Raw genomic sequence first — 72,089 nt, forward strand, 5'->3', positions numbered from 1 at the left:
AATATAAACTCAGCACCTTAAGTTACAGTTACTTTCATTCTACTTTACTGCTGACTTATAATAATTATATTTGTTCACTTTTTTAATTTCACTTCACTTTTTTAATTTTTTAATTTAAAAATTTAACATTATTGACGAATAAAATGCAGAATAAATCGCTTTAATCTCGGACAATTTTTTTAATATGAATATATTTTTCTCATAATAAGAGGATAAAAAAAAACATTCATCATTGCATTTTATTTGTTAAAATGTTATATTGTTATTTTTTTAAGGGTAGATCGTTTAGCCAAGTTGGTTAGATTAGTTCAATTGTTTAGATTTATTTTACTAAGCGCTAAGTTCAATTTTGATTTTAACTTTTTTTTTTTTGACGTAGAATAATATTACATAAAGATAGAAAATTGTCAAGAAGTTGCACGATCATTTATATTCATGTAATTTCCCTTTAAATTTTTCATTCGTTTAAATATTTTATTCCTCAACGAGGAAATCACAGTCAGTTATATTACGACTGTGAGCTTCTGCTGGGTTCCCCAGCCATATTGGAATTTCAGGAAATGAGAGGGCTGATCGTGCGGCAAAAGAGGCTTGTTTACAACATCCTTTCACTAATCGTGTTGTTTCGAACGATCTTGTCTATTTTCTGAAGAGTGTGGTTCGTGATGAGTGGCAGAGTGAATAGAATAAATTTCGACTAGTTAAGAACACTGTTACCCTGAAGTTCTTCAGATAGGAATAACTGTCGTGCGGAGGTTATTATTTGCCGTATGCGAATAGGGCACACTCATGGATATCTGGTGACTCAGAATGATGTACCCGTTTGCGTACGCTGTGACTGCCAACGGACGGTACAACACACACATACTTGTGAACTGTGTCTGTTGTGTGGCATTGCGTCGGATGTTTAAGCTAGTTGCTAAATACATGAATTATCTTAGGAAATAATATGTCTATGTTTTTGCATGTCTTACGATTTCATTGGCCAGTGTATGTTAAATTTTTAATATTGTTTTTATTCTGGTTTTTTTTTGCACTAGGCATACTGCTTAGGCGTTTTACACGGTTTCAATTTCTAAGGTAAATTTTAACTATTAATTTTTAATCATTTACTTAGTAATTTTGTATCCGGGTGCTGATAACGACACATCGTTGTGCGCCCAGGAATAAATTTATCATTAAAATTTTTAATCTATGTAAAGATTTATAAGTTCAATAAGCCTCTTCCAAATATAATTTTTTTGTTCTTCAAAAAGCCGTAAACTTTTTCTCTCAAATCATCGTTTTTACTTTTAATGGAAAATCAACAAATCGGTAAATTAATTTATATTTTGTTCTGACCGGTACCAAAACGGTAATTCATAGATTGTGTTATAGGGGATACGTTTGTTACACAAGCCCTAGAAGGCTAGTTTTAAAACATGTTTGTAGCTGCCCCTGCGTCTTTCTATTTAGAATGAAACAGTAAAAAAAAAAAAAAAAAAAAAAAAAAAAAAAAAAAAACAGTAATGAAACTGTAAAAAAAAGTATTCAAAATGAAGCATAGTGCCAAATGTACAACTGGAAAATAAAATAATTTATTAAGTATGAATTAATGTGTTATAAACACATGAAATAGTAGTAAATTAAACGTATGAAAATAGAAAATAAATTATTTACATAATAGTTTTTACTTACAATTTTTAATAATATATTCGAGCGCTTTCGGATTAGTAATTCTATTTTACTTCACATATTATTTTAAATATTAATATTAAATTATAAAAAAAAAAAAAAACAATAATATAAAATAAAATATTAATTAATATTAAATTATAAAAACATTAATATTAAAATATAAAATATTTTACTTCACATATTATTAATTATACTAATTTGAATTTAAAAAGAAATTAAAAACTAAAATTATAAACAAAACAATTGATCGTCAAAAAAAAAATGTAAACGTTATCCATCACGTCAGTATGAAAGGCTCAGTTGTATAAATTAATTTAAATGATAACCGAAAAACTATGGCTCTGGAATTCTATAAATTAATTTTGTAAATAAATAACTATGAAATAAATAATACAGAAAACGTAATCGTTTATGTACGCGTCAAACAAATGTCTAAATTTTCAGTGATTTCTATTATTTAAAAACTCAATCTCAGAGTAATGTTGTTTCTTTAAAGAAATCGTTTAAGTTATTTAATATATTGACGTAAGATCTTTTAAACTGGTCGAATTTTTTAAACTTTACGTCAAGATGTAGCGAACGGTTTAAGTTATAAACTGAATGAATCATATGTCTTGTACGTCGTTTTAAACGTATATTTGTTCTCTAATTTTGTTTCAAGACTTCCTAGATTATTTATGTATCCAGAGTATCACAAAGTCTGTCTGTCAGGTATTGTTTTCACTGTTTGCCACTAACTAATTCCAAAGCCTCCTATAAAATAATAACGTTTACAAATAAACAAATAACAATCGTGGTTAATGTAGATAACAATATTACTGTTACCTTGAAGACAGTTTTTTTTTTTTTTAATTAGGTTTAAAAGCGGCTAGCTGGATATATATTGCGATTAAAGTTAAAGAAAGTAATTTTATATATGTTATATTAGGTAGTAATAGTTATTCAATCTTATCGGATAACTTGGATCTAACGTTACTCGTACAGTTACCTTTAGATTTGAAAGAAAACATTTATTTACTAAAAATGAAAGAGAATTAAAAATAAAAATTTACAAAAAAATTAGGTAATTTCTTTTGCATAAATTCATTATCTACCATCCTGGCATTGAATAAGATTATATTGTAACCCGAATACTGTTAAAGAAGAGATGAGAACAAACTCAGTGTGAATTATCAAAAAAATAATAAATAAAATAAGCAAATATCTAGCCGTTTGAAATTTTTTATAATAATTCAAATAAATTATTTGTTTTAAGAGAAACAAAATTTTTAATTTACGATACCGATTTAAGAGATAAAATTGATATTTAATAGTACAAAAAAAATCATAAATAGAAGAAAAAGTTAAACGAATATTTTAATTGTCATTTTTACCTTCATATGATTTTTTTGTGTCAATTAGAGCATAAATTTGTCAGAACTTGACCTAAATTAACGTCTAAATAAACCTAAACTGATATTGTATTTTAATTGATTTTCATAATTATTTTTTAATTCATTTAAGGTCCAGTTTAATTGATTATATTAACATTAATTGTAGAAACTAATTATTTAGGGAAAACTGTAACTGTAAATGTAAATGTAACTGTAACCAATTAAATTAGAATTAAAAGTGAGTTCGTCCATGATCTCAGTTTTTTTACAATTTTATTGTACCAAACAGAAAAAAAACAGTCCCATGAGCAAAGTTAATGTTCTGTGAAAATAGATAGAAAATCTATCGCTAAAATCAAACCAGCTGTTAATAATGTTTGCATTAATAAACCTTTCGTCAATTGTTTTATAATTAGTATTTCAACAAAGCTAAAATTTAAGTGTCAACAAACTCAAATAATTTACTATTTGAATCTAGACGCAACTGTAATTTTAAACTTAATATCTTTTATTCTATTTTGCATTTGGTGGCAATTAACATACGGTAATAAAGCAATATTGTACATGAATTTAATTTTAATTAATTTTTCTTTGACAATAATATTTAATTAAAATTAATTTTAATTGCCAAAATATTCGATTGGATTAATATTAAACATGTTTATGTGGAAATAATATAATTGCTTTGATTTCAAAAATAATTTTTATTTGTGTAAACGTACCAGTATTGTATTATTACGAGAGGTTATCTTTGAAGAAAAGACCGTTTCATTGTAAAAAAAAAATTGTTCTGAAAACTTTATAAATATTTTTATTTCTCTTAAACTACATACCTTATTTTACTTCTCTATATAATCGCCACATGAATTAAGACATTTATCTTAGCGATACACCAGCTTCAATATATCCTCGTCGTATTCTTCTGCCGCCAGTCCATTTACCCGCTGATTAACAGCATATTTAACTTATCGCCACCCGCGAATTACTTACCGCTCAAAATTTCTTTCAATTTCCCAAACTAATGGTAATCAGAAGGAGCTAAGTCTGAACTATATGGTGGGTGATCGTAAATTTCTCATCCAAATGTTCTCAGCAAATCACTTGTCATACCCACAACATGTGGACGTGCATTATCATGCAGCAGAACGACGCCGTCGGTCAGCCACCCATGTCACCAATTTTGAATGACGCGCCGTAGCTTACGTAGAGTTTCGCAGTAGGCTTGTGCATTTATAGTCGTTCCATGTGACATGAAATCAATCAGCAGTATGTCGAACCGATCCCAAAAGATTGTAGCCATCAGTTTGGGTCCAAATGCCTGTGGCTTGACCTTTGTCGGTCTGGTTTGTGATTGAGGAAGACGCCGTTCACTTGACTGTCGTTTTCTCTCTGGCGTGTAATACGAAATCCACGTTCATTGCCGGTAACAATTGAATTATGGAACTCATCACTTTTTCTGTGTAGTGCATCAAAAATTCCAAAGCAGATTCCATTCGGATTTTTTTGTGACGTTTTGTTAAGAAGTGCGGCACCCAAGGTGCACAAACCTTTCTGAAGCCTAAATGGTCATTAACAATGCGGCAAATAACAACTCTTGAAACATCAGGCAAAAGGTCAGGTGAAACATCAGAAGGGCCAGGTCAGAAATCCTTCAGCGACGATCTTTGCTGATTTCATCATCGACGCGTTTCAACAAGTCCTCGGTAATTATCGAGGGCCTACCTGAAAGTTCTTCATCATGCACATTAATTCTATTATTTCTAAACCTTTTACACCATTTTCGGACGTTTCTTTCATTCATTACATTATCGCCGTACACAGCGAGCAATTGCTTATGAATTTCAGCCGGCTTAACGTTTTGATGGTTTAAAAAACGTATGACTCCATGTATTTGACAGTCGGCGGCAACATCGATTTTCCTATTCATTTTATGACGTAATAACCCTTTCTTTCTTTTTCCTGTTTAGCCTCCGGTAACTACCGTTTAGATAATACTTCAGTGGATGAATGAGGATGATATGTATGAGTGTGAATGAAGTGTAGTCTTGTACATTCTCAGTTCGACCATACTTGAGATGTGTGGTTAATTGAAACACAACCACCAAAGAACACCGGTATCCACGATCTAGTATTCAAGACCATGTAAAAATAGCTGGTTTTACTAGGACTTGAACGCTGGAATTCTCGACTTCCAAATCAGCTGATTTGGGAAGACGCGTTCACCACTAGACCAACCCGGTGGGTTATGACGTAATAACCCACACGTAATCAAAGATACTACTACGCGACAACTTACCGACAGCAATGCTGTGTTTACAGCATGTTAAAGCGTGGCCATGAACGACACAGGTTCGCTAACGTTAAGGAGAGAAATTTCCTAACGGTCTTTACTTTACAGATATCCCTCGTATGTAAAACATACGGAGGCCTAAATTTTATAATATATCATATTGAAATATACGAACAACATTAATTTTGTGCGCATTTCTTCTTTCTTCTATTATCAAAATTTATTGTTGCAAAATGATTTATAAATAGTATTAGACCGTACAATTTTTTCCGCTATTTAAAATTTACAATTGGTTCCTATTTACCGGAATCAAGACTACAAAATAATGATATGCAGAGAAGGTTTACCGCTGAAATCCCTCAAAGAACTGTATAAAATATTTATACAATATACATAAATATGTAATAAATATTACTAAGTGTATACAAACATGAATCCAAGGCACATTGATAAAGTTCTGAACATAAAAAGGAAACAAAATATTAAGAAAATGAATAAAATAATCTTACTAATCACAAGTAAAATTAATAATAAAGCATGGAAACAATGAAATAGTAAAACAAATCACAGAAACAGCAAAAGTAAGTTTCGAAACGAAATTAATATTTTGACAGTGCATAAACCCTAGAATAGCTGGTTCACTTCAAATCTCGGAGAACTTACAGATAGATCTATTTATGTAGCCGTCGGTATAAAAAAATGATTTTTTTCAATTTTTAAAGCTGTTTTAAATTTGGAATAGAATGTCTTTCTTTCACTCTAGCCATTTTTTTAATGCTTTAAAAAAAATAACCCCAATTTCTTTTAAGATAAAAATACATTGACTATTCATTGTAATCGTAAACCATGATAGTATGGATCACAAAAAGAAGCCTTTATTTGAAAAATTAATCTCTTATAAAAAACTTCTTACCTGAAGTATGTATTTTACGAATCACTTGATAGAAAAAAAATTTTGTTAAAATTACCTAAAAAAAATTGCTTTTTCGTCACGGTAATACAAACATAACAAATTTGTTAATAGATATTTAAAAAAATGAATATTCAAGAACACCATAGTTTTTATTAGTAGTTTTTTTTCGATGATCGTGCAGTATGACAAGAATTTAAACGTCGAGTGGGAAAGTAATCGTTTCTACGTTACCGTTGTAGATGTGTTTAGAGATATGAAACTGAATTGAGTTGATAGTATTTTTGTTAGCAACACTTTTATGGCACGTACTATATACCTATCCAATTTTTTTTTTCATTAAAAAAATATTGGACAATGAATTTAATTTGCATATAATTTTTCTTAAAAAGACTATTACAGTGACTATAGCGTCCCACAACGAAACAGTTGTGCAAGCAAATATAGACTGGCTGCACTTGTTCCACGTGACTGGAATAAAATCTTATTTAATTGAAACATTTTCTTATTTTACCCTCCTCTTTTATATTCTGCTGTTAATTAGAATTATATTTGTACATGAATGACATTGTTAAAACAGATAGTTCGGGGTAAAATCATTGACTAAGAGCTGAAATAACATTTATTTTTGGGCACCAGTTAAAAATGATAAGAGTAAAATAAAAAAAAAATTTAAACCACAGAAAAAGAATTACCTCTTAAATATACTTGACACTTAACGTTGAAATTGGAAAAATTGAGAAGTTTTAGGTGTAATTTTCCATTATTCCTTAATGCTTTCCACAAATAAATTTAAGCTTAGAAAAAAAAATTAAGTGATATAAACCAAAATAATTTCTTTCAATCGATAACTCATAAAGTCAATTGATTTCCAAAATACTTTGCGAATAAATCGACAAATAGATTCATAGTAATTTACAGACAATTTTTTCCATTTAATCTTTCTTTTTTATTTGTGTTAAAATAGAGCTAAAAAAAATTCTTATTTCATAATTTTGATTTTCAACTTTAACGTGTTTCATAAAAAACTATAATTTTTAATGTCATATTAATTTTTTAATCCTTTATATTAAAACGGTTTTATTTTTGAATTTTGCATTATATTGGATGCAGGAAAAAATAGCTACAAAACATGTGCGTGTGTGTATCGAGCGTGTGCTTGCGCGTGCATGCATGGGTACGTGCGTGTGTGCGCGCAAGTTAAACGTCTAAAGTAAACAGTTCTATTTTTATGAAGTCTCCCGGAATGCTACAACTGCTATTTCTTGTAAATGATCCTCTCTAACACGTAAAAATAGCAATTTTTCTTAAATCTTTTGTCTGAATGTGACAGACAGTCTGCTATTTAACAGAATAGTTTCACATGCCGTAACTACAGAAAATATTTTCTCTTTTTTATTTTTGTTTTTAATATAAGTTAACTTAATTGAAAACTAATATTAAAATTTACCTTACACGTTAAATTAATTTTATAATAAAAAACAGTTTGTTACATTTTATTTTATCTTTAAAATCTTTTATTTTATAAAAAATTAATGACTTTCTTTTTTATTAATGTTTGGATAACAGATGACATACACTTTCGAAAAAATATGTAATGGAGCTCTCTCTTACAGAAAACACTCTCTTACAGACAAGGGAATTGCCAGACACCTTTTAACCCACTTATATTTTTAAATTAGATACAGTTTTAAGTATTTAAACAGTTTTGTACATAATGAGTTTAAGATATCTATTTCGTTACTTATTTCCTTGTAAAGGAATATTAATATTATTTTAAAGATTAAGTGAGAAGAAGTCAAACAAAATTATTTAAACTCGCCTCTTTTAATGCTTTTAACCATTTGAACTCTTTATCCGTATCTTTTCTTTTCTTGATACTTTTCATTCTCTTGTTTAGTTTCATTCCTACCTCTAAATGGTTCCATTTCTACATTAATCCACCTTCACAGGCTTTAATTAGTATATAGTATGAGTATAATTAAAGGATAACAACTGTAAATTAAATATATATAATATAAATAAAAAATTAATATATATATGTAGCAAACCATTAACGAGAAAAATATAATTTTGGTTTTAGATAACAAGATGATATAAGTTGTAATTTAAAACATTAAAAATCGATCCTCAAAAATAAAAGGAAAGACAAATTTAAAGAAAAACTAATTTATTTCTAATACAAAAAAAAAAGATTTTTTTTAATGGAGATATGCTGGAGTTACTATTACTGGAATTTACAGAAAAATTAGATTAAAATTAATTTCTAGCACTGTTGTTTGCAAAATGTACCATTATTTACTGATAAATTAGTATAATTCTATCTCGTATTCCAATTATAATTTTGCGGGTCCAGATCAACCAAAAAGGAATTACAATATACTCGTATGCATAAAGAGTATTAAGGGAATGAAATATTTTAAAAACTTATCAATCTTTTTTCAAATTAATTTTTCATAGATATTATTCAGAGATCAATTAGAATAATGTATGTCCAAATTGACACGTTAATAGTACATGCAGTAATCGATATTATAATTCAACATATTGAACATTCTCAAATTCTTCAAATCTTAACATTTTTTTAACGAATAATAATAAAATGTGAAGTATTTACGTCTAATATTATTTGTGATTAGTTGAGAGATCACAATGCGGAAACTACAAGAAGACTGATAAAACAACCTGAAGAGACTTTCAACTTTTCAGGCTATAATTAACCGACATTATGGTAAAAAAGATAAAATTATGCGAAGAAGTTGAGATTAATTGGAGATTATTATTCAAGCTGATATCTAAACAGCCTCTTTAGGTAATTTTATTCCTGTACTTTCTGTTTTGTGATCCATCAAGAAAATCTCTTTTATTTTTTTAAATTTATTTATAAACAAAACGAATATTTTTAATGTTTTACTAAATTTTAACTCTTTATTTTAAAACGGTATTATTTCGGAAATTTTTCATTCTATTGGATGTAGAAAAAAATAGCTGCAAGACGTGTGTATGCGTGTGGGTGTGTACGTCTACGCGAGTTAAATATCTAAAGTAAACAGTTCTTTTTTTATGAAATAAAGAGCCTGAGAAGCTACAAACCTCTTTAGGTAATTTTATTGATCTCCCGTATTTTCTATTGTGTGATTCATCAAGAAATAGCATCAGGTAAAAATACTTCCACCTTCAATATCATACATGAAAGATAATCTATTAGAACTCTAAATAAAAAATCACATTACAATCTGTTTAGGTTCAGATTTTTTTCCGTAAATTTATCGATTAATGAATTTTTTGAAAAATCGTCCTGTCTTATTTATTTTTTGAAATATTATTTTTTTTCCTTTTTATTTTTTGAATCTTTTTCGGTCTAACAAGATATTATCAAGATTAGTACTCCACATAAAATTGACTGTTATTCTTTTTCTAAGCTCAGGAAATTTCTCAGTGTTTTTTATATCATTAAATTTAAGAATTATATATATTTTATTTCGATCTTTAAATTGAAGTCGATAGAAGCGAAACATTTTTTCTACTAATTGATAGTCAAGCCTTCATATAACGGAGCTTTATTTTAAACTTAATCTGTAGATCTACTTTGTCTGTGAATGCAAGTATACTCTGAATCTGTTTACTTCATAAAAAATAATAGCTTGTTAATTATTGAAATAATAACAAAAATATTAACAGTTATATGGATTCTATATGAATATCATTTCATATTACTAAACTGAATAGTATTTTATTTTCTGCTGTTTCAATAAATAGATAAGAATCCTTAGTCCCAAATGAGAGAAATCTTTGTCCTTTTCTATATCTGTCGATGACGACGAATGCTATTAAAGTGTCTTTAGGCGTGATTTGTTTTATTTTATTTTTATTGTGGATCGTAACCTTTATCTTTTATAGTCGTATTTTACTTGTGCCAATTGACACGCGCACTTTTAAAGGTATTTCTTTCGCAATATTTAGGTCACGAGGAAATTTATGAGAGAACTGTGTATCATAGAATCCTTATCACATAATTAAATTTACACTCCAAGACTTTGTTGTGACAATCTATAGATTTCTTAATTTGTATGATTACTTTCTGCAAGTAAAAATGGAAATATTTACCTACTGATATTTCAATTTGTTGTTACGCGTAGGCATACTATTTTCAAAGCCTCTCTTGAAATTTATGAATATTTTCGTTAAACCAATATAAAAAAAAAATTGCACAGTTTTTCTCAAGAAGACCGAATTCGTTAATTTTACTTTGTGTAGTAATTTTTGTACAATTTTTTTTTTCACAAGAAATATATAAAACATAAATTAAATGAACCCCTAAAGGAGGTATAATTTTTTTTTTAATATTAAAATAAATTTTCTTATGAAAAAAATAAATTAAATTAACTGTAATGTGATGAAATAATTAAAAATAACGAGCAGTCCCTACACACAAGATAGTTTAAACTCGCTCACCATTGTGACTAACTGCAAAACCGCGTATGAAAATTACACCAATAAAAAGTAAATGTAACTTCAAATTGAGGTTATGTTTTCTGTTGTCCACATTAAATTGAGTGTAAATCAGGGAAAACTCAATCAATCTTCATAAAATTTTAAAATGTATACCTTTAGGTAAACTAATGCAGCATATCTAAATTTGAATAAAATTGATCAACTAGTTTTGGTGATTATCGAGTAAAGAATTTTATAGATAGGCCTCTATATATAAGAAAATTACAATTTAAGTGTATGGTATTTTGTTTGGTTTTGTGATTGGTACTCTTCGTATTTCAAAACTTAAAGAAAATTCAATTTCACTCCTCAATCCGATCTCGCGACTGAAAGTAATTCCGGACTTTTCTTCGAAAAGAAGGTAAAAATAGTATTTTATTTTGATACAACAAATTTTAAACGTTTATTTTTCCCACCCTTCGGAAAGGCACCTGTTAGACACCACTTCTCATCATTTAAGAAGTTTATTAACGTACTGCGAAACCTCCGTACTCGCGGTTCCTGTATTCGCGATTTCGTTATTCGCGGTGCAATATTTTGTGATATCATTTCTATATTCGCGGCTAAAATTTTTCGTATTCGCGTACATTAAAAATTATGTAGTGACATTAAAAAATAAAAATACTAAAATATTTAATGGTGCAAGTAGAGTACGAACGTGACAGGTAGAAGATACGATCTCTGGAAAACAGTTAAATGTCGAAACGTTTACCGAAGGCATTAGACTTGCCCATAATGTTATCCAGTCTTTTATAGAAGCTGATCCACATAGAGGATTTAAGAAGCTTAATCTTTAAGCGCAAATTGAAGATCCATTCAAGAATACACAGAACTTCACAAGAATTTAAAAACAAGAGCGAGCAATGGAAAAATTAAAAATCTTTGTAAATGCAATCCAAAATACTGTAGGTTAGTTTTGTAAATTTCCTGTACAGTAATTTTAGTTTTAGTATACGTAGTAATAGTGCTATTTTCTTGACTTTTTGCGATTATCGGAACGATTTTAATATGTAATACCGTTTTCTAATGCAGTACGTACTGTAGTCAGTCTTTAAATCAAACTGTTCGGTAAGTTCTTACGGGTAAATTAGGAGATATACTGTATTTTGTTAATTTTTTTTTTGTGGTGTACCTATGTACTGTACTAAATCAGTGCTTATAACTAATGCTGCCGTATTTCATCAATAAAATAGCCCTAAGTAAGTACGCAGGATTTTTTTTAAATTTTACATAGAACATAACCATTCTTCCTTAAATGAGATTAGTTCCGGTCTATATTCGCAGTTTTCTGTATTCGCGGCATTTTTACGGCCTCTAACCTCGCGCGAGTAACAAGCTGTTATGTATTGTATTTTATTTATTGTATTTATCATATTTGTTTAGCAAAAATTTCATCCGAATTGGGTACAGAAGTATAATTAGTTGACAAAAAGGAAAAGTATACTACTTCAAAACTTTTCACAATTTCTAATCTATCTAATCGTCTAATCTAATTATAGCTATCCAAAGAAACTTTTTCTAAGGTTTATTTTTCGTAACGAGAACATAAATTTTAAATTACAAACCAACAGGAAATCTGTATACAACAATACGTTTATTAGTATATATTACATTTATGTTAATTTTTATTTTCAGGTATAGAACTGAAAGTACGTCAAATAAACTGTATTCCACTCCGTATTTTACTTATTTACTTTAAAAGTCTGTAGATTCATGCAGTTTTTCCTTTTTACTAACCGAGAAATATGTTAATAAAAAGTACTGGTTTTAAAGGTAAATCTCGTAATGAAATAATTACTTTTCGTACCAACGTTATTAAATTTATTAATTTAATTTCAAAAATTTTTATTAGCTATAATTAAAATTTTATTTAAAGAAAAAAGAACTAATGACATTAATATTGCTTTTCATTAATACATAAAGGTGATTAAACAATTAGTATCTATTTAAACGTTTGAATAATAACTTTAAAAGAGTTGCCCGGAGCAATTGCAGTCCTAATCAGATCTCTTTTGTATTTCTGAATAAGTAGAAATATAAAACAATAGTAATATTTTCTCCAGTTACTAATTAAATGTAATTAAGTTACCCTTTTCTTCCAAGAACGATTAATATGCGAAATGGAGAGATGTAATTTAACTTTTATAATTTTCTAGACTTGTCACTAAAATACCAAACAATTTTCGACATCACAGTGTCTTAGAATGAAAAAATTTATTACAAAACAAACCTATTAAAGGAATTTCCTTAAAAGTTTTTGTCTGGGTTTTTTGATGTAGTTAGTTGCATTCTACTGTTTCAAAAGCGTAACCAATTCAAAAAAACACTTACACATCATCTTATCACTTAAACATTTATACACATAAAGGTTAATAAAGAATTTACTCAAAATATGGCTACTTGTATATTTAATTGTATCCGTCAATTAGTACTACGATGAAAAATAATGTAAAGAAATTCTGTTATGTGAATCTACAATACGGACACTGTGAATCGGGAATTTCACTTTTCAATAGTTTGGAATATTGGAAAGTAAAAACACGAGATTTATTAATTTATAGGAAATGTTTAATTTAACCATCTGTATAATTCCATTAAAATATTTTAACAACCTGCAAAAAATGACTTTTCGAAGTTTTAATGTGATTCTTTGTATGCGTAAAAAATTAAGTAGTCTATTTAAATTAAGTCTATTTAAATTTAAGTAAATAAAAATATATCGTTACAACGTAAAAAAGAAATGACACGAGGTTGTATTGGCATTATTCCTATTGAACCATAAAGGATTATTTCTGCATGCAAAGGTTGAAGTTCTACGAAAGACTTGTTTATCAATGAATGTTAAATTAGTTCTAGTACATGACCACAGAGCAAGTCTCTCTTTTAAATGGCAGTTATCCCCTAAATTAACAGTCAGTTTAAATGTCACTGCATACTTTATAAAAGACTTGTCTCGCTACACAGGAGTGGGCACGCAGAATAGCTTTGACTGAAAGTCGATTTCAGCTTCAATAGGAAAATTTTACAAAGAAACTTTTATATAACAAGTAACAGTTTAATACACATGAATTAAATGTAAAACTTCTCTTTCTCCTTTTTTTATTACCATAATATGTTTATCTCAAACATACATAAAAAAATCTACGATTTAATCGAAACCTCATAATGTTTTATACAAAAAACTATTTCATTGCTAAGATAAAACCTAAATTCGAACAAATTTAAATATATCAAAATGAAAATAATTACTAAAAAACATTTTATGCACTTGAAATCCATTACTAACAACGATCTAATGTTATCTTAAATAATATTTGTATTATGTTACTATAATAAAGTAAATTAAATACACTAATTTCAATTTTTATTAATATTATCATCTAATTTTTATTAATAAACTCATGTCAAATATTCTTTACTAATAATATCTGAAGAAAATATATTTTTCTCCAAAAGTTGCTTTAACAGTTTACCGACATAAAAATAGTATCGCTTAATTGAGGTCGTGTTAAAACATACTTATATGTATTAAATTAAAAAATCTGATAGGCGTATGTTACGCCAATTAAATTACATTTACACGTTTTTTTTAAAATTAAAGTACATAAACTTTAATTTCATTAAAAACCTTTGATAGTTAATTATTTTTATTTTATTATTTTTTTTATTGAATTATTATTAATCGTAATTTTTTTTTACAATGAGAGGTTAATAATTATTAATAAATCAATATATAAATTAAAAAGAAAAAAGTTAAAAAAAAAGGAGATGAAGTCTGATTCGAACCGATGTGCCTTTCCCTAAGTTCCAAATATTTCATTAATTAAAATTTTATTGGCTGTAATTCTGGAACCAAAGAAAATAAGTACCACTTTTGATATATCGCTGAAAAGCACTCAATGAGAGCTTATTACTGTAGTTAAAAAAACCCTTTTTTTTTCTTTTTATTGGACACTTTTGGTTGAATCGATTGCAATCAAAAACGGGGGTACACAACTAGATGTTACAACAATCCTAAATCCAAAATTTCAACATCCTACGGCAAATCGTTTTTGAGTTATGTGAGATACATAATTAAGTACAGACGTCACGCCGTAACTACTCAAAATGGATTCAGGGATGGTCAAAATGGATATTTCCGTTGAAATCTGGAAACCGACATTTTTCGCGATCACAATACTTCTTTTACTTCGTACAAGGTAGTAAAAATACAAATTGTAACGTTTAACAAAAATCTTTCACGATATCTCATTTTTCTTCAAAGCAGTCTTAAAATTGTTTTATGTGATTTTATAAAGCATTCATACAATATGTGAAGGTTAGTTGATAATAAAAATCAGTAATAACCCACTTAAAATTTCTAAAAATTGCATTTCATGATCAATCATCATATTTCTCTAGAATCAGAAGAATATAGCTTACACAACAAGTTTCTGAGGTATTATTCGTTTTACAAACTTTAATTTTCGCATCACCCATTCTGATAGAAAAAAGGTGTGTTGAATAAAATAAAAAAATTACTGTTTTAAGTTCAGATTTGATTCAAATCAATATTCATTGCTGATGAATAACAGGTATAAAATTTCCATATCACACAAACACAGTTATTTAGTTAAGATTGCGTGATCAAGAAGTAAATCGTATCAAAATCGATATTTTTAAGCTCCTTGTACTATATACCGTACATCGCTTTATATGATTTTTTGAATTTTTAATCTTAATCTTTATTCTCTAAAGGCGGCATATTATTTTTCATTTTGAAATCGGTATATTATTTTATTAATTTTCAAGTTAATGCTTTTTACTAGCTGCATTTGATTCTTTATGAAAATTAATTTCATACAATTTTCGTTTTTTCACGTTTTTCACGTTTGAATTTTCTTTACGTTTTGAGGTGTGAAGCTTACAAAAATACAATTCGCTTAAATTGAAGTTTTCTTAAAATGTAATTTCTTTATATATGTGTAATTTGTGGCTCAAAAATCTCCGAAATAATTGAAGCTAATTAAAATTTAGATGTGCTGTATTAATGTATCTGTAGTTGTGCATGTGAAAATTTAATGGAGTTTGGTTGAGTCGTTATTGTGTTACGTTCAATTTAACGTCGACAGCAGACAACATGACCTCAATTTGAGGTTGTCTTTGTCTGTTGTCTTTGTGCATTTTTCATAAGCGCTTATGCAATAAGCCACAACTGTGAGTAAATTGATAGTTTCTGCTTCTGCAGGGGACTACTAGTTAATTGAAGTTATGTAGTGCGTTCTACTCTGAAAATCAGTCCGTTCCTGACTGCCAAATAGTGAGGGTATCCGAAACAAAAAGATGGTCTTGTGCAAGACTGCACAAGAGTTTTATTTTAGTTAAAATTTGAGGTGCTTCATTCTGAAATAAAATTATATTTTAATACAAAACTGATGAAAAATCTGAATTATTTTTCAGCCATATTTTGGATAATCTGTTAATGTTTGTTTATTAATAAATGCAATAATGTTAACAGCTATTGCAGTTGTAAAAGTACATTTTTTTACTACAGGCCTTTTATATTCATATCAAATAAGTTTTTTTTATTGCTCATCTTGTATACAATTTTATTTGTTTGTAAGAAATTCTTCAAAACGATAGCATCTACATCAATGTACGGTTAGAAAGTCATGTTAAATATCTTAAATCTGTTTTCTTATAGCTACACATAATTTTTATTTCACCTATGTTTTATTCAATGACTTATTTCTACGTATGGGTTCATCGATCTTGAAGACGGATCCAAAAAATTAAAGAGTAAGTTGTAATAATTACGCTACAAAGTTCCATTTTCATAGGGAAAAATGACCAAAAAAAAATCTCTTCTCTTTTTTTTGTCTAAAATATTTTTAGACAATTCGTTATTTTTTTATATATATATATTTTTTGTTATAATTTTATATTGTTTTTTCTTTTCAATATTAGTATGTATTTTTATTTTTATTTTTTTTTATATCTAGTCATGCAACAAAAATTCATTATTATAAAATCACTAATTATTATTTATAAATAATAATATATTTTCTTTTACGTATTAGATAAAAAATTTCTGTCTTGAAATTTCGTATGGCTTTTTCCCAGTTTTTGAATTGGTGCGTCTACATGCTAAAACGATTTACATATTTTGGTTATTGGTAATTTTATTAGTGTATGTATAATTTTATAAGAGATGTAGATTTTAACAAAATATAAAAAAAGATTAACAACCCACATAAGAATAAAAAAATGAAATCATCAGTATTTCGGAATATATAAACTGTAAAAAAAAAATATTTCTTTTTTTTGAGAATTTTTGATTTAACATAATTTATGTATACATACTGAAGCGAAAAAAAACGATCTGTTCAAAAGTTCATGATTTTTTTATTTTAATTGTGGAAGATAGGCAACTAGTTATTTTTCTTATTTATTTATTTTTTATTTGAAACTGCATTTGAATAAGTAACGGCTAGATAGTTTTTTTTAGAATAAAGTAAAATACATTTTTATCTAACAAAATACCTCCTCTATGAATCATGAGACCTTGCCGTTGGTGAGGGGGCTTGAGTGCTCAGGGATACAGAGTAGCTGGACCGAAGGTGCAACCATATCGGAGAGGTATCTGTTTGAGAGCCAGACTAAGGAATGATTCCTGAAAGAGGGCAGCAGCTCTTTCAGTAGTTGTTAGGGGCGTGAGTCAGGATGACTTAAACGGCCGTATCAACATCACTCAGTCCTCTGAGTACTGCGCAGCTGAAAGCAATGGAAAACTACAGCTGCTTTTTTTTTTTCCAAGAAAATGTGGCTCTGCATTTTCACATAACAATAATGGAGGCGCCTTCCTTGGTAAAATATTCCGGAGGTAAAATAGTCCCCCGTTCGGATCTCCGGGTGGGGACTACTAAGGAAGGGGTCACCAGAAAATTAAAAAATAACATTCTACGAGTCGGAGCGTGGAATGTTAGAAGCTTAAAAAAGGTTGGTAGGCTAGAAAATTTAAAAAGGGAAATGGATAGGGTGAATGTGGATATAGTAGGAATTAGTGAGGTTCGGTGGGAAGAGGAAGGCGACTTTTGGTCAGGTGATTTTAGAGTAATTAACTCAGCGTCAAATAATGGGCAGGCAGGAGTAGGTTTCGTGATGAACAAGAAGATAGGGAGGAGAGTGGAGTATTTCAAAACGCATAGCGATAGAATCATTGTAATAAGGATAAAATCAAAACCTAAACCGACAACGATTGTTAACGTTTATATGCCTACAAGCGCCCATGATGATGATGAGGTAGAGTGTGTATACGAAGAGATTGATGAAGCAATTAAACACGTAAAAGGAGATGAAAATTTAATAATAGTTGGAGATTGGAATGCAAGCATTGGAAAAGGCAAGGAAGGAAATATAGTGGGTGAATACGGGCTGGGCAAAAGGAATGAAAGAGGGGACCGACTTATAGAGTTTTGCACGAAGTATAATTTAGTAATTGCCAACACCCAGTTTAAAAATCATAATAGAAGAATATACACTTGGAAAAAGCCAGGCGATACTGCAAGGTATCAGATAGATTATATCATGGTTAAGCAAAGATTTAGAAATCAACTCGTTGACTGCAAAACTTACCCTGGAGCAGACATTGATAGCGACCATAATTTGGTGATAATGAAATGTAGATTGGGGTTTAAAAACCTGAAGAAAAGGTGTCAGATGAATCGGTGGAATTTAGAGAAGCTTGAGGAAGAGGAGGTAAAGAAGATTTTTGAGGAGGACATCGCAAGAGGTCTGAGTAAAAAAGATAAGGTAGAAAATGTAGAAGAAGAATGGGAGAATGTTAAAAAGGAAATTCTTAAATCAGCAGAAGCAAACTTAGGCGGAATAAAGAGAACTGGTAGAAAACCTTGGGTTTCAGACGATATATTGCAGCTGATGGATGAACGTAGAAAATATAAGAATGCTAGTGATGAAGAAAGTAAAAGGAACTATCGGCAATTAAGAAATGCTATAAACAGGAAGTGCAAACTGGCGAAAGAAGAGTGGATTAAAGAAAAGTGTTCAGAAGTGGAAAGAGAAATGAACATTGGTAAAATAGACGGAGCATACAGGAAAGTTAAGGAAAATTTTGGGGTACATAAATTAAAATGTAATAATGTGTTAAACAAAGATGGTACACCAATATATAATACGAAAGGTAAAGTCGATAGATGGGTGGAATATATTGAAGAGTTATATGGAGGAAATGAATTAGAAAATGGTGTTATAGAGGAAGAAGAGGAAGTTGAGGAGGATGAAATGGGAGAAACAATACTGAGATCTGAATTTAAGAGAGCATTAAAAGATTTAAATGGCAGAAAGGCTCCTGGAATAGACGGAATACCTGTAGAATTACTGCGCAGTGCAGGTGAGGAAGCGATTGATAGATTATACAAACTGGTGTGTAATATTTATGAAAATGGGGAATTTCCATCAGACTTCAAAAAAAGTGTTATAGTTATGATACCAAAGAAAGCAGGGGCAGATAAATGTGAAGAATACAGAACAATTAGTTTAACTAGTCATGCATCAAAAATCTTAACTAGAATTTTATACAGAAGAATTGAGAGGAGAGTGGAAGAAGTGTTAGGAGAAGACCAATTTGGTTTCAGGAAAAGTATAGGGACAAGGGAAGCAATTTTAGGCCTCAGATTAATAGTAGAAGGAAGATTAAAGAAAAACAAACCAACATACTTGGCGTTTATAGACCTAGAAAAGGCATTCGATAACGTAGACTGGAATAAAATGTTCAGCATTTTAAAAAAATTAGGGTTCAAATACAGAGATAGAAGAACAATTGCTAACATGTACAGGAACCAAACAGCAACAGTAGCAATTGAAGAACATAAGAAAGAAGCCATAATAAGAAAGGGAGTCCGACAAGGATGTTCTCTATCTCCGTTACTTTTTAATCTTTACATGGAACTAGCAGTTAATGATGTTAAAGAACAATTTAGATTCGGAGTAACAGTACAAGGTGAAAAGATAAAGATGCTACGATTTGCTGATGATATAGTAATTCTAGCCGAGAATAAAAAGGATTTAGAAGAAACAATGAACGGCATAGATGAAGTCCTACGCAAGAACTATCGCATGAAAATAAACAAGAACAAAACAAAAGTAATGAAATGTAGTAGAAATAACAAAGATGGACCACTGAATGTGAAAATAGGAGGAGAAAAGATTATGGAGGTAGAAGAATTTTGTTATTTGGGAAGTAGAATTACTAAAGATGGACGAAGCAGGAGCGATATAAAATGCCGAATAGCACAAGCTAAACGAGCCTTCAGTAAGAAATATAAGTTGTTTACATCAAAAATTAATTTAAATGTCAGGAAAAGATTTTTGAAAGTGTATGTTTGGAGTGTCGCTTTATATGGAAGTGAAACTTGGACAATCGGAGTATCTGAGAAGAAAAGGTTAGAAGCTTTTGAAATGTGGTGCTATAGGAGAATGTTAAAAATCAGATGGGTGGATAAAGTGACAAATGAGGAGGTATTGCGGCAAATAGATGAAGAAAGAAGCATTTGGAAAAATATAGTTAAAAGAAGAGACAGACTTATAGGCCACATACTAAGGCATCCTGGAATAGTCGCTTTAATTTTGGAAGGACAGGTAGAAGGGAAAAATTGGGTAGGCAGGCCACGTTTGGAATATGTAAAACAAATTGTTAGGGATGTAGGATGTAGAGGGTATACTGAAATGAAACGACTAGCACTAGATAGGGAATCTTGGAGAGCTGCATCAAACCAGTCAAATAACTGAAGACAAAAAAAAAAACTAACAAAATACGGGATTTAAGATTACTGATGCAGTTTATGATTTACAAATTGATATTATCGACATTTTAGAATTTTTTTATTAAATTTAATTTTGTTGAAAATGTTTAATTAAACAGAAATATTTCATCACTTCTTAAGGTGTAATTCAATCAAAAAAAAAAAAAAATATTATTAGTTAATCATTTAACTATTACTTTAAAATGCTACCAATAAAATATTTGTAATTATTATTATTGTTAATATTTAATTTTATAAACTGTGCAAAATTGTATAAATTATTAATAACCTGTTTTATCAAAAGGTTCCCGTATTAACTAATTTGAATTCAAGTTTGTCACAAAGTACAAAAAAAAAAAAATGAAAAATAAACTTGTATCCTTAGATTTACTTCAAATGTTATTAAATAATTAAGATTAAGAGTCGCCAAAAAACAGAAAAAAGGAAAAAAATAATTAAAAAAATTACATAGATTTCATTAAGAATCTATGAATCATTAAGAAGAACCGCCACTCCACCGATCTCCGTGGCGGAGTGGTAGCGTCTCATCTTTTCATCTGGAGGTTCTGGGTTCGAATCCCAGTTAAACATGGTATTTCTATATGCTACAAAGTTCTATTTTCATAGGGCAAAATTACCAAATCAGTCGATGCCCGTCATCTCAAAAAAAAGAAAAAAAAAAGTTTTAAATCGGAATAAGTTTAAATAAAGTTAATTTTTCATAAAATCATACATCTAAATTTCCCTGTACTACTGATACAGATTACATTCTATAATTTAAAAAATACAAAAATAATTAATACATAAAATATAAAACATTTTATAATAATATAAAAAATAACGATTACAATATAAAAAATAAAAATAATAATTAATATATTTTACATCTGTCTATACCATAATTTTGTATAATACCTTTCTATACCATAATTCTGTTATGTATTGTGTATTATAATATACAAAATTTTATAATAATAAAATTTATTCAGACAAGCTCTAATTTTGCAACAGAGTTTTTGAAAGTGACATTAATTTCGTTGGTTACTATCTACTTAGTCCATTACAAGTGCGTGGCACATTATTAGTGATACTGAATTTGAAGGTGCAATTATATCGGCAAAAAATCAGATTTCTTATCACCAGTTATGGAATGTAAGAACATAGTTTTGTTCTCTTTTTATAACGAGTTGGTTACTGTGAGTATCATATTAAAAATTTCTTAAAATCAACCTGAAATAAATATTTTGCTACGTGTAGGTCTTTGTGTGCAACTAAAAGTAAAGCATCATCAGCAATACATAAAAGCTAAACTGCGGCATAGACAGTGTAAAATTTCGTTAACACAGATAAAATTGAAAATTGGGGCTAACTGACTTCCTTGTGGCATCCAAAAATTACATTTCAACGGATCGCTAAAGCTAGTACATATTTTAACAACAAATCAGTTAAATAAATTCGAGCCTAATGAAGGAGATGACCTGCAATTCCTTTTCTTCTATATTTCATTCATGATTGACCGAGTTGGTTGAATTTTATTTAAAAATCATTATCTAAACTTCTGAATTACGTTGATGCATGCTTGTAATTTTCCTGACTTTAATAAACCCAAAATATCGAAATAGATTAAATTATATACTAAACCAATAGAGCTTCTATGTACTCGAAATAACAGAAGATAAATTCATTCGATGTCAATACGCTATACTTGGATATATTCAAATAAATTATACTGTAAAAACAATTTATAATAAAAAAATAAAACCAAAACTATACAATAAAATAAAAGTAAATAGATTCAAAAAATGTTGATATTCTTTCAAATGAAAACAAGAAGGTGGTATTTGTTTGGATTTCCAAGTCACTTCGGAATTCAGGGAAATGAACAGGCTTATGAAGCGGCTATGAGAACCTCGTTAAATGTACTCCGAGTGGATTTCGTGGGTCAAAATGACTTCGTAAGGGAACTCGAAAAAAATCTAAATTCCAAGTGGAACAAATTTTGGTTGTAATGCTCACTCACGAGCCTACATAAATTTAGGAGAAATATTTTTGAAGAATCGTTCGACCCCTCGCAACAGATGAAACTATGTACACTAAATTAACGCGTTCCCATCTGCTTGGCTTTACTCAGTACAATTGTAGTTACGTAATGTACAATATACAATAAACGATCTCCTCCTAGACTACCCAAAATTCAATACGCTATATTTCGATATATTTTGACATTAACTTATAACCCTTATTGTTGATTTAGATACACTAATCGTTACAATATAAAAGATAGGATCGTTTATGTAAACAGTCACCAAAAATGTTTTATAATAATAAATTATACAGTTAATTTATTGACGGCTTAACATTGTTAACGCTAGACTACTCTGAACTATAATAATTTATTGCGAGACATAATATCTGTATAAATATAGGTCATTATTGGTTTGCATTTATTATTTTTCTTCTTTCTTATTATATACTTCAAAATAAATTTCTACTTTTGCGCTAATGTGTAGAATAGAAATCCTTGAAAGTATCGATCGATATTCTTTTACAAAAAGAAGGCCCAGCCTTCTGAGTTCTTCACATTTACAGTCTTTCTGAACTCATTATCACAGAACATTCAACCTATAATTTACAAATTTAAAACAAAAAAAAAGAAAAAAACATATTTTTATATAATTACTTATTTTTATTTCACATTTTCGTACTTTAAATAGCGTATTCCTGCGTTAGAAAATATTTTGTTTCATTATTGTGTATTCATCAAAAATTTAAATTTCAACTAAAGTTTCTCAATTTAATCAATAATTTTATTTTAAGTAATGCACTGATTTTGCCTGATATTTTCTAAATTTTAAAGTGAATTTTTTTTAAATTACGTTGAAACATAGGTAATTTAAAGATATTCCTTTACCATAATTACATACAGGATTATTATTACCAATTGATATCGTATTTAAAAATTAATCTAAAATTTGAGTAATATTTCCTTGATTCTTATTGTTAATTTTTTTCAATACGAAGATTTTTCGTATCATTTATTAGAAAATACTGTTTGCAGTTAAATATAAAAAAAAGATATTAAAAACATATTTTAAAAGACCTACAATAAATAATCTTTAAGCTGAATCAATTTAACCTTATTCTTTTAAAGTCATCTTCTTAAAATGAGCTCCATTAAAAGTTTAGTAAGTTGTAAGTAATCGTTTGACTTGTTTTGTGACAGTCGCCTATCTCAAAAATTGTAAGGACAGAATTCTTTGAAGTCTACTTATATATAATTTATTCTTTCTCCTTTTGTTTATTTTTGATTGAAAAAATAATTGGATGTTTTCTAATTCTACAAATATAGAAAAAAACAAAGAATATACTTTAAAATTACGTAAAATCTTGTAGATATCGAAATTGCTTTTCGTAATGTATCAAATTATTACATTACTGGAATATATATATATATATATATATATATATATATATATATATATATATATATATATATATATATATATTAAAGATCCATTAAAACTACATGTATACGTAACTAATTAAAATTAATTAAAAGTGTTGTCTTTGCCTAGGCTTATGTTTTACCACTCATCAGACAGTATCTTTGATTGAAAAGTTTCAGTAAGATGAAAATTTAAATAAGGTTTAAAGATTTAATTATTTTAATTTAATTTTAATAACATTACGACGCTCATAACTTCTGATTAAACACACATAATAGTGTTAAGAATAATCAGTTATAAGTGAGGTGATTACTACTATAGACTGCCTACTAGATCAGTTAGTACTGGGTTTGATTCTCGAAAGGGTCTAACATTTTTAATTTTATTTTACCTTTCTCATTAAGCATAGGATTAAAAGTAAATAAATAAAATTAATAATAAAAACCATGCGATGATTTCTTAAGCAGTTCGTAATAATTAGTTCATTAAACAAGTATACTAATATTAAAACGAAATCTACACAAATATTTTTTTTTTATTCACTTTTATTTTATTTTTTTTTATTCTCTTATTTTATCATTTCTTATTTCTCACATCAAAAATTTAAGCCATTAGTGACTTAGAGTAACGGAAAAGTATTTATTTAAGAGTTACAATACAACATACGTTTAACGTAAAACTAATAAATGAGCAATAGAACACTGTTTAAGCACTAGTTTACATTAAACGTTAGTCGTATTAAAATTTGTTAAATTATGTCCATCATCCTATTATATAAAAATGTAATAGTCTTGATATCACCCTGCATCTTCATATTTTGACTTAACTTCAGTTGTCGACGACTAGTTTCGAATTTTGGGTAATTTAGGAGGAGATGGTTTATTGTCTGTTGCACAGTACACATCTCACAGAAGTACTGAGAATAGCCAAGCTGGTGGGAATGCGTTAATTTAGCGTACTTAGTTTCGTTTGTTGCGGGGAACGAACGATTCTTCAAAGACATTTCTCCTAAATTCTTGCAGGCCCGTGAGTAAACTTAACAACCAAAATTTGTCCCACTGGGGGTATTTAGATTTTTTCCCTTACGAAGTCATTTTGACCCACCAAATCCATTATTAGTTTATTTACCGAGGCTCTCTTAGCCGCTTCATCAGTTGTTCATTTCTGAGAATACCAAATGACTTGGAATCCAAACAAATACCACCTTCTTTTTATATGAAAGAATGTCATTTTTATTTTATTGTACAGTTTTGGTTATATTTTTTATTATAAGATGTTTTTACAGTATACGTGTTTAAGGAAATGAATTAAACAACAGTTATTTGAAATTACGTAATCTTTTATTTACCTATTGAATAATTTCTTTTATAAGAAATTATTAACTAGATAAACATCATGTAAGAATTATTTGATCGATTTTATCTCTTTTTTGTGTAATTTGTAAACGTTTAATTACAAAAATGAAATAAAATATTTTGTGAAAATTTTTGTAATAAAAGGAGCCATTTATTTTTTAATTAAATATTGTATAACCTAGATTTATTATTTTTTTTTTTACTCGTTGTAACTGTAATGAAATAATAAAAAATTTAATCTTCATTAAATAAATAAGTAGTTTTATTTAATAATTTTTTTTTTTAATTTACTGAATTCATAATAAAAGGTAACCAACCGTACTAATATATAATCTTACGTAAAAAGTTAATTAAAATAATCAGTGTAAAACATATATGACGCAGATGTCAAGGATGTTTTTTCCATTTTATTTATTGTAAGAATTAACGTAAACTCGGTACTAGTTTTTTACATCGTTTAAATGATTTGATAAATTTTTTCAAATTGCATTTAAAATTTAATACAGGAAAGATGAATTTAATTATATTAAATAGAACTTTTTTATTATTATATTTTAATCTAATTATATTTAAAATACATTAAATTTATAGTAATCAAGTCTTAGTTAATATAAGAAGTATGTAGATGTGGCTGAGTAAAACATTTCTTGTTAGTGGTATGTGTTTTCAGATATTTCTTGTTAATAACAGAACCAAAAGAATATTTTTTTTTAGAATTATCGCTGCGTGTTCAATTTGTTTAAAGAAAATATAGCCACATTGATCGTATTTTCTAGACGAATATTATTTTTGCAGATTTTTAAAAATAACAACTTTTTTCTTAACTGGAACTATAGTTTATATTTTCCTCACAAAAAATTCATACTCTTTTCCTAAAACAATAATAATTTTTTTTACAATTTTAACATCCTTTCCTTAACATTTAATTGTAAACTCCTCTTTGGAAATTTTGTAGTAATATCTTTTTTCACAAAAGACTGAATTTTATTTTGCAAATATTGTAATAAGTATATATTAAAATATACGTATTATAACAAAAATCTTGAAAGCACCTTTGTGAATAATAAAATGTATGTTTTAAAAAATAAAATGTAAATAATTAGCATTTTATAGATGATGTGGTTTGCATTTAACTCCTGGTTTAGAAAAGTTAAGCACGTCTCTACTTTATTTTTTAACAATATTTAAATATTTATTGCTTTTTGCCGATCTCTGTGGCGGAGGGGTAGCGTCTCGGCCTATCATCCTGAGGTCTCGGGAGTGACGGTCAGGTTTGAAATTTTCATACGCTACAAAAATTACATTTCATATCCTAAATACAAGCGAGCTTATGTACTGAATAAATTCAATAAGCAAAAAAAAAAAATTAGTGATAATTATTATTAGTGGTTAGTTAAACTATTATTTATAAATAATAAATATTTATTATTATTTTATACTATTTATTATTTCTAAATTTAACTATAAATGATGTTATGAATATGTGACTGTGCCTATAAATGATTTTATGTAATTATTTACCTTAAAATTTTAAATCGTAATTTTTAATAATGAAGTACGCAAATAAAAATAAATTACTGTTAGGGAATGCTCTTCAGAAGACGTTGGTCGTGATTCATTTCAAAATTACAGTACAACGGCTTATCAATTCAAAATATTTAATAACGCTTCTGTTTTCAAGTAAATAAAGAAATTTTTTTTCTATATCCTTTTTTACTCACCTCGATTTTTTACTCCTTTTTTATTCTACTCACCACCTTTTTTACTCACTGTTTGAAAGATAGAGCCTGTGAACAAATTATATTTAAATAAATGTATAAACTGCCTAAAACCGATTCCTTTCAAAGTTTTCTTCTCAACCATGACGGTATATTATTAAATTTGCGGTGAAGTTTACCATTGTCAAAAATTAAAAAAAATCAGTAGTATTGAAGAGGAAATTTTAAAAGAAATCATTGTTAGAAAGTTTTTACCTAATAATTTTTGAGGCTTCAGTCGGACGTGTTTTCTCAAGCTCCCGGTTTCACAACCGTATTTGTATTTTTTTTTCGTTTGTGTTTTTAGTTCATTGTGTTTGTTGTAGTTCTTTTCGTTCGTTTTTCTTAGCTTTGGTAGTTTAGTTTTTTTTTTGTTTGTACAACTTTCGTTTAAATAGTTTACGTGTCCAGTTTTTCTGGTGGTGTGCACATTTTTCGTTTTTTATGAGTGTCTTTGTCCATTATACTTACGATTTGATTGTTTTTTGGCTGTTCGTTAGTGTTATAATTAATTTTTTTTTACAATTTTTGAACTTAGTTTAGAGTTTCTAGGGGTTTGTTTATACAGTTGTTAGCTTGTTGCATACTGGATTGGTAAAATGTTTTATATTTTTATAAAAAAAAAATTTTTTGTGAATTATCGGTCATGTCTGACGGCAGTGACGGTAAACATACACCCGGCAGTGGTATTTTACCTGCCGCGAGAGGAGGAGTCGCCGAAAGACAAAATCTCTGCTGGTACGGATGGTTTGCTTTGAAACTAGTGGGAGTAAGAGAACGGAAACTGAAGAACTCAGGCGTGTAGAGGTAGCAAGATTAACAACAAGACGAAGGGAGAAGGAATAGCGGTTCTGCGGCACCAGGTTTCTCTGCCGCTGACATTGAACATAGTGGGGAGTATGATAGGGACTTCCCACTTAATTCGATGAGGTCAGACGAGGAAATGGGCGATGAACAAGTGGTATCGAAACCCGCAGAGAAGTGGAGGCTATGGCTCTCCCACCCGGCTACAGAATAAACAAAGAAACAGAAAGCTGCTAGTAGGGACTATTTGTCCTCCAAGGAGGTGACCTCTGGCAAGGAGAGTTGCGGATCCTCGCAGATCATGTCCAAAATGGAAGAGGGGTAACTGGAAGGGGTGAAGAAGTTTGGCAATCAGGATCGAAGTGTTTGGCCTTCAACGAAAAGGTTCTCCTTAAATATGTCTAGGAGTTGAGTAAGCTTGTCCGCCAAAATCCAAACAAAAAGGTGGTAATTAAGGAGTGTTCGCAGAATTTGGACGAGTTGGGTAGGATAGTCGAGATGTTTAGAGATCCCCCGAACGAGATCGTTACGGAGTCTACGACTAAGTAGTTCACGAGGCCTGATAAAGTGGAAGAGGCTACACAGACACGTACGAGACCGGAGGGCGTAGCCGTTGGGAACCTCCAGAAAATAGTGAACCAGACCGCTGAGGGTAGTTTCGATCGTCCCGCGACTTGGTCGGGTACATACCTCAGTCGGGCTATTGAGGAGGGTGTAAGCGATAAAGACTTAGAGAATTTAATCAAGGGGGTGGCCAAAGGATATTTCAGTCTTCTGACAAGTAGAGGATATAACTGGTCTAGAGCAGACCACTTTGGTTTGAATGTTTGATCTGGCGGGCGGAGTTAACAACCCTCAACACACACGACTGATAGAGGGAGCGCCCTGGATTGGGCGGCTGGCTTGCATGGGAATTGCAGGCGGATCAGGTCCTTGTGTGAAATCTGGAGCTAGTAACCTGTCGGGGGATGGCATCACTGTTGTACGGAACGTCTTAATGGTTGACTTCACTACTGCTGATCACGGGATAGCTTCCGGCCCGTATAAGTCTGTTTGTAAGGTGGTGGAATCTGAGAGAGATGGGAAGATTTGTTTCTGCGGGCCACCTGGCAGAACTGGCCAAATTCTGTGGTGTCTGGTCTAGTCGAGTATACCGGTCAATGGAGAGGGGTGCGGTTCATGGTGCACTTTGTGTCTTCTGTGTTGAAGACTATGGGCGCGACTGTGAAACGGTCACGTAGTGCCACCCACGTTGGTCGGCAGTTTTTGATAATGCGTCGAGCAGGTTGAATGCCGACCTCCTTCGCAGAGTCAATGGGTTGGTCTCGCTGGACGAGGCAGGGGTCCTTTCTTTCTTTCTTTTCCGGTTTAGCCTCCGGTAATTACCTTTAAGATAATACTTCAAAGGATGAATGAGGATGATATGTATGAGTGTAATTGAAATGTATTCTTGTACAGTGTCAGTTCGGCCATTCGTGAGATGTGTGGTTATTTGAAACCCAACTACCAAAGAACACCGGTATCCACGATCTAGTATTCAGGGGTCTTTCTGCCCGAAAGGGTTCAGGGGAGGACCTCCACCTCCGGGTGCGGGCTGACGGAGTTGAAGCTGAGCATCTATGCAGAGAGATCTCCGCGGCTGTTCCAGGTGTCACCACAGAGATGGGGGGAAGGAGTAAAAAGAGGGTCCACATTTTGATTAAGGACGGGGATGCACTCACACCAATCAAGAAGACTTTATCATGGACCTTCGCAGGATCACGGCGGAGGAGGTGGCACTGGATCATGCGCCCGGTCTACAGAGAGACAGGTGGTCAAGGTAGCAGTGCCACCCATCCTTGCCAACACGTTGTAGGAATTCGGCCGACTTCGAATAGGATGGATGGTCTGCAGGGTGGTGAGGCGCACTGCTGAAAATCGTTGCTTTCACTGTTGGTGTCCGGGTCACAAGGTCAAGTCTTGTTTTGGTCCGGATCTCAGCGGTCTCTGTTTCAACAGTGGAGAGGCCGGCCACGTGCGAAAGGACTGTCCGCGGAAGGCTCGATGTTCTTCATTAAACATGCATGTGCACGCTCCCAGAGGGCGGAGCTGCAAAGTTTCTCCTTCACAGTGAAGGCGTGGTGCCCGCAAATGACAGCCCCGTCCGGGAGGGCTGCGGCGTCCAACCATCGATGAACGGCCGGGGACTACATTGCATTGAACTGGAGGTAATGTAGGACCCTAGTCCCAGTGAAGGATGCCTTCTGGGATTCCTCATTAGAGGCATGACAATCAAAGACCGGAGTCCCGGTGAGGGGGCTCATTTGAGAACCTTTCGCTAGAGGCATGCCCGGCTGCCTTGGTGGTGCCTTGGGAACGGCGTTAACCGGGTCCAGGGTAACGGCCGAGATAGTTTGAGGCAATGGCACCTCCCGGAGTTGTGTTAATGCTTAAATGCCGGTCCGAGTCCGGGGGGGCGGAGTGAATAAAGACGAAAAAAAAATGTTTGGAATTTGTTTAGTAACAATACCTTTCAGTGTAGCACTTTTACTCAAATGTGAAAGGTAGGGTTTGTAGAGCAGCAAAAATAGTTAAATAAAGATTTGTTTTTTATTTTCTTTTTTAGTCTCCTCAATGCGAATTACAATTTGTAACTTAAATAAATAGATTAAAAGAAACACGATTGAGAAATAAAATAAAGAATAAGACCATTCTCGATTCGGTTCGCCAACAATAAAAAAAATATTAACGAAAATGATTTCATACAGATACAAAACAAAAAATAATAACATCAGCAGACTGTTTTCCACACATAATTTAAACACCTACGTACATTTTTTGTGTAGCCATTTTTATATTTCACATTTAATTAAATATATTGTTTAAAATATAATTATTGATTTTAGTACCGAGTTTTAGAGTTCGATTGTTTTATAATACTTTCATGTAAATTAATTAAATTTACATAATACAATTATTCTATCTACTAAATTCTATATAATACATGCAACTAATGAATGTAATTAAAAACTGCATAAATTAAAAAATAAAATAATATTTATAAATATTAAAATTTTGAAATGTTTGTGAATAAGCGGTTATTTTAATATTTCAATTTTTATAATATTAAGCCAACTGGTTTTTAAATATTACTTTTTTAATTTTAAAATAAAAGTAAAACGGTTAAAGAAAGAAAATTATTATGAATAGTTCTTTCATAATAAGACATATGCTAAAAAAAAAAAAAACTTAATAAATTCAGGGGAATTAATTGAGATTTTCAGTTTAATTTTCGGAACAACTTTCGAACAGATAATATAGATATTTGAAAAAACTACAGTCTATATGTTATTTGCTATTGATATTAAATTGAAATCCTAATATGCTTTTAGACTTAGTATCAAATATCAGAATAATCAATAATGAACCTGTGACATTACAGAGAAATGCATAGGAATGATAAAACTTGAAATACCTGTTATTACATTGTTCACAATCATACTCTACCCTTGAAAGACAAACTGCGCAATACTAATCCTGGAAATCCTCATTTAACCAACTGGCGAAGAACTTGTTAAATGTTCTCGCTGTTGCCGATATGTTATAACATCCGTTTGTTAATAAAGATTGTAGAAGTACCGACGTATAACTAATTGGATTTGAATGCCTTATTACGAGCAAAATTTCCTTCCAGTATTAACTGTATATTTCAGTATTTTTTTCCTTCTTAAAACTGGGTAGGAGTATCTGAAATAGATGTTAATAAAGAAGTGCAGGTCGTCATCTACATTTAAATAATGTTAAATATATGTTCGCTAGACTAGTAAAATTAGAATAAGGAGAAAAAATAGGAAATCTTTAGTTTATTATTAACTTTTTTTTTTGAAGTATATTCTAAAAAATAAAAAAAAATAATTGACCAGTTCTGTAACTACCTAAAAAAAGATGCTTTACAATAGTCTTTAAATTTTTTGTTACTTTATAATTTTGATTAAAGATTGGTTGAAAGTAACAGAAATATAATTTCAAGTAATGATTAAAATTGAGAAAATATTTTACTGGCTAAGACAATATTGGAAAACAAGTTAACAATGCAAAAACATTATCTTTTATTTTTCATAAAATTTTTTTATTAATATAATTCTCGCATGAAATAAAACTAAATATACGTAGCTGTAGGGTAGGACTTAGTTTCTTATCAGAATTAATCTTTCCATTGTTACTGAAAACGAATTGGGAATAACAATTTTATAATTATATTCTTATTTGCAAAATTATGACTACAGTCTACTAAAAGCTCTCTTTTACCTACCTATTACTCTACCTTTTACTCATTTACACTACCCTTCAGACTAGCACCTTTACGCAAATGTAAAAGATAGGTATTTAGATAGGTAAAGTAGGGGTATGTTTGCATAGTTCTCTTATTATGCGAAAACAAAGAAAATTTTGATGGACGTCAACTTAACACGGGAGCTTATAATCAATCGTGATTTAAATAAATGTTATATTGATGCAATAAACATTACTTATATAAATATAAGTAATGAAATGAATCTCCTTTTTGCAGCAATGAGACATTTGTCGAAAGGCTAGAAATATTGTTATAATTATTAGGGTAATCTTGCCTAAACTATCCGTCGTATACGATACAATCAATTTTCTAGGTAGACCGTTTAACAATGATTTATTTATCGTTTATCATATGACCCGTCGTATAATAAGAAAACATTTATTTATTTAATGATCATTTATTTTTCATAAGCATAAAATAATGAATATTAATAATACAATGATTTTACTGTCCTGTAGATTTCAGAGTCGATCTTTGATATTTCATTAAAGCGATTGTAATTCGTATTAAAAAGAAGGTAAAATAATTTTTGAATAACAAATATAAAAATTAAAAAATCTGTCGGGAGAAGTAGAGGATTAGCGCATGTTTTTTCGAACGAAGATCGACAATTGAAGAACAAGCAGCTCAATACTCTGTTCAGACCAACACACTGTTTTTCGTCTTAATTTGAAAAATATCATTGTCAATGAATTCAGTAACAGACTACGTAATAATTTTTTTTTGTTATTTTTAATTATATCTATCCATTAATTGCTTATTTTTACTTTTCACAAAAATTGATATTATTACTACTTAATGCGTGGGTGGTTAAGTAAGAATTTATTACTATTTATTATTATTATTATTTTCTTCACTAATTACTAATAAAAATATTTAAATCCTTTACGAGAAAAATTATTTCCGAATTTAATCTGAAATTGTTCGTTTGTTTCGGTTATTAATTACTTCATAACAACATTACTTCATTTTGTTAATTTAATTTATTTCTGAAGTTTTATGAAGTAATAATAAGCTTATTGACCGTGAAAATATATTAAAAATAAAGCAGAGTATAAAGAAGATAAGTCACATACTGATCAAAAGATATCAATACCCTATTTTTAATGAATAATAAGTATCTGCTGTACCCCTATTTCATTGGTGGTTGAATTCAGGATGATATTCTCACGTAAATAAAATTGATTGCACTTGAATTAAGCTTTCTTTCATCATTTTTTTTTTTAAATTGATATGTCTCTTGTATAAAATCAATAACAACCAGAAAAATAATTTGTTTCAAGTTATACTTTTGTAATTCTTTGGTTTGTGTGTGATTTATTTTTAAATTGAATAGCATTTATTTATGGTTCCGGTAAATTGGAAACGAAGTAAATTAAACAGTGCAGAAAAAATAAAAAACTATATTATATGCGGTATTTATAACAGACAGTATACTATTACATCATAGGTATTACCATAAAAGATTATATTTCCTGTATCCGTGAACATGATTATCAGGAAGTTTGAATAACTTCCTAGCAAACTTTGAAGATCATATTTTATCCTCCTTTACATTATGATTTTAATTACGGATCCTTTATACTATATGATATCCTTTTTTCATACTATATGAGTATATTCACTTTTATGTATAAAATTCATTCATACAATTTTCATATTCGCTTAGTTGTAACTAAATGTTACAAAAATAACAGATAAATAAATAATTGTGTTGTAAAATTTATTGGAAATTATATTTATTTTGTAAATTTTGTGTTTTAAATAAATTTATATTTTAAAAAACTGTGCTACTTTTAAGAAGAATTAATAAATTAACCATCAACATCGTTGAAGGAGTTGAAAAATTAAAGCTGACTGTATTACTTTTTTTTCTACACAAACATTCGGCACTTTAGGCTTATGATTGAACACTGAATTTAAGGGTTTAATTTACTGTTTTAACAACTATTTTAACTTCTTTTCTCGTAAACTCTTCTGCGGTGACTGAAGATTTTTTTTGTTTCATGTTAGTTAAAATAAGCTTCCTTGTCTTTGCCCAATTTACATACTTTTCACTGAAAATTATAAACTAATTTTTCTAAATAGCCATTTATAAAAATGGGAATAGTACACACACACACACACACACACACACACACACACACACACACACACACACACACACACACACACACTCACACGCGCGCGCGCGCGCGCGCGTTAACAAAAAAAATAAAATCAACAAAGAGAAGAAAGTCAAGTTAATATACAAAAGAAGAAACTAAAAATAATTAGAAATAAGAGAGGGATATTTTAACTTTAAACAGAAGATTGATGCTTCATGGAACGCTTAGAAAAAAGTTATGAAAATGGTAAAAATTAATAGATTGTAACACTATAAAATAGAACTTTTTGGATAAAAATTATATATATATATATCCAATTTTATTCCGATGGCATCATTATTTCCTGTTTCACATCCCGACTTCTTAGAAAATTTTTACAATTAATTAATCTCAACTTTTTTTTTTTTTGCAATTGTACCAGGTTAAGACCGGACCCGCTTTTTAAGCTTAACTCAGTCCTCACCCTGCAAGAGAGGTCCTCACCCCACCTTTGCAGAAACGGCCACCCCGAATAATTTTCGGCCACACAGTTGCAAATAGTTGTTCAGTAAAATTTTCATGTACTGAGCAATGTTATCCTCCACACGTTTTTCCCTTAAGTTGGGTAACTACTTACCTTACTCCCAAAAGTAATTTCTTATATATAACGACCAGTAATATCCTTTTAGAGAATTGTACATAATAGTACTGAAAACCACTATGACATGCGCATAATATACAACAATAAAACAATAAAATTCACTACATAAGCCCCGATCCAATTACTCGCTTACATAATACATGAAGACATGATTAATAAAATACACAAAATACATACATAAATACCAACGTTGCAACATCACCTATATACATAAAAATCAATATACTTAATACATACAGAAACTTATCTCGCCCAACTACATGTATCTGCATATATACAATACAATGAATAAGAATGAAATACAAAATAATAAAACACAAGCCCCGACCGAAAAAGAGCACTTTATCAACTACGATCCGTGCGAGGTACTCCTACTCGCCGTCCTCTGCCTCTCTGCCATGCACAACAGCGTCAACCGTGGCAGTTATAACCCGCTACGCTGTTTCCGAAGTAAGCATCTTAGGGACTACATTCCCGACCCTTAACTCCCCAAACATATCCTCTACTGGGCGCCTTGTATCATGTCATCGCCCACACTATAGCACATGTTCGGGAGAGTCAACGACCCCACAATACTGGCATAGGGAAGAAGTCCTCTTCCCGGTCGTATGAAGATATGACTGGGATATGACCAAAGCAGCCATGGCCACTCTAAAACAGTGTCAGCTCATAAGACAGGTTTCCGAACTTTCTCCTTATCTAAACAATAATTTTTGGGATGTGGGATCTGGTCCATTCACCTTTCTTGACTCTCTTTATCTCTCCTGCCACTGGTCGATAAACCATGTACGCGTGTCACCCGCCACTATACCCCGCTGTCTCTTAGCCCGCTCCTACGCCATGAAACTCAAGGGTGGCATTCCGGTTATGACTAACCCCGCCTCATTGGATACAGCCCTCTACGCACAAGCAATCTGCGAGGCAAGCATTCTCTGCATCCACCCCTGGCCCACACAGTACTAAGGGCTCCTTAACAAACTGAAGTCCCGTACAAACAGACTGACCACGCCATAGAGGTAAGGAGTCGCCTCTTGCTGGCAGATGGTCTGAATTATTCTTACCTAAAACTAAAATAAATTACGTGAACAATTTGTATCATATTACATTTTTCGATTAGCAAAGAAAGATGAAATGCGAAGGTAGGAAGCAATGCCTTCAATATAATACTACATTCTTTTGAATAAACGTAGCAAAGACAATAATAATATTTTTAATAATACTTTCAGTTATTAAATCTTTTAAAATATTTGAAGGATTTTGTTATAAAATATATACATTCGTTAAACCATATGAAAAGTAATCAAAATTAACGCAATAATTAATTTATCATCTAAATCTCATTTTAAATATTAGAGTAATTTAGTTTTATTAGTGGTGAAATTTTTATATCCCTTTCAGATAATTCTCATCTTGTTTAATAATTCAATTTTTTTTCAGGATTACTTATTATCACATAAATCAGTTGGTAATTCACAAGCATTTAAAATTACTCAAATTCCAGTAAAATTAAAATTTTATATTCTGAAGGTTTTGAGAATTTAAAAATTGTACAGAATCATATTTTCAATGTAAATTCTTTATTTGAAATATAAAATTATGTACTAAAATTAAATAATAAACTGCTGCATTTATATTTTAACATTTTACGTAATATTAAACAACAGTATTTGACTATTCTATGAAGTATATATATATTTTTTCGTTAAAGAAGATTTAATTAGGGAGAAGCATTTGAAAAAAGAAAAGTTGATTGAAATATGCTAATAATGATTCTAATTTTATATTCAAATGTAGTAAAAGATAAATCATCCTAAACGATTTTTTTTTATTCTAAAGGCAATCACAATGCAGCGTATGCAAATGAATTAAAATTGATTTTTTTTTAAATTTAAAAAATATTTTATCAAGTTAAGATCGAAATAGAATCCGTACGTTATATTTTTTCTAGTACAGTATTTCGATTGCAAGTAACGTTTTAAAATTAATTATAAAATATAGAAATAACTTTTTTTTAACAGTTGAAAATTGATATTATATGCTACGTATTAAGTTATTAAATTTTGAATTCCAAATAGAATATTTTTGGGTTATAAAGCAAATTAGGCTAAGTAGTAGTATTCCATCATGATATTATACTTACATATTTTCATTCAGATATTTACATTATAGGTTGCTGTTCAACTCCTTCAAACAATGAACATCTTGCTTCGTTTAACGTTATCATAATTAGAATATTTCAGAATAATTAATTAAAATTCATAATTAGAAATTATTACAAAATTAATATTGACATGTACTAACATTATTAACATGTACTAATACGTTCAATATCAACGTGTAATCAATATCATGGAGACAGTTAAAATCTTTTTCTTATAAAACCGGGAATATCGTTTGGAGAACAGACTTTCTCTAAATATACAGTACCTATCGCTTTTCTATTTTAGCGTCATACCTTTCTTTTTATTCGCTAAAACACCTGCTAGTTTTTCTGAAAAATCGTGGTTATAATAATAGTAAAAATTAATATAGGTTAGAATAAAAAATAAAAACTTTACTGATCATGATAAATTTTATTTCGATACACTTTTCAACAAGTTTGTAAGTTTAAAATTCAGGTTCAATATTTTAACAATTTGTTTTAATAGTTTAACCTTATGGAAATTATTTATTTATTTTTTACTATATGATATCAATGAATATTATTTACAGTTAATACCTTCTAGACAAACAATTATATAATAGACAAAAACCATGCATATACACTATTAAATTATATTATTAAGTAGAAAGTTATAATAAAAAATTTGTTTTTAAAATTCTATTTAACTATCTAACCAAATTTACGCAAAATACAACATACTTCCGAACGCGTTCAACAAATTAATTCCAAATCTCGAATTAATAAGAATGTAAAACTTTGCTCTGGAAAGTAAAAATTTTTATCAGGACCTTTCCATGAAGCCCTTTATGAAAATTATTTTCATGAAGAAAAAATAATACTTTTTATAAAAATATTCTCCAGTAAATATGCTTACTCCGTGATAAAAAAGCTGATATATACACTTCTTCCAAATGAAGACTATTTCAATTTAAAAGCTTAAAATCAGGGGTTGAAATAACTGATAAAAATAATTCTTATTCTCCCATCTGTAATCAGCCTAAAAAGGTTTTTTTTATATCAATTTAACTTTCGTAATATTCAGCTATAAATAACAGTAATAAGCAAAAAGTTTTAAAAAGCAATCAGTTTTAACAGGCAAAACATTATTAATACGCGCGTGTTTTCATAGACCTGCTATATATATACCTAAGATGTCACACTTGTAACAGATAGAAACACGCATTTTTTGCAAAACAGCCCTATCTGTAGGACGTAAAAGCAATACTTGCTGTAGTAAATATTTTACGATTCCATTTCAGTATTTCCGATATGTGTGTCCGCTATAGACTAAAAACCTAGTGGACTGATTTACGCGCGGGGAAACGGGAGAAAGGGAAAAATCGAAAAAATATAAGGAATGAAGGGAAAAATTGAAAAAAGGAAGAAAAGGGGAAAACGAGGAAAAGGAAGAACGGGAAAAGAAATGGAAAGGGGAACGAAAAAAGAGGAAAGGGGGAAAGAGTAAGGGGAAACGGAAAGAGAAATGGATGAAGGAAAGGGAAAGGGAGAAATGGAGAAAAGGGAATATAAAAAATGAAAATAAGAAAAGGGAAAATGGGAAAGGGGAAAAAGGGAAAGGTTAAATTTAGTGAAGATCCGTAATGTTCATTTTGTTATTGTTTTATCAAACTTTCAATTGTGTTCATTTAACAAATAAAATATATATTTGAATATATATATATATATATATTCAAATCTAGCAACAGCGAAGCATTGTCGGGTCTGCTAGTAATCAATAAACATAAGATTATTCAGTTTTATTTATAATTTTTAAAATCATATATTATTTTGTCGAGATCAATACACTCATGAACTTAATTATTTTGAAAAGGGTTACGGTAAATAACGTAAAATTTATGGTAAAATACGGTAAATTTAACTAAAAAAAAAAAAAATACTTTTAAATATATTTTTAATTATTCATAATGAAAAATCGTAACCTTAGTACTAAGATATAGTATTTCCAATATAATACAGTTTATAACAAAATATGCAACTGGTTACTCAATTTTTTTCGGATTTATCAAAATTTTAAAAACATATTTCATGAAAAAATGGTATTTCCCCTATTTTTCTTTCTGTCAACCATTAACTAAAGAAAAATTTATGTCTCAAGATTTTATTGTGGAATCATGGAATTTGGTATATTTGTAACTATGGTATTATCATCTCGAATTTGGAATTATCATGGTATTTGTAATACATATTTATTTATTTATTTTTATACATATTTATTTCTTTAGTAAGTCAAAAAATTACCGTTCACAAATTTTGATACGACAGCCTTGTCAATTTGGTTATCTTTTTTAGCTCGATAGGTTTTTCAAATGTTTTAGTTGGAAAATGTGTTCATACTTTATTCTAAAAAAAAACAAACACAATCTTTTTTCAAATTGTTCGTCAAAAATTGGGGTTATTAGAAAAAGTTTATAATAAGTTTTCAATCGTATTTCAATTCAACCACTAATAAAAATTACTTTAATTAAAAATTAAATAATTTGGTATTAATTATTGGTGATGATAACAATAATTCATTAATTAAAACCTTTAATTAATAATTACTTTATAAATGACACAATAAATTATATCAAATTTGTTAACCTTAAAACAAAGTTTTCCAGCTGTACTTTATAAATAAGTTGTTTTGTTATAGTATTAAAATTTTATTATTACTAATTATATTTTGTTAATATTAGTAACAGTAATTAATTTTTTTATTACTTTCATCGTTATTGTAATTTTTAGTTCTTATGAAAATAGATTAAGTTATTTTCATCCTTTACTTGTGGTTTTGTTTTGCATTTTGAAAATAACAGTTTATTCTGATACTGAAATGGAAAACATGCACCTCATATATGTACTGGCTGATTGCAATCTCGCTGAACTGCCCCGCCTGAATGTAGAAGGTTTTTCTGTTAAGTTAAAAGTGTTTTGTAATTCTGCATGAAAAGTTAAGAACAATAGGTTATTTTTTTTCAGATCATTCTCGAGTAAGACTGCGAATCAATCACAAATAAGCTAGAGTAGAAGAAATAGGTATTAGAATATACTGAGGAAAGGCCAAAGGATAATACGTAAAGATTGCTTTATGTGAACAAATTAGCGTACCCATTTTAGCAAAAATATACAAGTGAGCGGTTGGGACACGTAATCTGATGGTGTATGGCACCACCGTTCCGCTGTTAGGTAAGCTCTAGGAGCTATGTTAGGATACTGGTGGCTATACTGTTCGAGGCTCAGTTGCCGTTTGTGACACAGACATTCGGTCTTATGCTTTAGGGCGACCAAATGGGGTGGTGATGGGAGAAATGCCAAGCAAACCAAACTACAATGTGAACAAGTTTGTCATATAACTGTTTGAAGAATTTTTCTAAATAAACGTTTGTTTATCGTGTGCAAAGAGTGCCAGCGGTTAACGAAAATAACCATCTGTTGAGACGAGCATTTTATAAAATAGGTTTAGAAAGCTTCACAATTACTTCGGAATTTTTCATTGAAACAATAATTCGTAATAAATTCAGATTCAATCAAAATGGAAATTCACTTCATCAACTTTCACAATGACTTTCGGCACAACAAAATTTTCATGTCATTAGGAAGTCAATCTTTCAGCAAAAATGCTTAATAAATTTTGGGCTTTTTCATTCGGTAGGATCCATGTTCCCTGCTATCATGATTACACGTTTATGATAATTATTACTGACGACTAGAATTATTATTATTATTCTCTAGAAAACATAATACTGAATTATTTGAATGAAGCTCTCCTGGTAACTAGGAATAATATGTGGTTCACCCTATCACACTTCAATACTAAATTTCTATTATTACTTAGAAGATTACTCCCTGAAAGGTGGATTGGATGTGTAGGAACAATCCACACAAGAGCTTTATCCATACCATTAACTAACCCAAATAAAGTTTTATTTTTGAGAACGCCGAAAATGTATAGTTTACATTACACTAATGCGGAGTGTTGAAGATTTACAGTAGAGAATTTGAGAAAGTTTTTCATATATAAGAACTGCACCAGGGGTTTTCAAAAGTGAAACAATCGTTAACGATGTTCAACTGTTTTTATCGCTCTTGGAGACCACTTTAAACATTTATTCTAAAGTTTAAAGTAAATTGCAAAAAAAAAAAAAAAACATATGTGCAGTTAGTAATAACTATTTAATATGTATATTATTTAAATTCTGTTCACACCGAAATTATCTACTCTTTATTCTAATCGCATAGAATTTATTAATTTTTTTTTCTGTGATAATAAGTAATCTTCACTTATTGCTAATCTTCAATCATTGTTAAGAATGGATTGTGTAAAATCACAGAAAACTGCACTTTAATTATAATTAGTATTATAGTCAACCATTTGTATAGTAAATAATATCTTAGAAGTTAGTTTATATGCAAGGAGATAATTTAAACATTATTTATTGTCAAAAGTATGAAAAATTGTATTTTTTTCATAAAGAAATAAATTAAAAATATATCGATTATATTTTGTAATAAATAAACGAAACAATAATTCTATTCAATAGTGATAGAGATGAAATCCGGCTGTAAATTACGTCATTTGGTTTCTGTATAAACCCGGTCTGATCTACGAAAATAAGATGTTTTCTCTTTATCCTGAAAGATTTAACATTTTAGTTAATAAAATATACTATGATTGTAATATGGATGAAACATTAGACCTCGTAAACATTTCGAAATTTCTGAACCTGTTTACAGTGTAATTGTTTATACAAAAAAAGTTAGTGTAAATATTTGTATCAAATATTATAAAGATTCCGTAGTTGAATCTTGAAATATAACATTTTCTTTATAAAGTTTAAAAAATGGAGAACAGAAGGCAAAGTTGCTGTTTTTCATGGATCATTTTCTGTTAATGTGTAGAATCTAAAAATTAATATAGTATAAACGTTATACATGAATAAAATTAAATTTCTTTGTTATGTTCTGTAATATATATATATATATATATATATATATATCGTTGTTTTCGGTGTGAAGTTGATTTTAAATTACTACAAAATGAGATATCAGGGATAAATTAAACATCATTGAATTAGATATGTTTTAAAACAAGATATGTATATGTTTTCGGTGCGAGTTGATTTTAAATTACTGCAGAATGACACTTCTAAGACACATTAAACATCATTGAATTAAACAGGATGACTTTTAAATACGATGGCTACTAGACGATGTCTATTTACTGATGAACCAATTCTATAGTTCACTCGTCGATCCCTGTTCATTCAGTTCCCTGAACTTTCTGACATCTCCCTGTTCATTCAGTTTCACAACGACTTCCTCCTTTGTGCTGTTCAACAAGTTCTTGCACACAATTATCCCCTTCGATGTATTTAGAGTACTGTGCGATGTAATTCTCTTCGAATTCAGTAACAATGACGATTGTCAATTATTGATCGTTACAACAGTAACGATGATAGCTACAATCCTACAACAGTTTTCGTAACCTCCTTCATCGGTCCTCCTGCAGTTTCCGTGATGCCCCTAGGTATCACGAAAGGACTAATCTTTTCAAAATATCCTTCTTTCCTTTGTAAACAAAATATTTTCTTGTTGCTTTACTGCTTTTTTGCCAAAACTTGGTTCGATTCGACTTTTCTTTTTCGAAACTTTTCCTTTGCTTTGCTTGTAAAGGCAAAGGCTCTCCTGAACGAGGTTGAAGTTTTGTGTGAGAGAGACCCTCTGCTATACAAAGAGTGGAAGTTAAAAATTTCATAAAAAAGAAAGATCAGTCAACACTCACAACGTGCTGACGAAGAGGCGGTTGGGCGTACTCCGGATCACTAATCCGGCCTTGTTACCCCTTGTGTGTCGCCTTTCACAGATTTAACCCAGACCGGTGAGTCCTGACCCGCTATATCGATATCCCAGGGCTCGCACTTTGCAGTAAGGGCTCCGTTACCCTTGTTAGGAACAATTCCTGCCATGTGTCGATGTGACTGATACATTGAGCGGCGCCAAATTTAGGCAGAGCAAGCTCATATCAGCTTATCCTCAACCCAGTTTCTACTACCATGAGAAGGGGGATAAGCACTCCCCGTCTCATTCCGCCAGGCCACGGCAAAAGCAGATCACGGTCATGCCTTCCGGCAATTAGACCTCGGTTTCGCTGATTGCAGCAAAACCGGAAAGTGAAACCGCGACCAACTCGGACAATTCGAGACCTCCAATTTTGTACTCCACACAGGGGCTACGGTTTTTTTGCTACAGATCAATACCATTACTCCGTTGGTCGACGTAAGTGAAAGTAGAGAAGTAACTTGTTGCCCGGTCTTGGCTTGTGCGTTATAACTGCACGGACGTGGGATTGGATTTTGTTCAGGTCAAAGTATCGTTCAAGATAAGTATTTTCAGAATTATTTAAATGTTTTTTTGTTTTTTTTTTTACGATTTTGCCATAAACCCATTCTGATAAACAAGATTAACATTCCTAAAAGCGGTAATAAAATAGGTTATTTTTAAAAAAAAAGAAAAATTCTCGCGTTTGGTACGAGTTTCTCGTATGAACAATACGGCAAACGTATGTATGAACAAAGATGGAAAATAAAAAACAGTACACAAACCAAATAAATATATTCTCGGTCTAATAGTTCTACAATCGATCCTGTTCAATTACATTATAATCTCTTTAGCTGATCGGGAGCCCGTGATAAAAGTCGGTTGAGTGCAGCTGTAAATTCGTTTGAAAAGAAATTGGTAAAAATATTAATATAATTTGCCTACCGTTTGAAGGAAAGATCATTTATAAACAAAGATTAATTATTTGCCGGTTCAAAAACATATTTTTACCGACATATCAATACACAGTAGTTTCAGAAAACAAAAAAGATCCTACCTCCGTGTTCTACCTAATTTAAGTTATATTTAATAGACGTCTTATCAGCTAACTTTATGATATACTGCTTAGTATTCCTTTTAAAATAAATTTTATTTAAATTTATAAATATTATTCAAAATATATATCCAGTGTAGATTTTAGTTACATGTTTTATAACATATAAAATAACTTTACGTTTTTTCAAATAAATATTATATTTATGTTTTATAATGTTATTCTCCTGGAGGTTTAACGCTCACATAAAGATTTGTATCAGTAAATAACATCATTCTATACATACTATACGACTATGTAAACTTAATATCAGAATAATGCTTGCTTTTTATTATTCGTAAAATATTTGTATTATTATGTTAGTGTAAGACTTTTTCTTTACTTTTCTTATTCTACTAAATTATTTAAATAAATAAAAGCCAAGCATTTAAATAAATAACTGGTTTTTTTAAAGTTTCTTCAAAATATATAAAATTCAGTTAAAGTACCTTATTTACCGATAAGTTTTCTTTGTAAACGTTATTTTATTATTTATGAAATTATTATTAAACTTATTTTTTTAATTTACTTTTTATCTCTATAGCCTTCTGCAGTTTAATTTTACTATCGGTATGAATTTGAATGCAGAAGAACACATTAATTTTGCGCTGTTTTTTTTCTCAAAACATGTTATTTTTACCTAAACTGGGTAGTAGGATTTTATAGGCCGTAAAACTCACTGAACTTTAGAATTTAAATTGTTAATAATTATTTTTTTCACGGTTTGTTTTAATTTATATCATTTAGTGTTTGTTCTTCGATAACAATAAACAAATAAAAAAAATAAAAAACAAATAAAAAATATAAATTGAATTTACATATATCTTCTTAGTTAATAATAAAAAATCATAATTACACTCATTTACTCAAATAAAAAATAAATAAATCTGTCCGACAACTAAATGAAAATCGAATAAAATTAAATATCATTGGATGTTTAACCCTTTAATCAGCGTACAAAAACTGAATCTATTTTCTCTAAAGAAATATTTTGTCTAAAAAATAAAAATAATTTTTAAAATAACAATTGTAGATCGGTTTTCAGTAAGTTCATATTAAAATTATAAGGATTTTTATAGTAAATTTGAATACTACAAAAAAAAAATTATTTTTTATAAAAAAAATATCTGATATTTTCTCCCGAGCTCCTGTACGTTTTTTTGTAGATAAAAATTTTACTTTGAAAATATTCTCTTCTTTTCACATCATTTTTCTTATTTGCATTTCCATCATCATATATTTTTTCTTACATCAGATAAATATTTCATCCATATTTCTAGTTATTATCCAAGGCTCTGTTATGGTACTTGTGCTATACTCTATCTTCACTGTGGACCACATCACCATTGCCTCTTTTTCTAACGACGCGTTACTCTAGCTGCAGATATGAACCTAACTGTAGCTTCGGCTATTCTGCAATTTAAATTGGATCAGTTCAACAGGTTGCTAAGAAAATAGAGAATAAGTGTTAACCAAGAGAATTCGTGTCACGTGGCGTTCGCCGTGAGGAGAGGAGATGTCTGTGGGTCAACCTGGATGGCGTTTTGATCCTGTATACCAACAGCTTAAGTACCAGGGCTTTCACTTGGATCGTCGCCTGACATGACAGTTCATGTTTGGGTAAAGAGGAAGCAATTAAACGTTAACTTTAAGGAAATATACTGATCGCTTATCAGATCCCAGTTATTATTATTTAATAAACTATTAGTGTACTCTTCAGTCTGAAACCGATTTGGACTTATGGTATTGAATTATGGTGAACTAAAAGGAAGAGCAAGGTCGAGATATTACAATGATTCCAGAACAAGTAGGTGAGATGTGTCAGAAAGGCGTCGTGGTTTACGAAAAAATTTGAATCCGTGAATATTCGGGTTTACGTTATGTTCGAGATGAGATAAAACGCTTCAGTTCTAGGTATGAACTACGCCTAAACAATCACATGAATCATTTAGCTATTAACCTCTTTGACAACGGTGGGGGCATTACATAGCTTAAACGCCTTCACGTACTAACTCCATGTGATTTGATTTGTGATATGATTATGAAGTGACGGTGACTACATTACTACATTGTTATTATTATTATTCTTTTTAATAAAATCCTAATTATGTTCTGAAGATTGAAACTGCAAAAACAAATGAAAAAGCGTAAAATTTTCATATATAATTGGCCGATTCTTTAAATGAATTTTAACTCTACTACTATTGTTGAAATAATCATGTAGTTTGTAAGTGGTCACTTTCAAAGAAAACACTTTCTTTCGTGATGATTATTTATTACATTATAATTATTACATTGGCTACATTATGATTATCTAATTTATGTGATTTGTGCTAACATACCCTGTTGAGTCTTATATTTATACTCACTTTTCTCTGTTTATGTTCGTCGGTTATTTTATATTTCATTTTATCTTTCTCAGTATTGAACTCTTCCTTCTCTTTTTGTTGTTGTTTGGCTTGTTTTGCTATTGAAGTTAACAGACTATGAACTCTCATAAGTTTTTATAATAGCTTTAATTATTGGGAATTTATCGATGGGAATTTCCTGTTCAGTGTTTTTGTATGATCAAATTTACTTAAGGTTTCTCTACGATGTAACCGTTTGTAAATAAAATTTGAAACTTAAAAGCAAAATTTGCTTAGTATGTAGGTAAATTGGGAAACTAATCTATTAAGTGTAGCATGAAATTTGACTACCATATAAATACAGGCAAACTTTGACGGAAATAGTAATATTTGTAAAATATTTTATATATTTTAACATTAATAATAAATATTTGATTTTATTTAATGCAGAATAAAACAAGAAAACGTACTGTGTTTAATGGTAACTGTGTACTACAAAAACTATTTATTCCTTTTTTCTGAATAAATCTAAATATATGAGTTCATTATGCCCATTATTGGCTTTCATAGGTCAAAAGAAATTTCTTTAAAAAATATATATGTATGAATATAATTCAAATTGAACGCTAATAAAATGTATAACTAATTACTTCGATTAAATATTGCGTTTATATTCAAGAGGAGCATTCTTTAACGATTTTATGGGTAGAATAGTGCAGTCCTAAGTAAAAGTAAAATAAGTAAAAAGATGTTTTCCCTCATAATAGTCAACAGATTTTAATTAAACTTTTAATTGTAATCAAATAATAACTGCCTACACACTGTAGTAATGGGACTTACACAAGGATCTTTAATCTTCATGATAATACTAATTTCTTTGAACGTTTTATCAACCTAAGGTAGAAACTTTAGGCTGATATTTATTGGAGCAGAGCCTCAATAATCATCACGAAAGAAAGTGTTTTCTTTGAAAGTGACCACTTACAAACTACATGATTTTTTTCAACAATAGTAAGAGTTATAATTCATTTAAAGAAACGGCCAATTATGCATGAAAATTTATCCATTTTTCATTTCTTTTTCTGCTACTGCAGTTTCAATCTTCAGAACTTGATTAGGATTTTATTAAAAAGAATAAATCTTCAAGAACAAATAGTTAAGATCAGAGTTTTATATATCGCTATAGATTAAAAGCAGTTTTATTTTTGGTATTAATATTTGTTATTAAAACACATTGCTAAATCGGATCCCGGTAAATAAAATTTGTTTTTTTTTCGAACTGTGTACGTACATTATTAGTAATAATGAAATACGTTCGTAATTTCACTTAACGGGATAGAGAAAAGTATTAGAAAATAAAAAAGAATTTCCTATAAAGGAGGGGAAACCTCTGCTGACAATTAGAGAGATTAAAGTTGCCTTACGTAATTGTGAAATACGTTTACGTAAGGCTAAATGCGTTTTTAAAACGGTCTTCATACTGAAACCAACCATCGGAAAATGTTTATTTTTATACGGCAAATGAATTGTATTTTTAAATTTACTATTTTTATTAAATAAAAAAATTAAATATATTTTTTTATTTATTCAAGCAGAATCTATTTAAAAATTTGTAGAATATTAAATTTACCACAAAAGAAAAAAAAGTGATACGTTTAAATATAATTTTCCGTAGTTCCAGGGATTTCTATGAATAAATAGAAATTTTCTAGAATAACACTGAACGTAACAAGGTATAATACAGAGGAAACTTAATTTTTACTATCTAAAGATTCATAAGTTACAAGAGAAAGGCATTTTATTTGCTGAAGACTATTGTAGAGATTTTTGGTAGGGTAAAGAAATAACAGTAAAAGTAAGCAAAATATTTTCAAAATTTTTATAAATAATAGTTTTTTAGAAAGATGTATTAAATGCACAAAATTAAAAATTAAATCTATGTGTATTTTAATCTAATTTTGGTTAATTATTTAAATTCATTTGTCTATTTATTTATCTATTTTAGATTTCCAATTTCCAATCAGGGTATGGGAATATTTGTCTGCATTTCGTAAGTATTATCTTCGGTGATAAATTTCGAGCAGTAATTATGATCTATAACATTATATTAAAATTTATATTCTGTATAGAATAACCGCTTTTCATGTACACATAATGTTTTGAATATGAAGAAAATTAGCTGATTAATTTAATATCTACAGGTATTTGTTAGTTTAATTTGTGTTTGTGCATCATGTAAAACAGCCGAAGGGGTTTTAAATGAAAATTATCGAATAAATTAAATGAAATCTAAGCTGCACTTAACTTGGAATATTTACATTAGTCCTTATCCACTTGGGAAAAATTTAATTAATGATGTTTAGTAGCACGGAATGTTTTATAGCAAAACATTTCACGGGACCAAAACGGCTTGTAAGTACTTCAGCGAATTTATGAAGTAGCCAGTTGATTATATTGTTATAATTTCAAATACTCTTGTGTAAGTGTGTTCATAGAAAATAATGATTTTTCAGAAATTTTCGTTCTTTAATTTATTTTAAAGTGTTTAGTTTACAATGGGTTCCAATTTACCGCAACCATGAGTAAATTTGAATAAAAAAAATGACATACAGAGAGTTAGGTTTCCATTGAAATTCCTCAAACAACAGTATGTGCATACATTTATATGTATGCATATGTATTCATATCAAGAAAACACCAAAAATAGTCTTATCAGTTACACAAAGAATAACTAATCAAATAATGAAACAAAGAACAAACAAAAGTGATTGGCGAAAAAACGAAAACTTTTGACAATGCACATTATCCTAGGGTAGCTGATTCACTTCAAAATCGGAGAACTTGCTGACCTAATATATGAAGTTACTTTAGGCCAGTAAGCGTCCTAGATGTTATCCAGTTGGTTAACCGCAAGCCAATTCACATGTTTCTTCAGTCTCATGGGTTGCATACCTGCCCCTTGTGCTTACTTCGGCAGTCCAGGTAGCTGTTTAGGATCAAATAATACGATTGAGGAAGGCTCCCTTCAATTTTAAATTAGGTCAGAAAGCCAGATCTTATTAAAGGCCTGCTGGACATCCAAAACAACAGCCGAGCCATTCATCTTCTCTTCTTGGCATTTGCTGGTAACGTTAATAATCCTATGTGTTTGTTAGATTGTTGAGTGACCACGTCTGAAGCCGAACTGATGGCCAGGAATAACACGCTTTCCAAAGTCGGCCATAGTCTCAGAAGAAGTAATCTTTTTTAATACCTTCCGTAGAATGAGTTACAAGCTTATCGGTTTGTATTTATTTATCGTGTGGCACCAAAGCATAACACCAATTACAGTCAAAATTACAAACAAAGATTTAACAAACTAATATATGCTACTGATTCTGGAGTCGCCATCAGGAAATCTTCAGGATTCTCTTCATAAGTTGTCCTAGGGCAAACTTTTGTGATGTGGTTGACAGTTTGATTTTCACCTCTGAAGTTATATCATGGGTCTGCTTACCCGGTTTCGGGTACCGTTAAATAGAGTTATGTACTGGATTAATGTAAACATAAAAGGCATTTTATTAGCTATCAAGTCGTATCCGAGAACTTTCTTTCAATTCCCTCCTCAACTGATTACGCCAGAAACTCTGCTGACGAAAAACGTTTCACACGAAGACTCATAGCAATTAGGTTACTCAGAACTTCGATTATTTCTTCTTCATCAGTTTATGGTCAATTTATTATTTTCTCTGTGTTCGTGTAGTATGTGTTATATCCGATCGGTGTTGATCGATTTTATCATCGTAAATAACAGATAGTATTATTGATTTTTTTAATCAAATTTTTCAAACTATTAAGACAATAAACCCTATAATTAATCGAATATATTTTAATATTTTATACGTACAATGTTTAGAAAGTTTTAGAATTTGTACTATTAAGTCTTTATATTAATTATTCATTACTGAAGAAAACTTTATGTACTATTATATTTTAATTATACCATATTTAATACATATATTGAGAATAGATTTTCATTTTTTTAAAATAGAATTATATTACTTTTATTCATTGAATTTAATAATTTGTCACTCGCGGAATATCCAAAAACTTTAAATAAATAATAATTGTACCTAACTATATGTAATATCTGCTAATTCTTGTAATCACTAACCGAAGGAATTATACGAAATAAACTCGTACTAGAGCAGTGCAAACAGTTTACTTTTAATAAGAAAATATTTAATTTCTTTAAAGAGTAAAAATGGATTATTCAAATACGAAATTTAATTCTTATTTAATTATTACATTTCTGATGGAAATATTAAATAAATGTGGTTTTTATTTTCAGACCACTTAGTATATTTTATTTGAAGGATTTAAAACAAAACTGAATGTCTAGTGTCTGTAAAACTAAATTTTAATTTTAATTCCGTAGTTTAAAACACAATTATTCTCAAAATTTTTGTTTACAAAATAAAGCTCTATCTCTTTTTTTTGTGATAGGCTACTTTATTCGCACATAAAGCTATTCGCACATACATTTTAGAAATAAATCTCAATATACAAAATTTAAGTTCGATTGTTGAGGAGAAACTAAGGCTGTTCCACTTTTTCACCTATACAGTTTAATCAGAATTAAACTTTAGTAGAACATAGCGTAGGACAAAATTATATGGAATATAGTACTGCATTTTCAAATTATTTTATATAAAAAATTATGTGAATATTTGTATCTTTGAATCCTTTTCTCAAAAAACGTAAAATTTATTAATGTTTATTGATTATTTTGAACTTATTTGACCGTAAAAAAAAATCCTTTTAGTAAGATATTGATTTTTACAGTGGATTTAGCTAGTTCTGGGATCAGCACCTGAAAGAAATAATAAAATTCAAGCAGGTGAAAATTCTAACCGTTTTTAAATATCCAATAATATCAATACTTTTAGATCAGTTAAAGTAGTTCTTAAAGTAAAAAGGATATATTTTTGATACCTGTAAAACTCTACTGCAGATAGATTCAATCGAAATAACTGTACTTTCTAGATACAGAATATGGCAAACGTACTCATGAATTTTCAGTATAATTAAACGTCAATAATATTTTATAAATATTGGAAATGAAGCCATATTCTGTTTAACCGAGAGTTCAACTTATGATTCCTTATATAACTTTGAGGTAATTACAGTTATAGACCTACATCGACAAACAGTGTATCATCATAGACTTTTATAACAGAGATGTCGTTAGTTCTGTTTTTCATTGACATTATGTGGTCACTCTTTTTCTGTTTAACCTCCGGAACAACCGTAAGATATTACTTCATATCATAAATGAGGATGATATGTATGAATGCAAATGAAGTGTAGTCTTGTACTGTCTTAGGTCGACCATTCCTGAGAGGTGTGGTTAATTGAAACCCACCCACCAAAGAACACTGATATCCACAATCTAGTATTCAAATCCGTATAAAAGTAACTGAATGCCTTTGCTAGGATTTGAATCTTAGAACTCTCGACTTTAAAATCAGCTGATTTGCGATGATGAGTTCACCATTATACCAACCCGGTTGGTTGATATTATGTGGTAGGCGTGTTATAAGTACTCTTTTATAAATAATTAATATTATAAATAAGATATGACTAATAGATATTACAAATAATTGGTTGTAATATTTTACAAACGATTCTATTTTTTTTCTGTATCCTTTGATAAAAACAAACCCTTAGTTCATTTTTAGTTCCTTTACGATAACTTTATGTTATTGGATTTATTTTTTTTACCGACTATATTTTTATATTAAATCAAAAATACTGTATTTTCAATACTATCATTATTAATATTATTTGTTTTTTTTTTGTTTTTTTTTTTGTCTGATGATCGTGCTATATAAGATCGAAACTTGTGCGTGAAAAGGAATTTTGATGAAAAATGCCATGCTTGACCGGGACACAAACCTGGGTTCCGGATGAAAGACCAAGTTGGTAACACTGCGCTACAAATATCGGCTAATTTCTATACTTATAGTGATGTGTATAAAACAGATATTTTAATAAGTTAAAACACTTTTGTTTTTTGTGGCATATCTGTTGAAAATTTATTAGAATATTATTCTAAAAAACATATTAACGTAATATTAACTATACTTATCATAAATGTAGTGTTATAATAATGTATTTCTTTATTTTAATTAAGTGAAAAAGTATATTTAGAATTTAAATAAAAGAAAGCTGTATACAAAAAATTTAATTTGACATAAATTTCCGTTTAATTTTAAGGAATGAAACTATTAAAATGTCTCAGCTTGATCGCCAAATAATATATATTATTTAAATGCTAAACTTTAAAATGCATAGCTAAAATTATTTAAGTTTATTTTTGGTACGCTTATTGAAACAAAATTGTTTTAAACTCCTGTGTAATCAATAATGGATAAATTATAAAATAAAATAAGCAAAAGAAAACATGTCTTTATCTTCGGTCGCTTATTCTAAAAATCTTTAAATGTTCTGCCAGGAAAAATAGTGAATAAAGTGCTTAGCTTGAAAATTGCTTCCGTACAAGAGGAAAGGGTAAGAAAACGGCGATAACGTTAGCAGCAACGGCTGGGGCAGGAGGCGTCAATTGAAGAAGGTTTGGGTAGCTGCCCCGGTCCGCGCTAAGCTGGCAAAATCCCAACTTGCCGTGCTCAATTTATGAAAGTGTATAAGCTTGTTACAACTTACTTCACAACACAACTTCAGTGATTCTGGTCTGAGCCAAATAAACTTTTCAAGTAAACATTAGAAGACCAAACATTTTTACTAGAAAATCTATATAATAATAAAAGCACGTCAGTATTACTGTTATATTTACTGCAATCTGATGTTTTACAACAAAGAATTTAATCGTTTTCTAAGAAAAATTTAATATGTTTTGTATTGTGTAAATTTTAAGGTATGATCTATAAATCGCGTACTGATTGTAAATGATAAATGCGATTAACCTTAGAAGAATTTATGTTTTTTACTGATCCAAACATAACACTATCCAGTGTATATTTTAAAGATTTGCCTTTAATATTAGCGATATTACAAATAGAACGATATGCAGATTAAAGTAGGAGAGTATTTTATTAAATTTATTTATTTTGTTAAAATTAAAAAATACGTAATTATATCGTATTATTATTATACTGTACAACAATTTTGTATCAGTTCTATGAGGTAAGAAATACTTTATTATTAAAATAATAGCGCCAGGTTAAAGAGGTTTATTTCCACTAATTTGTTAATTGTAAAAAATAGCCTGATTCATATTAAAATATTCTGATTTAATACTTTATTGTTTTACGGAATGAATTAATTACAGTCTGCTCCGATGTTGTAATAAATATATACAATAAAACAATCCACTGTTGTTTTACAGAATAAGAAACTTTCAGTACAAGACTAAAATTTAAATTGATTTTGTGATTTAAATATGTTTTCATAAATTAATTATTTTCAATCCGTCTCTTTGCTTCAGAAATGTGCATCTGTAAAACTTTCTGTTATTTTTAAAATCTTGGAATCTTTTAAAATCTACGTAATACAATAATAAAGAATAATTAAAATATAGATATCTGTAATACGGAATAACAGAATTATAAAAAAATAGGTTAATATAATCTACGTAAAATTATCTTTTGTAGTAATCTATTGTGTTCTTTTGCAAGTATGAAGACAATAAAAAATATTCGTCTGCATATTACAAAATATTTGTATAAAATATTTAAAGATAATAAAAATATTTGAAAATAAAAAAATACGGTGCAGACAAATATTTCATATTTATATCATATTTGTCCATAAGGTTATTTTTATTTTATTTAATCTATAAAACATATTTTTATTTTAATATTTTACCGTTTTATTGTTAAATTATACTTCCGGTTTTAAGTGTACTCATTGGAGTGGTCTAGTGGAAAACTCTTCGTCGCAAATCACTTGTTTAACAGCTAAAGTTGAAGGTTCTGAGGTTCAAATCCTAGTAAAAGTTAGTAGACGGATTTGAATACTAGAGAGTGAATATCGGTGTTCTTTGTTGGTTGAGGTTCAATTAACTACACGTTTCAGGAATGGCCGGCCTGAGTTTGTACTAGATTACACTTCATTTACATGTCAAACATATCATCCTCTCACATTGTACCAGTATGAGGGGGGGGGGGTTGCTTGCTAGTTGAACAGATTACATCGTACACATTACAGAAAATAAAAATGGTAATGATTGAACTCTAAAATACATTTATATCCTCATAAAAAATTATTTATGTGCATTATCATGAAAAAAGGGTAAAAATCAGGCAACTTGTCTCTTGTATTCGTAATTAAGCTATTTGATATGCAGTGCCTGTAATTAAATTTAAAATTACGAGATAATAATCTTCTTTTCAATGTATATATCTGTCATGTGCAAAATATTAATAGAAATTATCATTAAAAAAACAAATTAACCTTATTATGTAAAAGCTATCTATTAGGCAACATTGCAAATTTCGAAGGTCTTTACGTATTGAAAAGAAATTTTCAGTTGAATGATTTATAAAAGTTCATATTTTAACTTTAGTAGTAAAAGTATTTTAGAATTTAAATTTTGATAAAAAAAGTACGTTTATATTTCTAACAAAATATAATAAATGTATTGAACTCTGAAACATTTAATATTTAATAACAATTTTTTGCATACCTTGGGACATATTTTCCCTGGTAATTATTCAGCTTTCACAACTATTCTGTATGCTTCAGAAGTTAATAGCTCAGGTTTGTGCTCCCATAAATGAAATTTAAAAAAATATAACAATATAAGCATTTTTTGTATATTCTTGTTAAATTAATTGAAAAAAATTTTAAGCATATATTTACCTCTCTCCAAATAAAATGATATTGATTTGACTGTATAATTTAAACATTTTACCAGAGAATTGAAGTTAAAAGCAAGGAAAGTCAGGTTTAATATGTGTGATTAGTTAATGTAGGGAATAGAAAAAATAACTGTTATACTTTGAAGAAAAAGGTAGCTGAAAAGTATCGTCTACATTTTATTATACAAACTAAGTTTTATGAATATTGTAACGTCATTTTATAAAGTCATATTTGTCTTTCATGAAATTTTGATGCAAAAGAAGGAGGCCAAGTTTATTTAACGACTGGAAAACAAGGCTGGAGTTGGACCAACTGAGAATGTGTGGGCTAAGTACACAGAGAAAGATTGCTTTATACAATTTTCATTTTATGGCTACGTACGTTTTATCATTCTATTCATACATGCTTTACTATTGTATCTTTTGTTTTCTAATGTGGTTTTTTTTCAGTTTGCATTGTTATTTAAAGTTTGTACTAGTTTTATTTGTTACTTAATTATAACTAACGATAGATGTAGACGTTTAATTTGTTCCCTGTTAAAAATTGTGTAGTAAATTAACAGTGTTCTCTTTTTACATTTATAAGAACTTTTTCAATAAATTTGCACACTGTTGTCCATTTGTTACTGTGAAGTATTTCAATACTTGGAATTATTAAAAAAAGCCATTGAAAAGGAATAATTGAAATATTATCTTTACTAACTTAAATTAACTTTACCATTGCAACTGGCAGACGAAAATGTATAGTTTGTACGATACGTAAGATAACGCAAGATATCGCGATCCGTACTTAAAGTAATAAAATACTAATAGGCAGAATTATTTTGATTGTAAGAATCTTATTAAAATTGAAAATGTTTGTCTTACGTGAATGGTGCTGAATATAACATTGCTTTTTCGCTAAGAGATTTTTTCTTCCAAATTTCCTTTTTTCTTTCTATATATCTTATTTCTATTACTCCTTTCAACATGATTTTTAAAAAAATATCTTTCTCTGATGACATATTCATGCCAATCGTTTATTTCCCATAAGTTACAGAAATACGATACCTTCCCCCTCATTCATTTCATAATTTTCCTTCAAACTGATTTGAGGTAACTCAATTATTCCATGCTCTATCTCTCTTACGTCTTGATTTATACCAACGTAATAGAACACCCACAACTACAGAAACAGTTTCCAATGCTTCTTCTCAATAACAATCCTATCTCTTAAAGGATTTCTTTTCCATCATTGTTATACATGGTGATATCTATTTTGCGTGCAATATTTTCACGTTATGTGCTTACAACTCAACTGCAGTCTCCCATTTTTTAGCTCAACTTAATCTTAATGATATTTATAAATCTCGTCGATTTTCATGTCACACCTTCATTGTAGCCTCCAACCGTTAAAAAATCGTTGTATTTTTTGTCATTATCTTCAATTTGAGAGATTTAACAGTATTATATTGTCTGAAAAAAAAAATTAGAAGGCCTCAATTCTCCTTATAAAACCTGTATGTAATGTTAGACTTTGTTTAAAACTAGTGGATAGAAATCTGCATACAGGTTTATAAATTGTCCCCACCACAACCCAATTACACAAATACGAGGAAGGTAGAAATTAAAGAGATCGTTCTTAACATGGACCCAATTGGCGTTTAACAATTACCTTCAAAATACCAGAAATGGGAGAGGAAAGAATTAATGTTAAGGAAGAGTCAATCTACTTACAAAGTGATTACAAAATGAGGCAAGTAATCGCACTACACCAAAAAGTGTATGGTTTACACTCCATAGACTTTTTGTGTAGGCCATCTCATCCCATTTTTCTTCGAGAGATATGTGTAAGCACATTATATCAGTGATTTTTATGAAACCCGGTTTAATGTACAATTGTTTTTATACCACAAACTAAAGGGCTAAGTAAGATGAGGATAGGCTTTTTTAAGGAAATCACTTGGCTTTCCAAGAATTTTGCGGCATATAAACCCTTAGTACTAAACTATATTTTTCATTAACAAACAAGTATACCTTAACAGCTACCAACTTCATCCCTTCATAAAATTTACTTCGTAGTTTTCGTTTTTTCAGACATATTTATTAAGCAGTTTGGAAGATAATCAGTTATTTGTCTGTCAAAAGCTAATCATTCAGATTCAGGTGCAATGTAAATACTCTTTATACTAAAAAATCCTTTTGTCATCATTCTTTATCAAAAATAACATTACACTCTTAAGGGGATTCAGAAAATTTCTTCTTCCCATCTATTATTACATAATACATTGATTTTTGGAACGAAATCACTTAGAGTTCTAAAAAAAAAAAGCTATAAATACTATTTTCTAAAACATGTATTTGACAATTTTATGCGAAGAAATAATTTTTTTTTTTCAATAATAAAGTTTTATTACTTTCCATACTTTTTTGATTACTTTTATTGAAATTAATATCATCTAATTAATTATAGCAGAAAATTTAATTAATATTTTACAAGCATATAACATTGGTATTTCACCGCATTTAATGTATTCATATGAATTCATACCTTTCAAATATGTCTGGTGGCATATGTTTTAATTACGCGGTTAAGTTTGAAGTGGTCACTCATTCATCGAATTCTGTATTTTATTATTTAGTCAGATGAAATATTCTCTCGTCGAATAATTTTATGACATGAATTTGCAGTAAAACATTGTTATTTATTCTGATCAACCCGGAGTTTTGGCTGACTTAATTACAGAAATGAAACCGTTTAAAAAGCATATAAATATATTCAGCATGTACGTAGTAGTATTTTATCGTGCAGAATTTGTTTTAATGTTTTTGTGTGTCCGAAGTGTACATGTCTGAATTATATTTTAATAGATGATTTTTAAATGCTATGCATTTAGGAAACAAAAAAGCTAATTGATCCGTACGTTATAACAAACGTGACTTAACTAACATGTATAATATTGTACTAATTATCAAGTTTTACAATGTATCTCACTCTACTCAAACAATTCATGTGAGATATATTATAAAATTTTCTACGTAAATGTCAGTTGAGTTTATAATAGGAATATATATATATTTACAGTTTTTTCCCTGTAAAATTGTACGATTATTCAGAAAAAAGATGGAAGTGATCGAGAATGACGTGATTAAGAAAAAGATTTGTTTACTGAGACATTATTTGTTTGACTATTATACGTAGAGATAAAGGTCTTTTTTTTACTAAGTCTATGGATAAAATGATCAAAAATAGTAGTAATGCATTGCATTGTATGTAAACAACTCTTGGCGGAACGCAGTGTGGAAGATGGAAATTTTTGTAGCGGATGAAACTTCAAAAATTGAAAAATTTCAAGGTTGGTAAATCACTCGGGATAAAGTTGAAAATTTCAATATAAGTACAGGATATTCCTATTACACTCCATACGTAATGGCAGAAGGCTGAGTATAAGATAAGTAGCTGGCGGAAAGCCTCAATATTCGGAAAATTTTAAGGAAATATAAACCGTAAGGTCTATGTCCGCCAACTGGTATGTATAATATATATAAGTATAAGCTCATATGCAAAAAGGTGGAAAAGGTTTTTTTCCCTTTAATAGTCTCGATTCAAAGTGATCGGAACCCAGGAAAACCCGTAGTTTTCTAACGACCCAACGATATCTTGGAAATTTTTTAATAAAAATCATTAGAGTATGTCCACCAGTGTAGATACACCTTTTTTACTTATGTCTTATCTTATTCTTCAAAGGGCCAACACCAAAATGAAAGATAATAATTGATAAAAGGAGTCTTTCCTGTTTTCCACCACAATGGTTTTTTTATGTTACGTATTATATTTTATATTTTTTCTTCCAATTCAGTGGGTATTTGGAGGTATTTGCAGAGAAACTATAAATATAATCTAATCAAACTTAACCTAGCTTCCACAGCTCTCTTCCATTGCGCGTGGTGTGTAATAACAACTTCCTTTATTTATATTTAAATTTTCAACTTTACCCCAAGTGATATACCAACCTTGAAAATTTTCCAACTTTCACCCGCTATAACAGTTTCTATCTTTCACACCGCTTTCCACAATGCATTATTTACAATCAGTGCAAATATTACTACAATTTTCTATCACTTTTATCCATAGACTTAGAAAAAAAAGACCCTTATCTCATCGACTATATGTTGTTTTTTTTCCCAAATTTATTTACTACATTTTAAGTTATGTTTTTATACATCCCAACGTTTACTTCCTATTCAGTGTAATTTAATAAGAAAATTTGTTCCAGACTTTAAAATTGTTAGTTTTTGAAAAAGACGCAAAGATTAGTCACGAACAACTGTAAAGTCTTTTTAGTCATATTGTTGTTACATGTAAAGATTTAATTATAATTATGTATAAAATAATAATTTGAAATAAATTTGATATTTTTTGGGTAATTTTATTTTCACTAAGATTTATACTAGGAATTTTTATAACAATTCAGTAAAATTATTATATAAATGGACTGCTTTCAAATTATAAGTATTAATCAATTCCTTGAAATCAATCTTTCTTTCCTGATTTTAAACGATTATTTTCATAAAAAATGTTGGTTTCCAAAATATTTTCGTCAATAATTAAGCACCGTAATTAGAGAAATAATTAAGGAATATTTAATATCTTAGTAATTAAAGATTATTCGTAGGAAAAACTCAAAGAAAAATTGAAAATAGAAGAAATGAGCGTTTGACTCATTTTCATTCTAAAAGATCAATAGAATCGTCTGTAGATCAGAATTACCTAAATATGGTCATCTAATTAGTTTATTTTACGGATGGTTTACAACATATTAGTATAGTTATAAACAGGAATTACTACTTGGAAAATTTACCTTATCAGTTAGTGGAGCAGAAAGTTTATTTTAAGCAATCGTAGAATGGACCCAACACAATAATTATTTTTTTAAATTTATTAAAATTTAAGTTTTCCAACACAACAAATAAATGTTTTCCAACATCTTACATTTTGTACATGGGTACATAAATTTTTACCTAAACAAAATATATAAATGGAGCAGCATTAAAACGCAGTTGGTGATTTAAATATGTAGATATTTTAAAGCGATATTTACAACAGTATTTCTGATTTGTATTATAAAAACATCGTTAAAAATATTAAATGTATAATGTTTCATAAATAATGTTAATCTACCATTTTTTCTTCACGTATTTTTAATCACTTATTTAAATTTATATATATATATATATAGATTACGATAAAAAATGTTTACTTAAAATCTAAAACTTAATATATATATATCAAGTTTTAGATTTTAAGTAAGTAAGCATTTTTATCGTAATCTTTTTTCTAATATAAGTTAAGATTATCATTTGACTTATTTTATAATTCACTGAGCACGAATAATAATGTATTATTATAGCCCAAATTAATTCTGCAGAATTGGAAATAATTTTTTTTTCAATACTGTTGAAAATTTGGAGAAGAGTAGCTTATTTACAAGATTTAAATTTGTACACATGTGGGTTTTTTCATTCTACCATGAGTAGAAGTTCCGTAAACCAAGTTTCTTACGAAATAAAACAAATAAAAATAAATTATTAAATTTTGTCCATTAATAATTTATAAATAATCAATATTATAATCTATCTGTTTATATTAAAATGTTTTTTTCAGAATAATAGAATTGTAATATGTTTTCGAAATAAAAACTTGTATATCTTAACGATAATAACTTTACTGAAAAAAAAATGTTCTTTTATGTTTCAAATCCCTGAATATTTTCGTGATTTATAATTTTTGTGTGTTATTTTTGGAATGTTTTTAATCATGCAACCAAAATATTGAATGAAAAATATATTCTATAAAAAAAAAAAAATATTTTTCCTTACGGACAGGTACGACATTTTGGACTAAAATTTATTACTATATGACGATCATAAAACTAAAGCATATTACGAAATTCGTGTGTTTGAAATATTTACTATAATATAGATAAAAAGTGGATTGAACATCTGCATTTGAGCAGTAGTAGGCAAGTTGTAAGCATATTATATAATCTACTAGCTATACTAGCAATTAAATATTTTTCAAAAATAAAAATTGTTAGTAATAATATGCCCCTATTGATATTAAAATCCTAAAAAAAAAATTATCTCTGATGAAACTTATGTTGTGAGAAACGGTAGCTATAACTTAAATACCTTCCGTGTTTTTCAAGTTAAAACACTTCTTTATAAATACATTATAAATAATTAACAATGACATTTTAATATACTTTAAATAATTTATACGTACTTCCTGTTATAAAAATGTTTCATCCACAAACATTATTTTTTGCAGTAAAACATAATTTTTTTTATATTATTTACTCAGTGATCTCATTTACAATTTTCATTTTACATCACCTTGTTTTTTCTAGTAATTACTGCTTATACAGTATGTATAATTAACTGAAATGCAATCCTACGTAGGATTTTTGTCAACAAACATTGTGAAAAGTGTAACGTTTTGTTGGACAATACAAATGTTTACATTACACTAGAACAAAATTGTAAAACAAAGAGACTTTAAAGCAACCAACTTTATGAGCTAAATGTAACAAATATTAATACTATTTCAACCGTGATAATCTTACACCGTGTTTTTTAACTTTAATGAAACAGTTAAAAATAAAATTTAGATTTCATTTGAAACACCATATTTAAGGCTCTTTATAATCGTTTTATCCTATTTTACAGATGATGAGATATATATTATCGTATACAAAGAATACCAAAACCTGACCGGGATTATAATTAAAAAACTTATGAATGAAATATGTAGATGCCATCACTCCGGCATCGAAAAGTAGGGCGAATAAAACAACCGCAATTCAGTAAAAATAAAAAATGTAGTTTTAAATTTACTATCATAAACATTTTCTTATGCAATGTTGTTATAGGTTGTATTTGATAGTTTACAGCTGGTAAATCATCTTTTTATGTTATTCTAATTTTTGTTGTTGTTTATTGTATATTGTAGTTAACTTGAATTTTTGAGTATTATATAATTTTCAATTTTACTATTCGTGAAAGTATTTGGTTTAATTTGTTATATTTCTGTTAAGAAAATATCTAAAGAAATAAATAAGTTGCAGCAGTTTCAAAAAACGAAACTTGCGTAAGTAGTAAATGTATAAATATATACATGAAAACATGTTAAATACAAATATACACTTTTTAACTCCCCTTTACAAAGGAGTAGGTTCTTAACTCGATATTCAAACTTTTCTCTTGGAATAGTAATTGAGAAAATTCCATTAAAAGTGGATTAAAGTTTTTTCCAAATAATGTAATTTTTTTTTTTTACTTCATTCTGAACACGTACTCGCATAATTTGAATATTTTTGTCGTAATTATGCCTAGTACTATTCATTCTGGTATTAAAAATATTTTTGTGAAAATATTTATTAGAATTTCTGGAAGAATTACGATTGAAATGGTAATTATTACACTGTTCCGTAATTGACAGTCAGTGACAGTTTATCTTACTTAGCGTTTTACCTTCATTCCTTTTTTTATTTTCATATGCGTTTATTGCTAACAGCTTTGTTCCAATTGCGCATTTTTTTCGGTCTATCCATAATTAAAAATAAAATATTAAAAAAAATTCAATTTGCTTTATAAACCAAAAAAAATTTCATAAAAAACGCAATAAAACCGGCTTACCAAAACCTATATAACTAAAGGTAATATTTTTTATCTCATCTTTAAATTACGACCTTATTAGTCTGAGCTAAATTAAGGTTTACTCTTCTGTTGGTAGTTATAGTGTTGCCCACCTGTTTGGTGTAATTGTAAACGCATCTTCGCAAATCAGCTGATTTCGAAGTCGAGAGTTCCAACGTTCAAATCCTAGTAAAGGCACTTACGTTTATAGGGATTTGAATGCTAGATCGTGGACACCGGTGTTCTTTTGTGGTTGGGTTTCAATTCACCACACATCTCAGAAATGGTCGGCCTGAATATTTCACTTACACTCATACATATCATCCTCATTCATCCTCTGAAGTAACACCTGAACGGTGATCCCCAGAGATTAAACAGGAAAAAAAGTTGTTATAGTGTTGGTAGCCTATATAGTAGTTGTATACAAGAATAGCATGTGGATAGATATTTGAATATTTTTTTTTTTTTTTATTACAAAACTTTGAAATTTTACTAAGATTTATTTATATTTTTGTAATGTAATATTTTTGAGCTGTTTTATATTTTATTTTAATAAAAGAAAATGATCTATTAGATAAGCCATTAAATTCTTAATATTTAAAAAATAAAAATAAAAAATGCCTTGTTATGTTATGAGTAATTTTGATGTGACATTTTATTGCAACTTCAGTATACAGGATTTTCTAACAAACAATAGTAAAAGTCGCCCCTTCTGAAATGATTTCCGGAATTGACCTTTCAACTTCTTTTCTCTTTTCTTCCCCTACAGTTAAATTTCCCACATTTTCGAGCCCATTTCATGATGCATTCAGTCTGTTACTCTGGTTTTTCTGGTCTACATATGTTTACACGCGTAGTGATTTGGACTTGCTGCTAAAAAAACGAAAAAAAAAATTTTGTTTTTAAATATTACCTAATAAACGAATAAATAAATATACTGTCATTATTCACTAATTTTCTGTGGTTTGATGGGCATATATCTACTATTTTTATTATTTAATTAGGAGTATAGATACCAACAATATGCCGGAATACCCAAAAGTTTTCATAGACAAAGAGAAAATGAAGTTTAGAATTCTAGAATTTTATTAAATTAATTTTCTTCTCTTGTCATGTGCTACGTAGTTCATAATTTCATTAAAATAGATGTTTTATGAATTAATTAAACTTAAATAACTTCTGTAAAATAATTAAATTATTTCATAAAATAAACTATTTTAATTACTTAATAATTTTTTTCTTAAATAAACTACTTCATCATGGAAATAAAAATATAATTGACGCTGCCGGTTCTCAGCAGGATAGAATTTTATTCAGTTGATTTACATTCTTTTCCCAATAAGGATCTACGAGTATTTTTTTTTTTTTTAATTTACGTCATATGGTGAAATAAATACCTAAAAGTCAATGCGATACCGTATCAAATAAAAACCCTATTATGAATAGATCTTGAATGAAATAAATGAAAAACATTTCTTTTAGTTTTATTACATGTTTCTTAATTAACAGGAGTAGCAATTAAAAATATTAGTTACGTATAATTTTCCACATCAGTCGTTTGACTTAAAGAAAATTATTGTACCTATATAGAGATATTATAAAGGTAACCGCACTGTCGTGGTTTATAATTAAAGTGTTTTGATGCTGTTTGGTTTTGCTTCATAGAGCATAAGAAGAAAGTTTTGCACATTAAGTGAACAACACTAAAAGCTTTTCATTTCAGTTCAGTTGTAAATTCTGAATTGTTGAATATATTTTGTCCCGAAACGAGCGAGTAATAATAATGCTACCGTAATTAATGAAGGAACATTTCCGCCTAAAGATATAGATTATTAAAAATTGCCTTGCAGATATCTTATACTAAGATAGCATTAAAATTCACATTGTATTTTAAAACGTATACTTTAGTAATTAATTTGAATAAAGTTATAAATTTTATTACATCTAAGGATAAAAATAAAATCTATCTTATACATCCCCGAGGGACGTAAATGCTTACATTCCAACTAGATTAACGTTAAGGAAGGTTATTTCAGGAGCGGATTGATATTTATTTGCTATTAGTAGTGCATGTAATGGCTTTTTATGCTCCTTCTTATTCTTCTGCACACCTTTATAGAGTATTAAATTTTTTATTGCCATTCTGGTATCGGCCTCATGAATTTTGAATTTGAAATTCTGTTCCTACATAAATTACTGCTTTTTACTCCTTGAAGAATATTCTCTTTTAATATAAATAAATCTATAACTTTATCCCAATCTTTTTCAAAATATTTTTTATTATTTTTCTTTTTCATTAAAATACGTGTTTATATTTAGATCATATTATGCAATCTCTCAATTTTCCCACTAATGAAAAATTTTTCTATTTAGAATCGAAGGACCTAAAGGCCTTAATACCATTTACTCAAATAGAATCAAAATTTTCAATTTCATAAGATTGTTACGTTCCACTTTTGCCGTCGGCTGCTGCTACCTAGCGAGGGTTACTAGAGCTCTCCGGAAAGATATGGCCATATGATGATCATATGATGTCCTATAACATAATATCGCAAGAAGTGGTCATTATGATTTTACGACTTCTATTCATTCACTGGCTAGAGCTCTCCGGCAAGCTATGGTCATACGATGTTTTAACTCATATTACCGCAAGGAGTGGTTATTATGATGTTACGACTTCTATTCATTCGGCGCCAGAATCTGACCCAGAGCGGTCGTGTTGTACATTCAGTCTGGATGGACGCGCATACTAATGTTCGGATGAACGCTTGTTTTATTTGTACTTATATGTTATTTAGTTCAATTATATGTGTTACGTTATATGTTAGATGTTCACTTATATGTTATCAAAATGTCAAGACGACAAGAAATTAAATAGCAATTCATTTACCAACAAGGCGTTGTTTCAATTCGTCACCTATGCATCTACAGTTCATACTCCCTGTAAAGCCTACAACAAAGGTTTTATAGTCCTTCACATCGCAAGGGATCTAACAAAGATGTTCAACCGGTGTCTACTGCCTCTGAGGAAAGTAACAATTGAAGCTGCCTGCAAATTTAAAAGTTCTAAATTATCCGATAGTTGCTTCGTTAATGTGTTATTCACATTTTATAAGATTGGCTGTCCGTAAAGGAAATAAAATTGTGTAATTTTAAACCCACGGTCTTTTAAGTGCCTCATAAATTGTACACTTTGAAATGTTTTGACGTGAAATTAATATCAATGTTTTAAATTATACATTTTTTTACATTTATGTAACTCGTGTTGCGGCATTTATATAAATATAGCTTAAGTGTTTTCCAAAGTTTCACATCAAATTTGAGATCGAAAATTAATTGGATGGTTAACTAAGATGGTAGCGAACGTTGTCGTCGATACAGGCTGAGGTTACGGGTATCATTACGATATACATGCATTAATTTCTGAAAAAAGAGAATGTAAATAATCGTTATTTTAAAAAATCAGTTTCATTTCACATACATTAAATAGAAAACAATTTCACATCATAACACCTTGGAAGAAAACCACGATGTATTCCACCTGATTCCGCAAAGTTCATTTTAGATGAAATTGTTTTAAATATGAAGAAAATTCAGCTAGCAATTTTCATTTTTTCCGAGTTTTAGTAAATTTATATAATAGTAGTAATAAGTAATTCTTTTCAACAATTTTTGTAAAGAAAATACACGTTCGAAAATACTAATTATATAATATTCCATTTGTTGAATAAAATTAGAAGAAAAATGATTGATTATATTTTGAGAAAATCAGATATGAATAATTTATTTTTAAAACGTAATTTTTGTTATATTCTTTTTTTGTTGCGAAACAACTTTTCTGTTACGTGAAAAATCGATTAAATATTGGGTCTTACAAAAGCAAACAGCAGTCGACAAAAGGCCCAGCAATAGCCTTATGACAAACATAATCTTTTATTTATTGCCGCTCTGAATCAAGGAAGAAGAATGTTCTTTCACTGAATTGTATAACTCCAATTTCAGCCTGGTAAAGTACCAATCAGCTTAGTTTATAAATAAAACAACGTATTATCTTTGATATTTACAACATTGGATTATTATTTATATTGAAAATTTACGATGTGAATAGAACTGTGTGAAGCCAAAATAACCTGTGAGATATTCTTGTACTGCGATTATTTAAGTAATCTGAAATCTATTGATTCAAATGAATTGTTATTACGATTACGAAAGTTAATCTAATAAAATGTAAAGATATTAAAATATATTTTATAATTGGACTTAAACTCCATCGTAAATTGTTAAATGAAAATTCTCATATATATATATATATGAGATATATATATATATATACACTTTTGATACAAATCAAGAATTAAAAAAAGCGTAAATTGCACACGATTTAAACAAATTTCTCTTAAACTCTCAATCCTTAGAAATATATACCTTTTAAAATAAACTTTATATTTACCCATCTAATAGTTTTGTAAAAAATCTGATTACAGTTTTTATAAAAAATATTTCCTATTTTAGGTTAAGAAATACAAACCAAACCACGAGTAGTACCTAATACGAGGCTTGGCTGATAAATTTTGCGCAGTAGCGTGCTACACGGAGACAAAAGGTACTATCGAGTTGGGTGTGGCAGCACTGATAGCTAAAATACCCCTACTAAAAACCTGCGATAATTTCAAATCTGTTTTCCGGTTCGTTTTCAGTAGCAGTTAAAATGGAGTCGAGTACGGTCAATATGTCAACACCGTTAAAACAGTGCGTAGTGATAGAATACAACAGCAGAAAATGTGAAACCTACGAATATTTCTCATTGTTTAAAAGCGGTTTACGGTAGTGAAACTGTGGATAGGAGTACTGTAAATAGGTGGGCGTTGAAATTTCGCGAATGCAAAGCTGGTGAAGCGACAATTGAGAACGCATTTCGCAGCGGACGACCAAGTTTCTGTGACTGACGAGAAATATCAAAAGCAGGCGGACGATTTACTTCGAAGTGATCAGCGTATCACCCAGCAACGTATCGCTATTCAGTTAGGCATATCTAAAAAACGAGTAGGCCATATTATCAAGCAATCGGGTTACCTAAAAATCTGTGCAAGATGGGTACCGTGCCTCTCTGATGGCTCTCCGCAAGCTGAAGTTTGAACCTAATTCGTATCCGCCATACTCGCCGGATTTGGCTCCGTGCGACTTCCACTTCTTCCCTCGTGTCAAGAGGGATCTCAAAGATAATCATTACTCCACCGACGATGAGGTGAAGGAAGCTGTGGCCATCTGGATCCGAGAAAGACCGCCAGAATTTTTCATTGACGGAATGCAAAGACTTGTCACACGTTTAGAAAAGTGTATCAGTACAAACGGGAATTATATTGAAAAATAAATTCTGAATTTTGTAGCTAAGGTGACTGAACTGTACTTTTATTCCTTTTTATTTCATTCCAATATCTCTTTTCATTCCCATGCTATGCATACATGTGCAAAATTTATCAGCCGAGCCTCGTGTCACTCCACATCATTATTAGTTTAATATGTTTATCTCGGTTTTATTCTGTAAATTTACATAAATTAAATCATTCTTATATAATAAATTTGTTTTTTTATGTAATGCATTTGTTTCTTCGAAGAAAGAAGTAGATTATTCTGCCGCATTACACTATTTATTCCAGTCTTTCTTAAAGTGTTCATTCTTACGGCTGGCTGATACGAAATGCCATTCTCATATAAGAGAAAAAAAAGGCGCCAGTTAGAGTTATTTTTAGAGTAATGATGTTCTACACAGCTGTGTAATTCCAAAGATCACTTTCTTTTGGAATCTGACATGCAATTTATTATATTCAGAATGGGAAACTGCTTCATTCCTCAGTTCTAATATGACTAACATAGGGTGGATATTATGTTATTTTTAGAACTGTGAATTGTGACATGTCATGTCATAACTGTTTCAATATGAGATTTAAAACAAATACAATATAAAACAAAAATCTAATATCGTTTCACATCATCTTATAAATGATTTTTCATCGAGGTGTACAATTATCAAATAAATATAAAATCTTATACGTACTTTAGCACGATTTAAATTCAAAACAAGTACAAAACTGATTAGAAAAACATTCCCTATTAGTGGATCTGAGATTAACACTTTTATTATCATTATTACGCGTCGACTATAATTGAAATTTCACTACCCAATTTATTCTTAAACTACTAAAATTTAACTACTAAATTTATTCTTAAATTAGGCCATTTCTATATTAAAAAATATATATACATTTTACTTACCTGGCCATTAAAAGTGAATAGAATAAAAAAATATATTGCTTTTGGTCGAAAATTACTCTTCGAATTTATTTTTATATCATGATATTTATAGAGTTTAAATTCAGAAATAACATATTAGTTACAAAACTTCATTACACATCCATACGTTTGTTTGTTTTATAATAATATTATTATTGTTATTTTGCGTTATATTTCAATAATTGTTTTACCTAAAATTGTTAAACTTGGCAAGTTATTTAAGTATTTGTATTTAAAAAAAAAAAAATATTATGAAAGTCATCTTCTTTGTTCCATTAATATGAGAAACGTTAAAGATAATGAATATAAAGGGTAATATAAAGGAAGAAAGAGGATAATATATTTGAAGTGAGGTTAGATAAAAAAATTTCTTTTACTTGTTTTTTCAGAATTTATAAGGGTTGGGAAAACGTTTCTTTGTGTTTTAATGAAAAGTAAAACAAGATTTTTGTATATTTCGAAATTTATTAAAACAAATATATACCGTTTTAATGACCACGTTTTGACAATTTTTGAGGTAAAACCTAATCCCATCTCTGTAGAACTTCTTTGTTTTGCAAAAAACAAAGAATTGTACTTTGTACAAAAAAACTGTACACTTATCACAATAAGTGATTTTTCCAAACCTCTTTTGAAGCCAACTTTACCATAAAGTTTTCATTGTTAAATCATTTGAAACTTATCAGTTTTTGTTTTTTATATAGCATTCTTCAAACAGTTTAAAACTCTTTTGCGGTTGATTTTTAATTCGTTACAGATATCATGATTCCTAATGTGTTGATCATATTCAATTAATTTCATCAATTTTTTTCAATCAGTAGCCCTTCACAGCGAGTCAAGGGTTTTTAATTTTCAGCTTTGTGTCTCACGTACTGATACTGCGTCATATCCATAAAAATATTTTTTTTTGCATCCTCAGTCGCATTCTTCCCTTTTTCCTACTAGAAAAAAATTTGTATAAAGTTATTTTACTTATTAAAATAATTAACAATTATTGATTTAATAATTAATTTAAAAAAAGGTTTTTCATTATTTTATACGACAAAACGAAACATTTTGTGCGATTTCTAATATTTCATTAAGTCTTCATTGCTGGTAAAGTTTAGGTAAAATAACGATGATAAAAAATTATTGAATGAATTAAATTTAATAAATAAGTAAAGAGAAACATTAAGAAAAACTTATCAGTTGGATTTTGACTGATAAATGGTTATCTCCATTATAAAGGTATTAAATACAAAAAAAATCATTAAAGTAAAAAATAATATTAATTAAAAAGGAAGAACCTATGAAAGTATTCAAAAAACGTAACTTCTTGTGTTAATGAAAAGCTTGAAAAAACATGATATAAAAACTTACAGTTTACGGAAGAAGATTTGCCAACAATAGTCTATACCGAATAAACTTCCAGACTATATCCCACATACCTTTCAGTTTCTCTTCCATAAATTGAGATAAAAGAGGATTTATCTTCAAGAACGACCAACCAAGAGCTTCATACGTCATGTAAATGTCTTTTACATAAAACGGTATTAAGAGGAAAAATACTGTTAGAAATATTATATTAAACTGAAATTTTTCTTTTAGTTTTTATATTTCAAAATTCTAAAAGGCTGTTTGATATTTTTCCTATTATACAACAATATTTCTCTGCATTATAAATAAAATAATTCTGTCAGCTGTCAGCTGTCTTCTAATACTATCGAGTTTCTTTTTTGTCTATTAAAATATATAGTTACTCAGTACTGTATCTTTCTTGAAAACGTCTACAACCTCTTCTTAAATGTAAGGTTTTCAATATCAGCAGATATATGTATGAATATATTTAAAGAAACCATAAACATAAAAACTAAAAAAAATTAACAATTCAATTTACTGAATGCCCCGGAGTAGAACCTTAGTTTTTTTTTTTTTTTGAGTATTTGAATTCATATTTTGAATATTTGCCGATTTTTTCAGATATGGATTATCCAATTTTTTAATGGCACGAATGGCAGTAATTATAAAACATTCAAAAAATTATGTAAAACAAGTCCAAACTAACATTAAAAAAAAAAATAATAATTTATATGAAAATCATCATGACAAAAATCATCAGGTATCAAACAAACCTGCTTGAAAAGTGGATATAAAATACACTTTCAATTTATAGGATTTCTTAATCTTCTATATAAATGAGAAAATTTGTTTGTTTGCAACAGCATCGCGTGAAAACCAACCGACTAATTGCTTTAAAATTTTCTGGATACATTTGAGTTATCCCAGAAAAGGTTTAAAGCCATAGAACGAGGCTCTACCTCCCTTAGGGGTGAAGTTATAAATTAAAGATATTCATTAAAGAGATAAAAATTAATCACTTTACTCAATTATAGTTCTGTCACCATGGCGACAAAAATATAATGAAATAAAATGACTAATTCATTTTTATTTAATGAAATCTGTAAATTATTTATGTTCATACTACTACAGTTATTTTAATAGTTATAACTATTTTTTTTGTAAGGTAATTTTTTTTTTTTTTAATTTGAAAATCTGTATAATTTCTTCATCGTATTTTTCTCTTTTAAACATAAGGTCCCCTTTCATTATTAATTTTTCTTCTTCATTCTTCCATGTAGTATTTTCAGTCTTTTTCATTGCGCACTCTAAGAAAAGATCGAATCTAGGACGATCATCAAGTGCCGTTAAGCGTAGTCAGGGATTAGGAGGATAAGGATCAAAAGATGAAAGAGATCAGTCCCCGGAGGTTGAACGAGCATATCTATTTTTATTCTATTATGCTAATATATAAGTTGCAATCTAGCGAACAATAAGCAACCCCCGCGCCACCAGCCTGATGATATGTATAACA

The sequence above is a fragment of the Lycorma delicatula genome, chromosome 3 (genome assembly GCF_047948215.1).
Source record: "Lycorma delicatula isolate Av1 chromosome 3, ASM4794821v1, whole genome shotgun sequence".
NCBI lineage: Eukaryota > Metazoa > Arthropoda > Insecta > Hemiptera > Fulgoridae > Lycorma > Lycorma delicatula.